Genomic DNA, 70,240 nt, shown 5'->3' on the forward strand with positions numbered 1-70,240 from the left:
ACTGTAGGGAGGAGAGATTTTTTAAAATTCTCAATCAGACTTTTACACGAGTCCTAAAATCTATGAAGTACCTAGCTAATAATTTCAGCAGTGCTGCTGAAGCGATTTTCTCACATTAACCAGCAGTGCCTCACCATTACTTTTCTTCAGCTTCTGTAGATTTTTCCATAGTTTCTACTTCCAGAGTGAGACTACATATAGTCTGTGCTGACATATCATCTAGCACAATGCATCTCTTAAAAACAAAGCTAAGTTAAATAATGCAAATATCATAGTGTATATGAGCTCCCAAAAGAGAATCAGTTATTGCAGCAAAACTGTTCTACAGTTTAAAACATTTATCTTTTTGAAATATTTTTTTTCTGAGGGAATTTTGGATAAAGGACAGATAAAATCTCTTAAGATATCATGACTGCTATGATGTAAAGCCTCTGGGTAGACTATCATCCTTATTTTGTGTCCTGCTGTCCTTAAGGATATCACCTCAGGAAGGCTCCCTTGGGTTTTTGTTGAAAGAGCAGGATAGTCTGATGGGTTCCCTTTGTGGTGATTCTGTAGGTATTTTCCTTTGGGAAAGAACTGCCACCAAATTCAAAAAGCAGGCAGGCGGCTGGAGATGTGACAGCTCTTGCAGGCAGGTCTGTTAAAACTTCAAATTGCTTCTCTTTGCCCACTAAAAGGATCACAAAACTTGTTCTTGGAACTTATGCATCTGAAAAACATTAGATATCCCCATAGCATTCTCCACCTGCCCCCCCCCCCTCCCCAGGTTTGGTGTATGTTCTTAAGAAGGACTGAATGAATCTCTAGATTATGAAATGTGACTCCTAGAGGAACCAGTCTGATTTTTTCAACAGTGTGGGAGACATAAAGCTATCTTTTAATGGGTCTAACACTTCTCTCCTGCAACCAAGAAGTGCAGATATCTGTTGTTCTGTGTCTTCATTGTTATTCATAAAAGATCATCAATTTCTGGATGCAGAACTTAAGCAGTGCATTGACAACTTCTGTTGGAAACTTTTGAAGGACAGCCACACTCACTCATCTGATGGGAGGGAGCAACATTCAGTCAAGAACAAAGGTTTTCAGGATGGGTAGCTCCTTGTCCCTAAAATTAGGAAGTCAGAGGTGTATTTACAGCAAATCTGTGACAGAGCTGACCTATGTCTGTAAAAACTGTCCATGATGCCAGCTGAGATCCTCCAAAGGGAGGCTGAATTTTGTGCCTAGCAAAGTATCAAGTACATTGTTGCAAGTGTAACAGTGCACATGTGTACACACTGAAGTTGCCTTGTTCACACCTGACTTTAAGGCATATATTTTTCCTACAGCTACTACTCCACCTGAGTCTGCTTCCTACCAAGCTAGCCCACCACCAGCAGTGTTTGTCTGAAGGGATGGCCACAGAGGAAGGAGACAGCCGAGGCATCCCGAGGCTGTGACTGCAGCCAATTGTCTCTCCCTGGGGTATTTATAAGCTGCATACTGGCGGGCAGGGGTGGGCAGTTGGCACCGTGACCTTGGGAGCTGGGGAGCCTGACTAGAATTCCTGGGAGCCACGTGAGCTGGACTGGCAGGAGCAGCTGCAGCCAATGGGGAGGAGACCAGCACTGGCTGTTCAGATTGAGTTTCACTCCTGTGGCTTGAGATTTTTCTCTCCCTGTTGTGCTTTTCCTCTTTGCTTACGGGATTGGACAGACAAATGCACTGATGGAGCTCTAGCAAGCAAGATGTTTGCCTAGTGGATTTGGGATTCTGCCTTCAGTGCCGAGCAACCACTTCTTGCCATTGCCTACCACAGCTCCAGCCCCCTGACATGGCTGGGCTTTTATGGCTCTGGGCCCTCTGAGCACACAACCCGCCCTCTTCTAGTGGGGCATTTTACGTTGTGTTCTCTTGTAAGCACGTCCTTTTTGCTATCCTTAGAGGTTAGTGTATGAGGCTTTTTAATCCATGGGAGATGGGTCAGGACCAGACAAAGCAACAGATAGAGAAAGGACTCCACCTTTACCAGTCTAATCAGACCGAAAAGGCCCTGCGAGTCTGGATGAGGGTTTTGGAGAAGTCTGCGGATCCTGCTGGCAGGTTTCGGGTTTTGGGTTGCCTCATCACTGCTCACGCAGAGATGGGCAGATACAAAGACATGCTGAAGGTAAGGTGAACAGGAGATGAATGCATGCCATTGTGTCGCACCCACGATGGAATGTGGCTGGATCAGAACCTGAAGTGGGGGGTGTTTTGTGTGTAACAGAAAATACCAGCTATTGAGTGCATGTTCTGGGCTGCTGTAATCACTGTGCTCACCAAGAGCTCCAGCCCACAAGATACATGGAATATGATTTTTCTTCACTGGGTCTGGTTCCTCAGGATTCCTGACTTATTTAAGTTCTCCAGTTATTCATGGGAACCTTTCTTGATCATTTCCCACATACAGGCACACCATGTTATCAGGCTTCAGGAAAAGGTATGAGAACAGTCCAGAACTTCCATGAGAACAGTTCCAGAACAGAACTTTGTCCACTACAAGCTGTTTACAGTGTGTATGTCAGTATAAAAGAACTCCAAGTGAATTCTGTAGAATAAGTATTGATCTTGTGGAGACATGTCTGTCATCTTGTTCAGCTTCTGGCTGATATCTAATATAGTTCTTATATTGGATTTTTTTAATTACAATTATTTGTTGGCCGGGGGCTGATTAAGAGGGAAAAGAAGATGATGTTTTGGTGAGGTAATTGAGAAATCCCAGATGTCTCACAGTTGAGGTCAGAGACCAGCATCCAGTTGTCAGGACAGTATAGAAGAATGAAGGAAGGATATGGGGGCTTGATGGAAGAGTGGTAAAAAGCAGATGAAGTTACATTTCAAGCACATGAGGATAAGGAGTTTAATTAAATGAACAAAAAGAAGCTGTTGTGTGGATCTGAGAAGTAAGAGGATGTATGCAGAGAGCAGCAGGAAGCGTTTCAGAGGGTGACTCAAGAATCTGTAAGACAAGGCAAGAGAGTGTTGTAATAGTCTTAAGAAACTATCCTAGCCTGAAATAGGGTCTTACTAAAGGGCTTTGATATTCTTGTCCCAGTGTTTTGGGTTGCCTCTTACTTAGACTGGCTATCACTCAGCATTTAGAACAAAACATGAAAGGGGTGTCTACATCTCATTGAATAGTTTTTGGTAGCTCTGTTTGGAATTGGAGGGGGGAGAGGGGCACATCTTACTGGTAAACTCATGCACATGTCAAAGCCCTATAATGAAACCAAATACTTAGGATGAAGAAGAAAGGAGAGGTATTAATACACTTGGAAAACATTGGAAGACAATTCTGTTAAGTGGTGTGAAATTAAGTGCTGGAAAATAACAACAGACCGATTGGGGAGCAAAGAAGAAAAAAGGGTAAGATGTAGCTACCTGAAGGAAATACTGAAGACTTCATGGGGGGAAAAAAAGGGCAAAGGAGTGAGCTTAGAATACCCAAACATAATTCCTTACCTGAGAAGAGACTAGAAAGTGGGATCAGAGTAGGTGAATTTTAGTTCTTCACAGTATTGGGAAGGAAAATGGCTTCAGTCAAACTAAAGATTTTACACAGCAACTGATCAAAGGATAGAGAAAGGACAGCTTTGCCAATAAGCCATTGAGAGAAGAAATATCAGGACAAAAAGGGTCAGAATTAAAGGCATGAAAGAAAAAGTGATTTAAGAAGGGTTGTGATGCTCTACCTCTTTTGGAGAGGAAAAATTACTTCACACCAAGAAAAGAGGCTGTGGCAAACAGGAAATAATAACTTGTGCAAAGTTAAGGGAATGTGGGGAAGCATGAGCTGGTGCATATCACCGAGTCCACATAGCAGCTTTCCTAAACTAATGGAAGCTGAGAAGATAATTACAAACCAAACGTACACAGTTTGTGGTTGGTGTTGTTTTGGGTTTTGTTTGTTTGTTGTTTAGTTTGGTTTTTGTGGGTTTTGGGGGTTGTTTGTGGGGTTCTTTTTGTTGTTTTTCTTTTTTTTTTTTAGGGTGGGTTGTTGTTTCTAAAGAATGCAAAATGTTCTAGTAGCCTAAATTATTACGTGTAGCCACTATGCAAAAATGAAGAAATTGATTCCTGTGGAATTTTCTATCCATAATCCTAACTGATAATGTCTAATGAAAATTGATAACTATTTACCTTTGCTACTGATACTAACTCAAGACAGCAGCAATTATGCTTGCTTCATAATAAAACATAAGAGTTACTGCTTAGAAGAGTTTGCAGCCTGAAAGGGGCTTCATTTCAGAGAACAGTACACAACAAATCCTGGAGGTTATAGAACTAAAACTGTCAAGATCAAGACTGCAATTTATTAGTAAAAGATTAATTTAAGAAGTAGCTTAGGGTACTTTAATACTTTAATATCTTAGGAATTCCACAGATAGTGGGATACATCACACTGAGTGGAAGAAAACAGAACTGCATTGTGTCAGATGTTTCCTGTTTGCCCAGCTTCTCTTTAGGGCCATTTAACAGCTGTTTTCCCCTTACTGCCAGCCTAGTTCATCTTCCCTGCCCAGAGACTCTGTGAAGGGAGGGAGAGATTTCTTCAGAGTCCTCATAGGCCTTTTAAACCACAAGATAACTGCTCGGTGCATATGATGGTTCTCCATGTGCTGATGGCCTTGTCTGCCCTGCTCAGAGATGAACCTCTTCTCCAGTACAGGGCACTACTCTGCAGGTGCTTGAGCTGTATTTAAATAAACTACACACTTTTGTAAACATTATCTTATCTATTTAAAGTTTGCAGTGGTACAGATTGACACAGCACGGGAGCTGGAAGACCCAGATTTCCTTACAGAGAGCTACCTAAACCTGGCTCGCAGCAATGAGAAACTCTGTGAATTCCAGAAAACAATCTCTTACTGTAAGACGTGCCTGAACATGCAGGGTACCACTGTGAGCCAGCAGCTGAATGGCCAGGTGAGCCTCAGCATGGGCAATGCCTTCTTGGGCCTCAGCATTTTCCAGAAGGCTTTGGAGTGCTTTGAGAAAGCTTTACGCTACGCACACAACAACGATGACAAAATGCTGGAATGTCGAGTCTGCTGCAGCCTCGGGAACTTCTACACCCAGATAAAGGTACAGTAACCTAAGGGACAGAAGGGTGATTGTCCCACAGGTTCAGGGAAGCATTGGAAATCATCTGAATTTCAGCCTTTGTCTTTCCTAGGAAGTGAAGTACTGAGAGAGTGCTGTAAGCTAAAATCCCTTTGTAAAATCCAAATGGAGTACTCTCCTCCACAGTAAGGATGGGAGGATTAGTGTCATGTTTATACAGCACAGCAGAAGCAGCTGTGAATATGTGCGTTGGAAAGATCAAACTTAGCTTCAAAGAAGATCACATCAGAGACAGAGGGCTGGCAGCCAAGACCCATGGATTCTCTATTTCTACTACTATTGTAGGCAAATAGGTGCCAGCAAGCAGCTGTAGGTAAAACCAGGCAGGAACAGAGCAGGGGGGTGATTTGCCAGTTCTAATTTCTGGTACAAACAGCAAAAAATAGGTTTTTCTCACAAAGTCCTGATTTCTTCACTCATAGAAAGCTCATCACGTGAAGTGTGGTGACCTAAAATCAAGAAAATAGCATGGTGCTGAATACTTTACAGGAGTGAAATAAGGGAGAAAGGAAACTTGAGAAGCTGTGGTTTCCTTTGTGCATTGTGGAGAATTAAAAAAATATGAAGACTTTTCCCCTTCTGCAGTTTCATATAACTTACTTGATAATGGTTTTAGATAATTAGATAAGTTTTACCTAATTGTTGTAAAATAAGATTTACTTCTAATATGCTTTTGATGCAAAAAAAAGTATTATTATTAAATATTTAATACTTAATTTTGAATTAAAATTTAATATTTAAAAATAAATGTATAATGTTTAAAAATTTAAATGAAATATTACTTATTGTGAATTTGATGAGGCCATGAGTCTTAATTCCTCTTTCCTGCAATGATGGATAATGAGCTTTTTGGAGATCCCAACTCATCGTATGGAGAAAACAAAGGTTCCATGTAGATGTTACAAGTAGCGATGATGTAAGAGCAGAGAAAGCTCTCAGCCTTTGCTTCTAGAGGAGGGTAAATGGTTCCTGCAGAATACAGTTAATGGCATCCTACATAAAATTCATTTGCTGGGTCATTGCCCCAGTGTCCTGAACCCAGAGAATAATATTAATTCGGTATGTGGCAATTCCACCTTTCACAATTTGATATGCACCGAAATACTGCATGTGGAAGAGGAGCAGCGCGCGTATAAAGATGTACAGAAATCTGGTAGCTGTTGCAATGTTAGTAAATAAAAAATAGTTGGGCTTTTTTCTTCTCTCCTTTTTGCTTTATTTCTGCTGTGACTGCTGCCTGTGTGCTTGTCTGCCTTACAGGACTACGAGAAAGCCTTGTTTTTCCCATGTAAAGCTGCTGAACTGGTGAATGATTACGGGAAGGGCTGGAGCCTGAAGTACCGTGCCATGAGCCAGTACCACATGGCCGTGGCCTATCGGAAGCTGGGGCGCCTGGCAGATGCCATGGATTGCTGTGAGGTACGAGCCGTGGGGGGCTCTGCCAGGGCATCCTGCCACAGGGCTGGAGCAAAAGAGACACCCTGACATTCACACTTGACTTTAGATCTTCCTGCTGCCTTCCAATCTTAGAGCTGTAGTTTCTGTAGCCCAGGAGGCTTCAAAATTTGCATCTATGAATGGCCCTTGGTTAGGAACATGTGAGAAAGATTTTCTTTGCCTTAAAAGATGCGCCACTTCTTTGGAGCTGGTCCTTCAGTGGCCAGAGTGCAAAGTCCCAGCCTTGCTGTTTTGAACCAAGAACAAGCTCTTTTATTGACCAGAGGCAATTTCTTTCAGGAGTCCATGAAGATTGCCCTGCAGCATGGTGACCGGCCACTGCAAGCACTGTGTCTGCTCTGCTTTGCAGATATCCATCGCAGTCGCAGAGACGTGCAGGTACAGCTCTTTCCTGCCAGGAAGGATAGAGGGAATAGCAAGAGGGCATGAAAGCAGTTCATAGCAAAGCATGTGTTTTCCTCCCTGCTCCTGCAGACAGCCTTCCCTCGGTATGATTCTTCCATGAGCATCATGACAGAGATTGGAAACCGCCTGGGCCTGATCCAGGTGCTGCTAGGAGTGACTAAGTGCTGGATGATTCAAAAGGAGCTGGATAAGGTCAGTTACAAACTCGTTTCTACAGAAGTTTGTAGGACAAGATTAGGGCACAGTCTTGTACTTGCACTTTGGTGAGGGTACAGTTCAGAAGAGACCTGTACCTCCTTGGTTCTGCCAACAGGATCTGTTGCTTGTAGAGTTATATTTCTCTGAATGGTCTCTCTCAGCCAAAAATTTGTTACTAATGGTAGGAACATCCATTCTGACTCAGACTACTAAATTACAGAATTGCCTCATTAGTCAATCCTGATGACTTTAAAGCTCTATGCTGAGAAACCAGCACTGGAGGAAGGAAGCCTTATGCTCTGAAATAGATTCCCCTGCCCACTTTTTAGTTATATGACTAAGCTCATTGATGTGCTAATGATGTTAAGGCAGCTCTGCAGCTCCACCATGTGCTTTGCAGGCAAGTGTGGCATAAAATTCCTGGAGAAACTTTGACAGTCCATAAACTCTGATGTGATACAGAGGAATGAGAGCAGGAATTTATTGGGGGATAGACAACTGGTCAATATAGAACAAGGAGGTGAAGTTACTTATTTTGAAAATGCTTAGACAGTGTGTATATGTGTTAAACTCCAGACTGCACTAGATGCAGCACATTGCATGGCAGGAACATTACTTGGCCACAGAATGAAATGCTCAAACATTAGCCCTGAACTAGCTCTGAACAACCTGAAGTACCTGCACAGTGCCACACCAAGATGCTGATGTGGCACTGTGCCAAGGCTGGGTCTAAATATGATGAAAATTCATTCTTATCACTCATATTGAGGCACTAAGAATTTAAGCTCAAATGAAGCATCCCAGGTATCAGTATGTCCAATATATGTCAAAACAGACAAGTTCAGGGTGCTGTCAGCATCCGAGTGCCTCCATCAGGAAATCAGTTGGGTGAGACACACCATTCAATCTCAGTAAGTAAACATAATGTTTGTTAGCAATGGAAGAAGAAACTGTGGACTTGAAAGATTTCTCAGTGTGAAAAGAATGTAGAAGAGCAGGTAGGCCTCTGCAGGACAGAATATTCAGAGCATTCATCAAACCCTTACATTCACTGATTCTGTCTTGAGCCACTGTCAGCCTCTGATATCAAGCAGCTCTCACTTGTGAGAACATGATAAAGGCTTTGCACAGAATTCTAATCTCACCCAATTCCACAGAAGAAGAGAGGAATATTGTATTCTGTCCCAGGCAGTAGAGGGAACTCTGCCATGCTGGATCAGGGACCTTGTGTCTCTTGACCAAATGTGACCTCCTTAGATGTCACATCCCTGTATATTCACCCAAGCCTGCTTTTCAACTTGCCAGGCCCAGTTTCCATTTCTCAGGCTATTCATCCTATTTGCAGATTCCCTGTTATAGTCCCAGCTTCCTCCATCTTCCCAGTCTCTTTGGCTGGTTAGTCCATTTCATTTGCATGTAATGTAATCATGCTATGCCAGATCCTCCCAGGCTGCCCACAGCTTGCTTGCCCTCATTCTTGTGCAGCCTCATATTCCTGTCCAAGACAACCAGTCCCCTAGACTTGTCAACATCTTTTCCCCTACCCCACAGATTTCACTTTGATTCTTAGTCACAGTCATTAATTTCAGGAGTTTCCAGTACATACTCAGTATTCCTAAGCACAGTTCTCAGTTATGTTTCCCTGCTGGTCTTCAGTTCCTGCTTCCCTCTCCTACCATTTCTTTACCCTAGGCTGTTGCTGCCACCACAAGTCTAATGCCATCTCCTTTGCCTTCACAGTGCATTTTTGCATCTCATCTGGTCCTCTACTCCTACAATAGCAGTAACACCAAATTACGGGGTAAAAATGTTATAATGTGCATCACAAGGGAGACCTCTTCTTACCCTTGGACAAATAGGAAGCAGGTCTTTACAGCTCAGAAAAAAAAGAGAGACTAATTATCAGAACAGGAAGGAACACTGTGACATCTAGGGGAAAGTAGGGCCTCATTTGGTATGACAGCTGCTATGCTAAATATTTCCTTCAGATTTAAAAAATGGATAGCAGAACACTCCTACATCACACCATGTGTAAGTAAGGCAAGGTGGATATATGAACAGAAGGGGGAAAATGGGTAAGTGTGGTGTATTGGTGCTGGTAATCCCTTTCCTCACCTCTGGTACAAGTGAAATTGGAGTTGCCCAACAATTACTGAGCCTGCAAGGTAAGATGGGGACAAGGTTTGCTTTGCTTGTGCTCCATCCCAGCCCCCAGTGAGCATGTGGGACTGAGTTTAAATAAGTCTGTATTCTCTCTGCTTGGGGACCAGCCTCTGCCAACAACACTGAGTGTCTGCAACAGAAATGTAGCTCTTGCATTACTTGTGGTCTTTCACAAACCAACCTTTTCTTATGGTTTAACTTTTGGGAGGTGAGGGAAATCAGCCCTCCCAAAAAAGCTTTGTTGATTCTCCAGAGTTGCAGGGTGCTCTAGGTGTTTATCCAAATTTTACTCTATACTTCTTTACCTATTTTTTTTTAAATAATTTTCATAAGACATTCATTCAAGCCTGTCTTTTATGTATTTGACGAACTAACGACCAGTGCTCTCACTTCACAGGCTCTGGAAAGCATTGAAAAGGCACAGGAGCTGGCAGAGGGACTAGGGAACAAGGTAAGATCCTACAGCTGCTTTTCAGCACTCTTCATGGTCTTGTGTCAGGCAATATAAGATGTCAAACATTGAAGTATCCAAACTTCTTGTTGCTCATTAACATTCCTATTAACCTGTGAGTGCTTGGGATTTGCTTTGTCATGAAGTGTTTGTTGTACAGATCAGTATGCAAGTCTGAAAAGTGAGGAGTCACAATGGGATAGGCAAAGGGGAGTGGGAAGCAGCAAAAATGGGGTGTAAAACAGACAGAGAACTAGAGGATTAGAGGTCTCCCTGAAAAACATTTTTGCTCTGAGCAGCTGCTGAACTGTGTGCTGGCTGGGGGCAAAGGAAAGTGAAATACACTTCATGTCACAGGTAGCTCAGGGAAACCATGAGTGGAAGAGCTGCCGAGTGTCTCAAACCTTTTGTGACACAAAGAAGAAGGGTTAATGGCAGGAAGTTTTAAGACCTGGTGATGTTTCTCCAGCTGGCTGATGAGGCTGTGGCTTCCCACTGCTGTTTCAGGTCTGTGTTGACCCTGTTGTTCACTTGTCTTATGTTTCTGTCCTTCACGTGCAGCTTGGCCTGCTGAAGCTCCACTGCCTGTGTGAAAGGATCTATCGCACGAAGGAGCAGCAGCAAGAATTGCGTGACCACGTAGTGAAGTTCCATGAATGTGTGGAGGAGATGGAGCTGTACTGTGGCATGTGTGGGGAGTCCATCGGGGAGAAGAACAACCAGCTCCAGGCACTACCTTGCTCTCACTTCTTCCACTTGAAGTAATTAGCTGGAAGTACTAAATATTATTGTATGACATTAGCCATAGGAAAGAGCTGCTTATACCCAGAGTAGTCCTATGCATGCTGTTCCCCGGGTCTTTGTCTTGATTACCTGCTTACCTTTGTCCTGATCCTGCCTGGAAGGATAACATTGCAGTGCTAAGAGCCTCACAGCCTTGGAGGGTGAGATTTAGCCATCATATCCATCACACTCCCGCTTGTCCTTTAAATGATTGTTCACTGATGTCCTCACTTTTGTCACGGCAGTCATCCCAGTTCACAGATTATTTGATTCCTCCTGAGGAATCAGTTCTTTGCTCCCAGGGGCAGTTTGGATTTTTCCTGAGTTCCCTCACTTCCTCCCTTGGCTAGTGGCATACAGAGGCAAGGAAGTTGTTCAGCCAATTATCACACTACTGCCAGGAAAGAAGTTAGCTGTACCATCATTTTGTTGTAGAAGAAACAGGAGTGTTACAAAACATGTTAATCTGAAAACTAAGGATTTAATAACAAGGCCTCACACCTGACACCAGAATTAGGATCAAACTGCCGGGCAGTGAGAGATGCCCGATGAGTCTGTGGACTCCAGCAGTACAGAAGCAAACTTTTCTAGAGGAATCTGCCGAAGTGCTGCCTGGAAGGGATGGCAGAGCTCCAGTCTCTGTCCGTGGCGGGAGGGTCTACGGGGAGCTGTAATGGCCTTGTGGTGTACAGCAGCCGTGGAGCCGCCCCGGGGGAGCCTCCGGCCGCGGAGAGCCCCCCGAGCCGACGCGCCCTCCTCCCGTTGCAGGTGCCTCCAGACCAATGGGACCCGCGGCTGCCCCAACTGCCGCCGCCTCTCGGTGAAGCCGGGATACGTCTGAGCGCCGGGGCTCGGCCGGGACTGACGAAGCCGCTCCCGGGCCCCCTCGGGCTGTGCCTGGCGGGGGCGTCCCCGGGCTGCCGGCCCCGCTGCCCCGCTCGCTCGCTCCCTCCCTCGCTCCCTCCCTCGCTCCCTCCCTCGCTCCCTCCCTCGCTCCCTCCCTCCCTCTCGCTGCTGTGTACGGGCGCTGACTGTAATAAAGCGTTTCTCCGGGAGACCGCCCCGTCTGCTTCCAGCGCCCCGCCCCGCGGTGGCGCTGCCGCCATCACGCAGCAGGTTCGGGGGCGGCACCTGACCCGCCGGCCGCTCCCCTCCGCGCCGGCAGATTCGGCACGGCCGCGGGGGCCGCGATCGGGGCGGCGGCAGCGGCGGGGAAGGGGAGGGGAGGGTGCGCGGAAGCCCCGGGCCGCGCGTCCCGCCCGGGGCGCTGCCCCCGCCCTGCGCCGCCGGGAATCGCAGTGCGGAATCTGCCGACCCGAACCCGCCGCGCCGTGCTCGCGCCCGCGGGCCGGCGGAAAGATGGCGTCGGTGTGGGATGAGTCGGAGGTGAGGAGCCGGGGCCGGGGGCGGCGGGGCCGGGGCGAGCCGCGGGCCGGGCCGAGGGTGACGCTGCCGTTGTGCCCCCGCAGGACGGTGTCGGCGAGGAGGTGCTGAAGATGTCCACGGAGGAGATCGTGCAGCGCACCCGTCTCCTCGACAGCGAGATCAAGGTAGCGGCGGGGGCCGCGCCGGGCCGGGCCTGGGAGCGGAGCCGGGCCGGGCCGGGCCGCCTTTTCGGGAGCTCTGTGCTGCTGTTGTTCGGGACGGGCGGGTTAGCACAGCCACGGGGACAACAAGAAATTAAACGCGGTTAATTGAAACGAGAAGGGCAGATTGAGGAATACTGAACCGCGAAGGTAGGGAAGAATCACGGGAAGAGCATGGACCCAAGGAAGCTGAGGGGGCGGTTGTTCGACGCAGCCATGGATGGATCCTTTAGCTAAAGTGACAGAGGCCCTCCCTCGTAGGCACAGGGGAGGGGGTCGTCTGTTCTGTGGCCCGAGTCAGGTAGGATCCTTGCGTAATTCAGGTTAAAGGGGACTTGAGCAGACCTCCAGGCCAAACTCCTCAAAGCAGGGTCAGCCATAACCCATGCTACTTAGGGCTTCATCCGGTTCGATCTTGAAATCCTTTCAAGACAGATACCGTACCGCTTCGAAGAGTTTTCAGTGCTACTGCTTGATAGACCTCGTGAGGATAAAGATTTGATTTGCATACAGTCTGAGCCGCCCCTCTTTCAGTCTTTGTTATTTCATCTGCCTGCTGTGTACTCCTGTGAAGTGTCTGGTTCATCTCTTTGATACCTCTTCCTTCTCCAGCAGTTCTGTTTTCCAGCAGAACAGACCCGCCTCCCTCAGCTCTTTCTCACAGGGCCCATGCTCCAGCCCTTAGGCATCTTGGTGGCCCTATGCTGAACTCGGTCCTGTTTATCAATGTCTTTGCTGTATGGGGGCACACCAAAACTGGACTGAGTCTCACTCTAGGTAGGATCTAAAAGTATTGAATAAAGGGGACTGAACACTGTTCTCCATCTACTGCCTACAGTCCTGATAGTACGGCCCAAGATGCGGTTTGCTACCCTTGCTGGCAGGGCACATTGCTGGCTCCTGTTCAGTTTATTGTCTTACAGAGACCCCCCAGGTCCATTCCTCAGCCAGACAGTCACCAGCATGTGTCATTGCAAGGTGCTCTTCCCTCCCTGGTGCGGGGCTTTGCATGTGTCTTTTTGTTTTGTAAGGTTTCTGTGTGGCAGCTCTGCCCTTGAACGCTGAGACTATACCGCCCAATTTGGTGTCATTTGCAAACATGATGAGAAAATATTCCATTCTCTTGTTTGTTCATTCATGAAGACGTTAAGTACATAGACCTGTCTCAAGACAGAGACGTTTTGCATAAAAGAGCACTTACAAATTCAGAATGTTTGCTGCCCAGTGTTAGTAGTATTGAGATAAAATATTTTATAAATTCTACAGAGTAACTTCATCCTATAATGCTTCAGGCCCCGCAAGTAATTCTGACTTTGTAGTATACTTTATTATTCTTTAAAGACAGTAAAGGTAAATATATGTTTATTTTTAAATTGCAGAATACAGTAAGGGGTAGAAGTAGCCTTCTTCTAGATTCTGTATTGACTCCTGTAACAGTTCTGTCCTGTGAATGTGTTACAGCACAGTATTATGTTTAGGCATAAAGACTTTTAAAAAGATAGTTTCTTGGTGCAGTGGATTTCCCCATTGAACAGAATCACTTACACCAATTCAGGTGTGACCAGTTCTCCTGAGATCTGTTGGTGCTCAGTCACTTCAGTGGGGATCACAAAAGTGTGTGTTTGCACACTGTGTGACTCACCAGGAAAGGGAGGAAAAGGCCTATTGGTGTCAGCCAGACAGCACCACAGACACCTGTGTTGGGTACCTTTGTGTTGGGTGGAAATGTACTCACTCTTGGATGGGGAGTATTGAACTTTTTTCTTAGAAGTATTTTTTCCTTACAGTTAGTAGGATCATAGAATCGTAGAATAAAGGGACCTTTAATGGCCAACTCCTGCCATGAGCAGGGACATCTTTAACTAGACCAGGTTGCTCAGAGCCCTGTCCAACCTGGGCTTGTTTCCAGGGATGGGGCATCCACCATGTTCCTGGGCAACCTGTTGCAGTGTTTTACTATCCTTACTGCAAAAAAATTCTTACATCTACCCCCTTGAAGCTTAAAACCCTTACCCCTTGTCCTGTTGCAACAAGTCTTAATAAAAAGTCTGTCCTCATCTTTCTTAAAAGACATCTTTAAAACTAAAATAGGTGTGTATATGTAGTTATTTCTGTATCTGTATATATTAAAACATCAAACCAAACCACAGTTTCCATATCTGGGCCATATTGTTATGTAGGTCACATTGCAACCCTGTAAGCTGTTGCACTGATTAGGCTGAGGCTACCAAGTGACACAGGGAAGAAATTATTTGGAGTTATTGATTAGTTAGAGACCAGAATGGACTCTGTAGCCTCGATTCCTAACAATTTTTGGCTAATTTGCTGGCTTTGCTTTTTTTTATATTGCATGTCCCTTTATTCCTCAGACTTAGATTTCTCTGACTGTTTGCTTTTGGAATAATCTATTAATTTTATCTTGCCTCAGTCTTCTGACACTATTCCTTTTTCTTCTGTGTACTGATTACAGATCATGAAGAGTGAGGTACTGAGAGTGACCCACGAGCTCCAGGCCATGAAAGACAAGATCAAAGAGAACAGTGAGAAGATCAAAGTGAACAAAACCCTGCCATACCTTGTCTCCAATGTTATTGAGGTGAGGGTGGTGGGCTCTTTTGTAGTGACATGAGAAGTGTGCAATTTACAGCGGCAGGGAGAAAGGCAGGGATTCAAGACCTGAAGTATTCTCAGACTACCAATGCTGCCAGAGCCAGGACTTTCAGGTTTTTCTGTTGTTTATTGGTGGTTTCTGTTGGTCTTATTTATATCTCTTGCCCACCTGTTCTCTGGGTCATTCCTTAGGCTTTGGGGTACTGTTCATCTGTACCTAACAACCATCAGAGGGTGACACAGCCCTTCTGAGCGTAAACTTGAGTATCTGAAATTGGACACATGCTCTCTGAAACTTGTGAAACAGCAAATGAAAGGCTGTGGTTCTGTTACTCCATCACATTCTTTCTGTAATTCAGTAATTTTGATGATAGGAAAAAGAATGCTGATAGTTTGCTATTAAAAATGGGATTGGTTTGTACTACTATTTTAAAACTTAATGAGCTTAAGCCTTAATGTGAGCTGCTGTGTGGGAGAAGGAATCAGTGTCATTAGCTACTACTTAGTTCTGAATTTTGTAAAATCCTTCTATGCACTACTGCATGCTGCTTCATAAGGAAAGGAAGAAATCACTTTTTACAGGAGGGCTTTAATGCTTTTAGGATTCTACTGCTGATGGATGATGGAAAGTTTTATTTCTTCCAATGCATATATGTTAGAAGCATTAATTCTAAGGTCATCTTGCTAGTCTGGTTACACTGTCATTAACTCTTTCACCCTGGTTTTCAGCTGCTGGATGTTGACCCAAATGACCAGGAGGAGGATGGAGCAAACATTGACCTGGACTCCCAGAGGAAGGGCAAGTGTGCTGTGATCAAGACCTCTACACGTCAGGTAAGACCCATGTGCCCAACCAGGTGTGAGGAGTGATGCAAAGGATCTTGTCCATCTGGTTTTGCTCACTTAGATTTCTTTCTTACAGACATATTTCTTGCCTGTTATTGGGTTGGTTGATGCTGAGAAGTTGAAGCCTGGAGATCTGGTGGTGAGTGATTCTATTGTGATAGTTAGATATGATGGTGGCCAGAAAATTGCACGTCTTTCCTTTAAGAAAGAAGAAAAGTCTGTCCAGATTTCCCCAAGATCATTTCTCTACTAAAATTTTAATAGAAAAGTATTATGGGTTCAGTTAGATTTGTAGTAAAGAAAAGCAGTTTGGGGTTTATGTCCTTTATACATACAATTAGGTGCTGAAAGTTTAGAGACTACTTAGTAAGTTTTTTTAATCCTGTCTTTTTATTGGAAATAAACTGGACCACTTGAATAAATGTGGAGGGTTGATTGTGGCACTGTCCACTCTGCCAAGCTGGGGTGATTTGATTAATGCCAGTGTCAAAGCTGGTTATTCCTTGAGGTCTAGTAAATCAGCTTTGATTGCATGTTTATTTAGTGCTATCTGAGGGACCTGTTAAAAGCAAAGGACTTGTGTTTACAGGGGGTGAACAAAGACTCTTACTTGATCCTGGAGACTCTGCCTACTGAGTATGATTCACGGGTGAAAGCCATGGAGGTGGATGAGAGGCCCACAGAGCAGTACAGCGACATCGGGGGGCTGGATAAACAAATCCAGGAGGTGATATTTTATGTATAGTTTCTGGTGTGACTGTGGACAACAGTCTTTGAACTTCAACTCAAAAGCAGACAGCCTGAATCTGTGGAGAAGAATGGGTTTATGTATTCATATTTTTATTTTGTTGTAGCTCGTGGAGGCCATTGTCCTGCCAATGAATCACAAGGAGAAATTTGAAAATCTGGGTATACAGCCACCTAAAGGGGTCCTTATGTATGGGCCTCCAGGAACAGGGAAGACGCTCTTAGCTCGAGCATGTGCTGCCCAGACCAAGGTAAAACGAACCTGTGAAAGTGTGTGCTGCTTTAGAATAGTACCTGACAAAGAGTAAGAACACCTCCAGGAGAAGAAGGTCATACACACAAATTGGTGTTACAAAGGCTGGCATTTTCCTGTCTATTTACGTGCTTGCTTGTTTTGATTAAGGGCTTCTTATAGTACTCAGAAGCGACCCTATTGTGAAATGAGGCCTAGGATTGATTCTTTCACTTCGCAGGCCACGTTCCTGAAGTTGGCGGGTCCACAGCTTGTGCAGATGTTCATTGGCGATGGAGCAAAGCTGGTACGTGATGCTTTTGCTCTTGCGAAGGAAAAAGCTCCTTCCATCATCTTTATTGACGAACTGGATGCCATTGGCACTAAAAGGTGAGCTGTAGTCCATGTTGTAAAGTTCTTGGGAGCTGCCTAGCAGCTTCCTTTGCCTGTGTATGTAAGCAGAGCCTTTTAAAGGATGGCTTACTCAGAAAGTGTGAACACAGTCACAGATGGATAGCAGTTGCCACAATCCTTGGGCTCAGGAGCAAAGTTTGTCAGACTTGGGATCTGTCTGGTAGCCTCCTGCTGTATAAAACTGTTTTCTGATCACTGCAGCAGGCACCTGGAGATGTTCATGCTCATTTACTAATTGGGCGTAGACAACATAAGCCCCATTCAGCTGTAAAGACTAAGTAAGTCTTAGATGCTGCTGACAGTTATTCTAGTTATAGTCCTCATCATGGTAGGACTGTAGTTTCAAGGAAAAATTTGGAAGACCTCAGCCAAAAAGCATGAACTGCATCATTCTGTGTTTTGATGTGATTAAAAACATAGGGACAGAGTGGTCAGGTTCATACTGACAGTTTTACCCTTGTTTCCCCTCAGGTTTGACAGTGAGAAGGCTGGTGACCGGGAGGTGCAGAGGACTATGCTGGAGCTGCTTAATCAACTTGATGGTTTCCAGCCCAACACACAAGTCAAGGTTGGGAACTAGCAGGGAATACTGCTGAGGTCCAGGGTGTACTAGCAGGGGATGGAAAACAATGTCCAGGAAAGAAGCTTGGTGAATCTGTGGGGAGAAGAGGCCTGTCTTCCAGGTGCCTCACACTGATGATCCTATTTCTACTTAGGTGATTGCTGCAACCAACCGGGTTGATATCTTGGACCCAGCTTTGCTCCGCTCTGGACGGTTAGATCGGAAGATTGAGTTCCCAATGCCTAATGAAGAGGCCAGAGCTAGAATTATGCAGATTCATTCACGCAAAATGAATGTCAGGTATGGCCTTCTGGGGCTCTTTTTGTCTCACAGTGGTACCTCGGGGCTGAGAAGTGGTTGGCAGTCGCTTGTTGAGAGTTCATTGTAGGGCTGAGGAAACTCCCTACGTTGCTTTTTCTATTTGGTACATGCTCTCAAGACTTTTTTTCCCATTTGCTTATATCAGCCCTGACGTGAACTATGAGGAACTGGCTCGCTGCACAGATGATTTCAATGGAGCCCAATGCAAGGCTGTGTGTGTTGAAGCGGTAAGTGTTCCGCCATAGGAATGGCACTGAAGGGAGGGAAATGTGAAAGCTAGCATGGAGTCATTATTTGGAACTGGTGTGGTGCTCACATTCCCTCTCTAAATATGGTATCATTGGGCAGGGGATGATTGCCCTCCGCCGTGGAGCTACAGAGCTCACCCACGAGGATTACATGGAAGGAATCTTGGAAGTTCAAGCAAAGAAGAAAGCCAATCTGCAGTACTATGCCTGATCCCTGCCCAGTCAAGGTTGCGGCCTTGGCAGAGGACAGGAGTAGACTGGACTGTATTGCTTACTTTCTGTGTGGAAAAAATAAAGCATTTTTTCCCTTTAAAAACAAATCCGTGATGTGTTGGGGCTGCTGCCCTTGCTCTGTGTAAGGGAGGCTGAAAGCCTCGTGTCTGCAGTGCCCATCGTGCTGCCCTTGGACCCTTCTTCAGCTAGACTTGGATTAATCCCTGCTCTAGTATTTCCTCATGAGGACCAAGAGGCTGTATTGCAGTAAGTGTACTGTGACATGGATAAGCTGCAGCTCAGACAGCATCCCTGGTTCTTGCCTGCACAGCCTGTGAACAGCCTCCAGCCTTGTTAGCATTTGAAACTTTTGAACATGCATTTTGCAAGGGTGAACACATGTCACACATGAATTATGTTTAAACTTCATCATTTGAACTTTTGAAGCTTTAACACTGTTGCTGTATATGTATGTGAAGGAATCAGGTCACTAGTCAAAGAATTCAACATTTCATCCACTGAGCAAGTCTTTCAGTACTTTTAATGCCAGTTGAGAGTTACAACTTCCATTTAAAAATTACACTTTTCATAAATACACTGACTAGCATTAAGTATCTTACATGCCACTGTATTGTATCTTAAATACAATGTAAACATCTCCAAATGCTGGCCATCTCATCTTTACCTGTGCAGTTTTTGGACACTTGAGAGAGGGGCAGGGATGTGAGAAGGAAAAAAAGAATAAAGGTATGAAAGAAAAATGCACTCCAAAGTACTTTGGCTGATGTTCCTGAGTTAGCCCTAGTACTTGTGCTGGTACCAAGGTCCTTAGTGTTCATTTTGGAGAGGGATCTTGTTCCAGTGGAACACGTGTGTTCTTGATGCGCTGCGCTCAGCGTATTTGACATTGGAAGGGGATGAGTGGAGAACTGAGCAGAAGCCACACGTTCCTGAGGAAAATACACTGTGGTTCCTTTGGGCACTAATATTAGAGGGGGTGTACATCTGCTATTTTAGCAGTACTGTTATTTGAGCTCAGAGAAAAGAGTTACTCATCTCCTTTCACAGAACGTGAGTTGCATTCACAAGTTAGTTCAGAAAGTTGATCCTGGCAGCTCAAATGATTACATGTTTTAAAAAACGTACCTCTGGTGGAATACAAAAAGCTGCACCTTGCATTCATCTCCCCGTTAAAATAAGGATATGTTACCCAAATGAGTAACCTTCACTGTAAGAAGCTGAGAAAAACTTTCCTCTGCTTTCCAGAATGCGTAAGAGTTTTCTTGGAGTCCTGTTCAGTGACAGCTCCTTTTAGAAACACTTTGAGTAGTGAGTAAAGAGCTGAATCCACAGCATGGAATAGCACAGGATTCTGATTTAAATAAATTAATACTAAGAATGGGCTAATTCTTTGGCCTAAACCTCAGCTTAGATCAAGGTTCTTTTGGGAAAGGATGGCCTGAGCCAACACTAAATATGCCTGTTGCAAAAGTGTTCAAGCCAACTTCACTTAGCTCCTTGCCCTAAATTGGGTCTGAATTACACAGACCTGCAGCAATAGAGTCGGTGCGTAAACATCCTTTACAACTGGACAATAACAGGACCATGGAGGTACAGTTCAAAAAACAGCACAAAAAAAGACACAGTCTTGGACTTAATCCCTTGTAAACAGAAGAAAAACAAATTGAAAGAACTGTCCCCCTTAAATCATCAATGATCAAGTTGCCAAGAATTCAAACCTGGAGTTGCAATGTCTGTGTCTGCGACTGGAGGCTGTAGCAGCGTCCCATGGGCTGGCATTTCAACAGCTCTGGCACTGCTCTCCACACGCTGACATGCCACCTCTTCCTGGTGTTAACCCACAGCTCTGCCCAGGCTGCGCTTTCCAGAGTCTCCTCACTCCCTCTAGGGTCACACAGCCCCATTTTCTTGTCTGGGTTTTTGTACGGATGCCCGGGAGGTGTTGAGTGATGGGGCCAATGTGCAGAGGAACCCAGCCAGCAGGGTGAGGCCCAAGCCCCCCCAGGCACAGAACATGGACCAGCCATAGCCATGACTGATGTCCTCCGGCAGCCCATAGACGTAGCGAGGATAGCGGGATAACTCAAAATTGATCCCAGCTACGCATGTGCAGAGTGAGATGATACAGCAAGTACCTGCAGGAGAAAAGCAAGAGGGTTCTACACTGCCTTCACACAGGTTAATTATGCTCTGGTTTTTTTTTCCCCTCAGTATTTGCAAAATCATTAATTTTCAATATCAAGAATTACCCTTGGGGTTTTATCTGCAGTCCTACCAGCCCCTCTCCTTATAATGCACAGAAAAAAAAAAAGGAGGGAAATACATAGGACTGAAGGGCACTGCTTCACAGATAACCAGTATTAACTTAGCACCTTTCATTGCAATTTTGAACTCGGTCATAGTTCATCATGCTTTGATTCTCCTGAGACTATTTCCAGTGTCTAATGTAATTAGGTTCCAGACAGTACTTGGGCAGTTTCTCCTGTGAAAGGTAATTAGCTCACTGAATCCCAGGGCTGCAAAGTGCAGCACTCTTTTTTTCTTTTCACTAGGAATACCCACACTTCTGCCAGCTGTACCCTGGGCCCAAAAAGCATGCCTAGGTTTTTGTCATCTGCTGCACATTCACTGAACACCTGTACAGAGGAGAAAAAAGCCTAAGAAGACACAAGGCACTATAGTATGTCTAATACACACTAGTACACTAGATTCCAGGTCTGTACTGCCCATTTTCAAGTTGAAAAAATCAAAGTTCAGAAAAACCTTTGGTCATACAGAAAGTCGGCTCTCACGCAGGACAAACAGATATAACGCCTCTGGGCAAGCACTGAGCTGACACCCTTACGACTGGGCTAGTGTTCTCCCAGGCTTGGCTGGTTTGGACTTTGCCATTACATGAAAATTTAAGCACCTCTCAGTACCAGAAAGGTGCTCTACATTAACTTAAGTTTGTTTGTTATGATTCCTAGGGAAAACTGGGCTGAGCTGTATTACAGGAGCCACAGGCTGCACCCTTGGAGCAAGCCAGAGGACTGTGCTCATCGTGCACATGGTCCCTTGTGGCTACACACCAGCTCTAGAGCAGAAGACTCATACACACACATTGGGGTCTACTGAGAAACAAGCATTCCCAGTGCTGGAAGTGGTAACTGCACTTTGCTGACAGCTTGCTGCACTAAGTAACTGTTTTGTGTGGTTGTTGTGGGCTGACATTACTTTTACAAGTCAGTAATACTGAATGAGGTGACTTGAGGAGCAGAAGTGAAAGGCTCTCACCTCCCATAAGGAAGAGCAGCCCAGCCACGTACTGCATGAGCTCCTGCTGTTTGCAGCAGCCCAGCACACCAATGATCCACCCAAACAGGATGATGGAGACTGCCATGCCAATGAAGCCAGCTGTCATCCTCCGCAGATCTGAAGGAAAAGGAGAAAAGCAAGACAAAAGACATGAAGATGGCAGTACCTAGAGAGAACAGCCAAGGCAGAGTCCAGACAGACGTGGATTTACTGGTTCTAAAGTTTATACTTCAACCATGGGTTTCTCCTCTTGTAGCTTCTTTGAGGCAGATAGTTTACCGATTACACTGGAACTCAGGGAATCCATCTAAAATGTCTCCATTGTGCTGGGCACTGTGCAACTGGAGAGCATTTCTGTCCTGATCCAGAGAAGTACCAGCCAAATACTCCCCAGCATGGGACAGAAGGGGTTCATCACAAACTCAAGTTAGTACTACAAGGTGGGGTTTTTTTTTATTTTTTGTTTGCTTTTTTTGGTTTGGTGTGGTATCTTTCTTTGGGATAGAGTTTGTTGGGGGAGAACATTTTCTGCTGAAAACTGAAACAAAAGAAGCAAGAGGGGACACTGGAGAAGGATTAGCACATGGGGAAGCACATAGTGTGAGCTGAAAAGAGGAATAGTGGGAGGACAGAAGCAGACAGCAGATCAATACAGTATTATGGGAACAAGTCCAGTAACAAGTTCTCAAAAAAAGCTTGGGTACCAGTGACATGAACAGCACTTTCTTATCCATAGTAAAATTGCTGCTCTTGTCTCCTCCTAGTTCAGTCTCCAGGTGACCTAGGCTTTCCTTGGCACTGACTCTCACATGACAGGGGCTATGTTAAATTACGTGAGCAATAGAACAAAAAAACAGAGAGAAGCAGGAGCAGAAAAAAACTGATTAAATCATTCTCAGTCACAGGATACAGGTCAATTATCTGTGTGGGAAAGACTTGGAATTGAGGCAGCTTGTGGGCCAGGTGCTGGTGCACAGATAAACTGAGATCTTCCCTGAAAGAACTGGTCACCAGGGGGTTGCATCACTGGTGTGTACACAGAAAATTGCAACAGGATCTATACAGTGATGCAGCACCTTTGCTGTACACCAGCTAGGAACTGTCTGTGCCCAGACCCAAAATACAATTACACCTTGCAATTCACAACACGACTGTATTCCTGAATTCTCAGCTTTAAGCCCCTCCAGATCTCATGTCCCCTTCCAATCACACAGCTGGCTGCTCATACTTCCTCTAATATACTTCCTCTCATACCTCCTTCCACTAATCAATCTGTATCTATGCTTAGAGCCCAGTGCCATGCTTAGATGAGGTGATTCTGAGCCCTCAGCTGACATTGCATTATGGCATTTAGTGATCCAAACATTCTTGTGCCCCGCTCCGGGCTACTTACGGAGCGCGTGCCACTCATCCTGCCGGATGGTGTTGGTGATGTTGATAGGTAAGTTGCGAGGCAGAGAGCTGGAGGTGTAGTGGTACTTCACAGCAGTGCAGCGCTGAATAACTCCTGTAAAGAGACGTCAGTGTGAACAGCATGAAACCCCTCTGCCTTGCACTTGCTGCTGGACCAGCAGAGCTCACAGCAGAGGAAGCTTTAGTTCAGTAACAGAGAAAATGTAACCAAAAAAGAGCTGTTTACTTCAAAGACTTTGGGATTAGGAGAGGAGAGAATTTACAAAGAAACAGTGGCAAAGCAGATGCCAGGTGCTGGAAGCAACAGCTGAAGTTAAACAGTAACGACAGTCAGGGAAAACAGCTCTAAAAGCTTTCTAGAGGAACTGCTGTGATCTTTTTTGGGATGTCTAAAGACACAATACGGCTAAGTACCAACAGGACTACTTCATCTCTAAGAAGACCAAACTGAAACACTAAAATTTTTGAATGAATGCTGGAAAGTGAACTGCATAGGAGAATCTTTTGAATTCACTCCAATAGTCATTGGCTCTTTGCTTTACTTTCAATGAACAGTAGTAGCCAGGTAGGCTTGTTTCCATTATAGCTTAAAGAAAAGCGTACCCTAGATGTCAATGTGAACCTACCAACATGCTCTTCTTGAAAGGGATTTTTAATTTAGAAAATGCGGGAGAATAAAACATGGATGGTGGAGTAGAAGAGAGTAACCAAAAAGGTAAAAGAGCTAAATAGTACAGAAAGTTCCTCTTAAACAATAGCTACAGGGTAATTACCACTATTTGAATGTTGGAGCAGAAGAACCATTCACAAACAATCAACTGGCCAGTGAGCTCATTAGGCTGGTGAACAATCACTAGCAGGGAGCTGCAGATTCAGTAATCAGCTTTTCAAACGACACTAGAAAACCCAGAAGAACTGAGCTTTGTGTGGCTCCCACAGCAATGAGAAGCATGATTTTGTTCTCTAACAATGTTCACTGGGACTGTACTGACCTGTTTTCTGCAAGGACCTGCAAAGAGGAAGCCCCCATTTCACAAGATCAGAAGCTGCATAAGAGAGACCCAGGTAATTCCAGCCATCAGGCCAGGGAGGGAAAGGTGATCTGAGTTTCCTCCTATTTCAAGCACTCTCCCATTCTCAGCTGTGCTTCCCACCACCTCTTCCCTTGCTGTGGCTCCCTGCTGCTTCCCCAGCACCACAGAGCACTTCCAGCTGCACACCATACACAGAGGTGCTGCCCCTCACCTGCAGCCAGTGACCTCTCCCGCTGAGCAGTGCTCCCTCCTTGCACTTGTCCTTACCTCAGGACAAGGCTGCAAAGCCACCTGAGCCACCCATCAGCAAGACAGCTCATGTCAGAGGGTGCCAGTTCATTTGCAAAGGCTGCAGACATCTGAGTTAGGAACTTAGGCCATATACAGTACAACACAGTATCTATTCAAATTTCACCTGTAACTGCTGACTGAATTCAATTTCAGTGCGGACACAATTTGCATGTGTTGTTGAGAAATATGTATATAGAACAACCTAATGACATCAGATTTCATATTATAATGCATTGCATTCATTAAAAGTATGATCTGTGCACTTACATTTCCTGATCAGAAAAGTAGTACATATGAAACAGCATTTTATACAAGAGCAAGGATTACTATTGTTATAGCTCATTAAAGAAAAAGCAAAGACCAGAGACGTACATACCTTATGATCAAAGCTATGAACTTCTCAGCTAAGACACCACCAAGAAAAATACTTGCTCTTTATAATTCCAAGAGTTTAACATGTTAACTAAAACTAAAACCTCTCCACCTTCTCATACAAAACTCATTATTTAGAAAATTTTAGATATCAAGTCATTCTACCTCTGGTTTAAAAACTGTACTCCTAATCCTTTCTTCCCCAGAATTCAAAGTGCTAATTTTATATAGGTAGCACATACAGTTATATTAAAACAGCAAGTTTGCAAGAAAAAAAAAAAAAGCTCAGGAGTGCACAGATTTCAGGGCATTTGCTCAGTGCTGACCTCTGATCCATAGGCTTGGTAACAGCCTTTGACTACACCAGCACAAGCCGTGTTTCCAACAAGATTCCATTTTCCCAAGAGCACAGACTGGACCCACTCTGATGTGAGCCACTATAGACAAAACAAGGGAAGCATCACTCAGTCAATCTGTTAGAAAAGCTGAAATAGGCAGGCAAGATAGTCAGGGACTCAGGGTAGAAGTATGATCTCTCAGCTGAATACTTAAGCCACTTCCTCCCAGGAAATTTTAACACGCACCCAGGCTATCTTCAGTACCTCGATTTTGCAATTGCCATCACTAGTCTGTGTTTCCCATTTTTTCAGTGAATCTCTAGGTCTCACTTGCAGAGATGCCATGCACTCCAATAAATATGGCCAGGTCTGCAGGACTGCATTTAAAGTCATATAACATCTTGTTCTCTAAGTACTCAAGAAAAAAAAAAAAGTAAAAATCAAAATCAAGTTTGCAGTCCCAAGGTTACTATTAAGTAAAAAGTGTTTCAAAGTTCCAGTAAGTCCTTGAACCTGAGCCTTACATACCTGATATCGCAATCTACAAAATAGGGACAGCATGCTGCCCTCCATTTCAGAAACCTGCCAGCAAAGTGATTTCCCTTTTATTTAAAACACACTCAGACAAGCACCATAAGAAAGCCTGCCAAAATTAAAACCTCTGCCTTCAGGCAAGGGCTTGAATAGAACAGAGTCATGTGGTGAACAACAAGTGAGTGTTGTCTGTTTTGGCACACAAGTACATTGGGAACACAGGACAGAAGGAGGCAGGTGCACAAGTCATTAGCCTATCATAAAGCATACATCCAAGCAAAAGGGTAGATGGACATCCCAGCATTTCTAAGGACTTTAAAAGAACACTGTGAGAGTCATACTGCATGTACAATTTTCTTGATTGAAAAATAAACATGAACTGCAATGAACTGCATCCAGCAGTGTCACACTGACACTTTCATGGCCCAGCTACATTTCTGTGCCTTCTCACAGCCATCATTGTTTCTAACACCTTGTCCTCAACATGTTTTTTTTTCACCCCTCAGGACCCAACTGCAGACAGGTTCCCCTTGGAACTCACACATCCTTTGGAAGAATACATGTGAGTGTCTCTGGACAAGTCCTTTCTCCGGATTGAACATGAAGAATGCTTGCTAGACTAGCCAGATACCCAGGCAGAGCACAAGCCCCTTGTTCCTAAATTGCCAGAAACACAGAAACACCAACCCTGCTCTGTTACATTCAGTCTATAATCCTGGGCTTAGCACATCCTGACTTTCAGTTTAGTTTTTGTCTCCAACTTTGACACATGCGGGTTTTTTTTACATGATGTGCCAGAGGTTTATGAAGAAATGGAGGGGTTCATTTTCAAATCTGCTATGTGGCCCAGTATCAGAGCAGTTTGATTCTCACACAGCGGGGAGAGACCCCCTCCTGCCCATGAGCAGCCATGGCCAGTTAACAACTAAATACCATGTGAGTCTGGCCCTCCTCTCTCTCATGCCCCAGCACCAAGTGACCATTGAAGCTTCCTGGCATTTTCCTACATTTCTGCCCAGGATTCTGAGGAGCACCACAGCCATGCTTTCACTCTGTCCACATTGTCACCAAGGGCCACCAGATCAAATAAATCAACTTTTCTTTAAAATACCACAAGAACCCTTACAGATCACATTGACATATCATACTCACCAAGGGCCATGACGAAACAGATCAAGTTTATTAAACCTGCCACTATAACAGATCCTCTACAGACCTCACAGGCAATCCCGTAACTCTTCCAACTTATCACCAGTCAGAAAGAATGGGAAGTACAGACACCAGGACCGAGCAGTTTTCTCTCAAGGGCCTCACTACGGTCCCAAACTGTTGTGTTCCTCTGCTTAAGCATCCAGTGGTTCTCCTCACTTTCTCAGCTACATTATGGTAGCAAGAAGTCTTTTCAGTATATATGAAATGTACCAGTCCCACCCCAGAGACTTTTCAGAGCATGCCTGAAAAGCAATAAAATCCCTCGTTTATCAACAATGATAAACCTTTTAATTTTTAATTCCTTCAGTGTAGGGATGTTAAAGTGCACGTTGTTCAATGAGCCCATCAAGTTATCCTGTTAGAATGGATCTTTCCCAATTCATCATTTTCTTCTGTCACCATTTTGTAAGCAACAGTTTTTTACTCTGCTAATAGGTAGAGAAGACCCCTAAACAAAATATAATAAATCCCTGCAGGACCTTACTAGTTAAGAACAGTCCATGCAGATGTTTTTTGTTGTAGCATCAGTTATTGAATGTGGAACCCACATAGCACAGGCTCTGCATGACATGTAGTGTTCATGTTCTTGCACTCAGAGAGCCTCTCATACATGTACAGAGATCCTCTTAGTTTCCCCACCAAATGGTTCTATTCTTTGGCTTCTGTCTCTTACTGATTGCTATCTCCATTTTCCCCATGTGGCTTTTAAATTATTTCTTCTTTTGCCTTTTAATTGTATTTTTAAAATGAAACTCTGTATTTTTTCACAGTTCCAAAATAGTGATTTTGCATTTTAAGAAAAATCTCACATATCATTCCCATCTTACATTTAAACATTTCCCACCTCTCAGTTTTGCAGTACATCTTCTGACTCGTTTTCTCTTTTTAAATATATGAAGTGAATATATTTTGCTTTTTAAAATATCCTAGATATATAAATGGATGCTTGTATATGCATCATTAGCTACAATGCACAAGTATGCAAGTTTCCATGAAACTGCTTTGTATTAATAGCAGTAGATAAATACAGGACTAGAAACCCATGGAATTATCTGTATGGGTAAGTCTATTTATGGACTTATTCAGAATTCAGGAGAGATGCAGAAAGGAAAGAAATCTTACTCCAGAGAGACTATTAAAAATGGAGACTATAAACCCAAACCAAAATTACCATAGAACTGTGAGAAAAAATAAAATTTACTCCTCTGTCACTAAAAGACCATAAAAATATCTAGATTAAGAAATACTAGGAATAAAGAAAGGCATCACACATCACCAAAGAGCCAGCTAAAAACTTAATGCAAATTGAGGAGGAAGTAGGACTTTCAGCAGTGCACAGTAGTGATCTTCAAGTCACACCAGGGGAAAAAAATACCTGCTTTTCCTTTTCAGAAGCTCCAGATCTGGTATCATGCTTGAGAGAACAGCTCAGATGCAGCCACACCTGACCATCAGTCGGAAAAGGCTGCTTAATCACAGTTGTCAGAGAAAAGACAGACACAGTGGGAATGAGGAAAGGCTGCTAGTAAAGCAGGTCAGGAGAAGGGATAAGAGAGTCGTGTCTATTTAAAGATCTGAGTCTACAAGAACTATTATTAATAATTTCCCTCTATAAGATGACATATAAATCTTTACAGTAGCAACTGCAGACCAAATAGGCAAAGAATATAAGGGGAGCATGGCTTTTTGTAGGGAAAGGCAGGGTCTTTTATCAGAACAGCTGGGGGGGGGGGGGGGGGGGAAGGAAATAAAGTAGACAGAAAACATTTTGGATTTAGAGTCTTTCCAGTTTTACACACCAAACAGTGAGGAAGACTATTCACCACACTGTAATGTAGAATGAAGACCCTAGCCTCTCTATGTGACTTGTTAAAGTGTTGAGAAAATACCTCAGAAAGAGAAGTATTGAGGACCAAACTAGTATTCTTCCTACCCCTTCCCCCCATCTTAGCCAATCTCAGAGGGAGCTGAAAGCATTTTGCTTGATGTGAAGCAAAAAAAACAGATAAATATTTTACAGCCACAATTAATAGAAAGAAATTAATGAGTTCCCTTTAAGTGAAAGGAGTTCAGCATGGAAATAAAAATGAAATTGCATAAAATGGATCCTAGGAGAATAAATAAAGAAGCTAAGCATACAGCACTAGAGTTTTGAGAAGTAAGAGTCACTGCTGTGCATTGGAAAGAAGGGACAAAGACGAGCTGAGATTCACAGTGGCAGTCTATCCAGCTTCTGCTGTGCAGGACTGGCGTCACAGTTGGAAGCCAAGCTGAAGAACTGCTCTCGCTTTCTTAAGATAGCATTTCCATTTTGTGCCTCAATGGAAGCACTTTTTCCAACTCCTACTCCCTCTGTGCTAATATGTACCTGCTGGAACACGAAGTCCTGTTATTTATCATTAACCATACATAACCCGTAGACTTCATGGGTCAGCCCGCTACGTTGCCAGTACCGTCAAATGCAGGACTTCTCTTTGTACTTCATGGCCTGCTTGGCTTTGTACCATGTGCCACAATAGTAGAAGATCCATAGCTTTCTATCCTGTCACCCCGGGGACCCTGAGTGACATCTGCCACCAATAAAGCCTGGCAATCTACTGCAGCAATGAGAACTCCCTCATGCTAGAATGGGAACAACAGGTCCCTTTCACCTCGCTGCAAAAATCACATTGCTATAAACAACACCGCACGCTCCTCAGTACTCAATTAGAATAAAGTGCTGGGGTTGGGAGGCCGCCCACCGACAGCCAGGCCGTGCACCGGGCCCCCGAAGGGGCTCTCTGAGGACGCGGTCCCACCCAGCACTGCAGCATTTTTAGCACAGAGGGAGGCGCACAAGACCCCGGGATGGGGTCAGGGCCGCGCTCGCCGCTTCCCGCACGCCAGAGACACGGGGAGCCAGGGGTCCGTGGGGGTCCATCCGCGCCCGCCCGCCGGCCCGATCTCGCCCCGGCAGCGGCAGCCGCCGCCCCGCCCGCAGCCCCGTCGGGGCCGCGCCGCCACCGCGCTCAGCACCACGGACAGCGGCGGAGCCGCCGCCGCCCATCGCCCCCGCACCTTTCCGGATGAGCTCCTCGCTGTCCGGCTCGTAGCCCGCGCGGTGGCAGCGCCTCCAGAGCCCCGAGACGGTGGAGTTGAAGCGGCGGCCGCAGTGCGAGTCCAGCGCGGCGGAAGCGGCGGCGGCCGGCGCGGGGGCCGGGGGGCGCCCGGGCAGGAGCGCCCGCGGGGGTCGGGCGCGGAGCGGCAGGTGCGAGCTGGGCGCCGACATGGAGCCGGGCGGGTCGCTGCGCTTGTGGCCGAAGCCGCGGCAGCGCTCGCGGTGCCGCCGCGCGTCTGTCTCGTACCAGGAGTCGGTGCCGATGGCCACGGCCAGGAGGGCGAGGGCGGCGGCGGCCAGGAGCAGCCCGGTACCGCTCAGCGCCTGAGCCGCGGCCGCCATCTTACCGCGCCGGGGGCGGCAGGGGCGGGCGCTTCCCTGCAGCCCGGCTGGGGCCGCCGCCCGCGGCACCGCCCCCGGAAGGGACACGGGGCCCTCCCTCGCCCCCCGCGCCGGGCTCGGCCCCTACCGCGGCATCCCCGGGAACGGCCTCAGCGCCGTCCCCGAACCGCGCTCGCCGCGGCGCCCGGCTCCTGCTCTGCGGGCCGAGGGCCCCTCCCCTGGCCGAGGGCGGGGGTGGCCGCGGGCAGCTACCGGGGATGGATGACCGGAGGAAGGGGTGAGCGGACCCTCCGAGCCTTTCCGCAGCCTCCTCGGGCCTGTCCCGGCCCGGTGGCGTGCCCAGGGCAGAAGAGCAGAGAGCAGCCCTGCTCAGGCCGCGGGAGCCAGCAGTTTTTCAAATATACACGAAATACAAACACCACCCGCAACATCATTTGTTGGCATGTGGATTATGACTTCTCCTCCACCCTTCATTATCAGTTAATGGAAAATAAGGCCTGAAAAAGCTGAAAAATGTCCATCTATTTTATACAATGAGAAGCAGATTAAATCCAATCCATTAGTTAATGCAGCATTTTATAGGGGCACAAAATCCCTTCTGATCCCGCTTGTTGTATAGGATTTGTTCCTCCAGCTGCAGCACTATCAGTCAGTCCCCAAAGCCAGTTATTAGGGCATTGCCTCATCAATTCTGACCTCCAGATAAAATGACCTAGTGATATGCTATGCCTAAACTACTAATTTAATGTCTAATTTTGAAATCCTTAGCTTTTGGGTGTTTTTGTTAGAAGTATTGTTAATTGGTTCCCAGGAGGAAATGCTCAACTGTAGGAGATTCTGATCGTTTCCTCCTGCCACCACCTCCCCCTTGTCACTTCTTGGTCTCTTGGCCACACTGAGCACAACTTAAATACCCTCCCCAGCACTTCTCCCAGCAACAGTGTCCAGAACAGAGTACTGCTTATCTCCCCTGAGCACCTTGCCTGGTGGAAACATGCAGCAGCCACAGCTAAAGCTTGTTCTAACCACATTTCTGCATGATCCTCTTCCGCAGTTTGCACTGGACAGATGGGATTACCATCCATGCAGCTGCACACTAGTGCCTTCAAGGCAGACAAACTAAAAGGGCTGCTGTCAAAAGAATTTTCTTACACATACCAGCTAAATTAAGTCTTCCACAGCAAGAATGAGAAATAATTTTCAAATACAATCACTGCTCTAGCCAACATGGAAAAATCCTTCAATTGTAATAGCTCTTTCCCAGAAAGATCCAAGTATTCACATTTCCTAAGTCTGTAATCCTATTATGTCACCCTACTCTCCACATGAGCTCCTCAGGTTACAGTTTCAGAAGACAGGGGCTTCAACAGTACCAACATCTTAGAAAGTTCCTATGAAAGAAACTCATAATTGTTCTCCTTTCTGTGCTTACTGCAATTGTGCCAGAGCCATTCTTCCCTGAGCCTGTGAAACAGCTGATTAATTAATGATAATTTTAATTACTTTTGAGAAAAAAGGGATGAGGGGGAGAGGGTCATCACGCAGGCCTAAGGGCAGGACTACCAGCACAGCCCAAGAGTGCAGTGTGGTAAATCCAGGGACAGAGATTCCAAAATGTAGATTACTGGCAAAATCCACAGACTGTGACATCATGACTTGATCACCCACCTCCCTTCACCTTCTTCCAGCTTTTGGGTTATGGTTTTCCTTCTTTTTACAGAAGACTTTGGGTAAGAATAGATATAAATGCACCATTTATAGCTGAAAATCTTCCAAATGAAAGGGTGGTATAAGACATTTTCTGGACCCATGTTTTTGAAGGGTAGAGAATTTCCTTTCAGTCTTTTCTTGGCAATTGGAACACACAACCTTTGATGAGTGCACCTTTGTCCTACATGTCCTACTGAAACCAGACAGGCCTTGAGGTTGCTTGATTTAAAAAAATAACTGATTACAGTCAAGTATGATTCCAAAACTCTCTGAACAGTAAAGTTACCATACAAGCCTTCCCCTGAAAGAGGAGAAACTCACTTGGTGATGCTTTTCCAGTTAACCAGAGCAGCAGTCAAGAATTATGATTCTACCACACTGCTCCTGGACAACAGTTCCATGGCAGCAGAAAGAAGAAACTGGAATACAACTTTTTCTTTCAACTATGGAAGTCTGGGGAAAGTCTGACAGCAGCCCAGAGTCCAGATTAATCTAGACTAACCCAGAGATATGCAATCTGTAATTTAAATGAAATCTGAATTGATTTTTTAAATCAAAGGAAAGTAGGAACTTCAAATAAAGCCCAAACCAACCAAACAAAATAACCCAATAACACAAACCGACATGGAAAACCATTTATTTCATCTCTATTGTCTCCATGCAGAGCAGACCAATACAGATGAAGGGGGAAAATGCATAAGAGCAGCTGAAAAAATAAAGCTAGAAAATGTAATTCTCTCTGCATTTCCAAAAGTGACAAATGTGGTGGAGTGATGCTCCATTTCCTCCCAAGGCTTTAAATCCTCAGCCTAGGCTGACACAGTAGAAATCTATCGAACCCCTCCCTACCTCCCTCCCACAAGCCCCACGCTACCTCCTACCAGGGTATCTTCCCAAGAACCACAGACTAGCCATGCCTGTGATAGCAGCCAAGAAAAACAGCTCAGAAATTCTTTCTTCAGTGTCATCCACTTCACATTCCTGAACACTGAGTATGAAATCCTGACTCTGGTTTTCAGTCTTGGCAAGGCTCAGTGCTGATGCAACAACGCCAACTCATGGGCACTCACCTGGCAATGCCTCAACTTAAATGCCAGCCTTATTTTGGGAAAGACATCTTGAGAAACAGCAGGCACAACTTTCTGTGCAAGCCTGCTTCCTCCAGAGCCCTGTTACATGGTCTGCTTAGCTGCAGTCCCTGGGCAGGAGGAACCCCCAAAACTAGAACCAGAGGGCTGGCATACTCCCCCAGTCCCTGCAGGCTAACGGGATTAATCATCCTTCCAGGAAAGTAGGAAGTGGATGCTACCTTCAGACCTCATGACAACTGAATGATGGAGAGAGTAGTTGGCACAGGAAAGTAATTTTGTAAAGATGAATAAACAATTGCACTAAGCCTCCCTCCTTGTTGCAGTGAAACTAGTTACTGATTTAAGTCCAGGGAAAGGAAAGCTGAAAAAATTTCAGACAGCAGTTCCTGGGCAGACAGAACTGCAAGCATGAGCTCTCCAGCACTCACTGAAAAGTAGGACAGGAGCTGTCATAAAAAAGAACTGTGTCAACAGTTCAGGAATCTCTTAGGGAAGTAATGCCTCTGCTGTGGGCAGCATAACCTGGCCCTCTCAAGGCATAGGCCCTCTTGGTAAGGCCCTGGGCAGACTGGAGAGCTGTACTGCTTCACAAAAGCTGTTAAAAGACTGAGCTAAGTTGGTGTAAATCACTCTGTGGCACCTGTTTTGTGTTCAGTGACTCCACTAGTTCAACTGTTTTTAATCAAATTCAAGGAAAGCAAAGTTAAATTCTGCAGAAGGGATGATCTAGTAATTGTGCACGTCTGTGGCAATAGAACATCCCTGTGGAATTGTGGCCTGGTCAGCCCTGTGAGCTGGGATGGAAGAAAACACTAGAAATTTTATTTACTTTTATTGGTCTCAAATTGCCAAAAATTTTATCCCAAGCATCACATAACAGAAAACTCCTCTTAAAGCATACTTACTGTCACCCTTTCATATTCCTTTCTCACCTTACTTAAAAATATTTTCACCAGCAGTTTCAACTTTCCCATCTAAAAGCCGTCAGTATTATTTTATTCATACATCCTCAACAGATGAACTCCACTGTGAGGTAAGAACTCCAGAAATAGGCTACCATCTACATGCCCTTAAATAGTCTACACTGAACAGAGGAAGAACTAACCAGGCTGTAGTGTTCAAGCACCTCTGTATGACAATCTAGGGTTGCCATAGCATGCTGGGCAGCTCTAACATGCTACAGCTCAAGAAAGCTCTGAAACATGGTTTGGGTAGATAGTGCATGAATCAGGTCTCATGAGCAGGCTCAGAGGAGTGTTCAACTAATGGCTTTGAGGAGAGGGAGCTCAGTCACAAGAGCTACATGGCTTTTCCTCCAGATGTGAGTGAGCTGGTAGTTGGCAACCGAAGAAATATTTACTGATCATTTATCAGATAAACACTTGGGCTGTGCTGGCTACTGGTGTGGTTAGGGCTGAGGCAAGTAATCTCCAAGCTGAGCTATTTAATTGTAGTGACCTACCCTAAAGTGCCTTAAGATTTTGGCTCAATTTCAATGTAAACAAAATGGACCAAAAGAGCTGGACTGCTGAGGCCAATACTACCTTTAGGAACAAGTGGCGTCAATGAACAACTGGAGATCAAGTTGAAAAGGGTCTCTTCCCCTCTCTCTCATAGCACCATCAACTTCTCATGGGTAGGGGGTTCTGGTTAAAGCTGTTTATTGTTGCTTTGTCATGCCTGTTCTTCCTCCAGCCCTTAAAGTGGTAGGAAAAATCCTTTATCTTCATCAGCTACAAGAATCACCTCTGTTGTTTTCATGCAAGACCTTGGGAGGTGCAGTTCCATTGGAATGAACCAAATAAAACATTCACTCATAGTGGAGCAGTTGTTCAGTTCATTTCTGCCCAGTGTATCTTTTGCTCCTTAAAAACCAACCAACCAACAAAAAAAAGAAACCAACCAAAAATAAAGAACCAGAAGCCTTCGTGTGGATATTAGCAGAACAGGGATAGGAGAGCCAGGGAATGAAGTCTTGCACAGCCAGACCTCTCTCTCACCTGCTTCTCATACTAGCAGCCAGATCTGCGCACACACACGTAGGAAGTAACATTAGTGTTCCTTATTGCTGTGTAAAGCTCAGAGTCACTGTGGTGGCTCTGGGAGGCATCATGAGGTCTGCGCAGAGGTCACTCAGTTGTGAGCGCAAGTAGCACCATGACTGTAATGCCCATACACAGGAGCAGAATTTGCTGCAGGGAATTCCTGGGAAAGAAACAGCACAATTAGGAGGAGCCATAGACCAATCCCCATAGGCAGCTGCAAAGAGTTCTCCAATGATCTGTTCTTTGCCCTCTCAAATCTACCATGTGGAGAACACAATAGCTGTACAAAGTCACTAACAGATGAGAATACCTTCCCAGCACCCCAAGCAAAGAAGTTGTCTATAAACTGGCATGGACTTGTTCCACTCATCTGCAAGGCCCAACTCCAGGCTCCCAAACCAACTTAAGCTGATTCAGTCATGCAGCTACTCAGATACATATTCATGTCCTTTCACTCATGAGGAAAACAGCACTTATGCAGCATGTGCACAGACACTTTAGGGACTTCATCCAGCTAACAGCCACAGTTACAGAAAAAAAAAAAACAAAACAATAAATTTGGCCATTCTTTTAGCACTGTCTCAGGTTTTTGTTGGATTGAAGTGACTGTGTGCCTCCCACTTGTGTATATTCTGCCAGCAACCTCTGCCAACCCAAATTAACATTTCTCCACAAAAAGTTCCTACCTCCTCAGATAGAACTGTGGAGCAGGTTTTTTGAGCACTGTTTCAGTCAAAATTAACTAGGTGAACCAAGGCATCTTATTTAAACTACTAAAGTTACTTGTCTAATTACAACTAAAATAGGAGGGAACATTGAGGGGCAGCTCTGCCAGCAGATATGAGAGGGCCTTTACTGTGGAACAACTGGATTTGGACCTGCTACAGTCTTAATTAGACTGCAAGAAACTAAAATAATACAAGAGGGAAACCCAAATATTGGAATATATATGCCAGTGCAGAAGAGAGATGTCTGGGATGGAACACAATGACAGACTATGAAATGCTGAGTGATAAAGAGAAGAAAACTATTATTTTTCTACTCACACAGCAACACAGTGATACCAAACAAAAAAAAAATCAATAAGCAACAGTGTAAAAGCCAAATAATAAGAAACATCACTTAACACAGTACAGTCAAACTCTGCAAACTACTGCCAAAAGATGGTTGCAGAGGCCCAAATTACTGGATAGGGTCAGAAAGAGACAAGAGAAGCATGGAAGGATAGATTCACATGTGGTTATCAGACATACACATCTCTGTGGGGCCCTGGTTCAGACAGTTCCTACACCAGTATGTGCTGGAAGCTGAATGGACTGGGCAGTGGTGTCCTTACTGAACATGTTTCCCAGGAACTTGCTCTAGCTGTCCCTGTTGATACTGTGCCAGCACCATCTCTGGGACTCACCCAGGTGAAAGCTCTCATGTTACAGAGGGTATTTGTAGTCCCAGAAATGCAATAGATAGCACAGCAGTCAGTTTTGATTCCAGCCTTAGGATTTTGGAAGCTGGCATTCACATACTTCCAGAAGAGGCACAGGGAAGGGTTATATCCCTGCCCCCTGGCAGCACAAATTGCTACAGAAGAACAGGAGTGAGCACTTACCAAGGATTCTTTTCCTCCAGGAGATCAGGCACAACATTTACCAAGGCAATGTACAGAAATCCTCCAGAAGTGAAAGGGAGGATCCAGGCTACTGTTTCTCCTGCACAAATACAGAAAGCTTTGGTTATTACTGAGACAGAGACATAGGAGACAACACAGAAGGGAAATAAAATACACAATGATGACAAGCACTGCCTCCCCCACATTTCTACAGAGGTCCCAGGGAATCATACCTGCTCCTTTTGGTGACTGAGCACATATTGCAAAGCAGGCTCCAAGAATTCCCCCCAGAGCTGTGGAAAGCTGCATCTTGGCTGCACTCCAGCGGTCAAAGCCAGCTCGAAGTAAGATTGCAAAGTCTCCAACCTAAGGAAACCAGGGGCTGACAGTTAATAAACTTGAATACTAAATTCTCAGTCACAAAAGCCATTCACAACAAAGCTAGTGCTTCAAGACTGTTCCTGGTTTTCAGTGTTGTCAGACTCCCCAGAGGGCAGACCCAGACCCTCTCTTAGCAGATGAAGCACATTGTAATCCCCCTCACGATGGCAGGATACAAAGCCCTCTCACCTCGTGTGGGATTTCATGCAGGAGAATGGCCATTGTGGTTAGGAACCCAACCTACAGCAGAGAGAAAACAATTAGGAAACAATCCCAGTATTCTTGGATGAATCCCATCAGGTCCCATACACTTATACAGGGATCCAGCAGGAGCAGCAGATCCCACATGAGTGCTGGGTTTATCATTCCCACAGTCATGGTGCTCCAGCTCAGGGCAATGGGGACCCCATAGCCCATCATCAGTGCTGAAGACCTAAGCAAAAATGCAATAAACATCTCTGCCTTGTCTGTGTTCCAGTTTCAGAGGTGACCATCCTCATCATGTTATTTCTGGACTGCCTTTTGAATAGAAAAAAGTAGATGAGCTAATCCATCCCCTAATGCCAGTATAAATGACTAACATGTCCCAAATTCGAAGAAGCTCTGCATCAGAGGATCAGGATAGAGTTGGGTTTTACAGTAGTCTGTATTTTCTCAGAAAATTCCAGCAAATAGGAAGGAACTCCTTGCATTTTTTGGCTGTTTCGCATGTTGAATCACACTTGAGACAAGGCCTCTCCATTTCAGTACACAGCTGGGGACAGAAGCCTTACCTTTCTGCTAACCAGGAAGCTGGCTGCTACTGCCAGGCCATGTGTGAAGTTATCAATGGTGTTGGCCAGCAGATTGAGGTATCCACTAATCTGCAAAGAGAAGGAAGAGCCCCTGATAAAGGAAAAGATATAGGAAGATAAAAGAAAGAACACAACTTAGACATCGGTTATGCAGTCACAATCAGATGGGAAAGGACAGAGCACAATGCTTCTGCAGAAAATATTAAGCTGAAAATCTTAACCTACGTCCATGCTTCAGTACAAATTAAATGTAATTTTTGGTTTTAGAGTCAACTAAGTTTTAGGGTAGGCTAGTATTGTCTGAGATTAGAATAATTACTGTATGCAAATGACGAAGAGCTCTAGAAACAGAAAAAGAAAGGGAAAAGAAGAAAGCCAAAACACAAGAATATATTTAATTCTAGGTCGAACCAATTCTAGGTAATGTTGACTAATTTACACAGGTGACTGGCTTCAAATATGACTTGATCTTGTTTTCAAGTCATGTACTTTAATATCCAACTGTTAAATATCTCCTCTTCAAAAACTGGCAAGTACAATGCCACAGAACAAATGCTGCTGGAATTGCTTTCTATCACTAAATAAATCTTGAAACATTGTACCAAAAAAGTTCGTGCTTGTGGGCTTGCTTTCCCTTAACAAAGAATCAAAAGAGACTATAGTGATGACAGTCACCAAAAAACCACCTACTAGAAGGCTGGATAGCATGTATCAGCATTTGCATAAAAACACATTTCTGAAAATTATAAGAACAAAGCAGCTGCCTTCCTCACAAGTCCATCTCCACGTTAAAATTCCCTATCATTCTAACTAGGGTCATCTCCCGACAAAATCTGAGTATTTCATCTGAAGTAATTTATGAGGGTACCACCCCAGCTCTTTAGCTCACAGGTTTCTGGCATTTTTTCCATCATATTTAACAAAAACTACCGCATGTTGGTCCTGAGATGCAGTTCACTATATGGCATTTCAGTTTAAATTATTATCAAACCAGGTGTTAGCACTTATATCAGGCTGTCTCTGGACTGCAAGAACTCCAGATACAGGTCAGTATCCAGTGAGAGGAGAGACTGGAAACTGTGAAGTGTTAACCTCTTACTTCATCACAGCATCAGATGCCCAAGTTCAGCTGATCCACAAGTGCTGATGGACTTCATTACCTCTTTTTGGTTTTGTCCTCTTCCCTTTATCTATCAACTCTGCTTGGGGCAGTTCTTTCTGTCATTTGTATGCCACTGCTCAGGAGCCTTCTGTCAAATCTCTCTCTCCAAAGCACCACCTTTCTGCAGGGCACTTTTACTGCACTATCTTGGAGCACCTTTGTAGCCTCTAAATTTTTTAAAGTGCACTGATGATTAAATATGATAATTAAGAATTAGGCAAAGCCTAGCCCACTTTTAAGTAATAATCTAAGTAACATCTCCACAATGAATGCAAAAAGAAGATCCCTGCATGTTTTTTTATAAGAAAGGAAACCCAAACAGATGCATGCAGGCAGACCTAAAAATGCAACAGTTTTACTTCTCATTCTTCATATTCTCATTCCTAGACAGTCAAGTATGACTAAAACTCTCCTTTTCATGTTGTTTTTTTCATGTGACAGCATTTTCCCCATAGGATAATAATAATTATTCACAGAAGTTTTACACAAAAATGTTTTCCTGTACCATCGTATAGGGAAAAAATAGACTTCATGATTAAAACATTATGACTTTTTGTTGTCAGTGGCTTGGGCAAAAGCTGTCACTGAAAGAAGCAAAGCTTTGGAGTGCTCAGAAATAAATTGGGTTGATTTGACAGTTATGAGCCTCTGACATTTACATTCTGTGAATCCCTAATAGGATGTTCTCATTGCTCATAAAGAGCACAGCCAGATCATGTGTTTATGTTCATGCTTCAGAATTAATGCCACTGTGTAATAAAACATACTTCCACAAATCAACCAGGACCCCATGTGCGACAGGGAAAAAGAAAGAATAAGCAAGGCAAAAGTAGCAATCTTTTTACTTGCTGAGGGAATAAAGGCTGTAATGAGGGACAGTACTGATCTATGTTTGCAGGCAAAGGAAACCTCCCACCTGCTGTTTTCAAGCTAGGACAAATTCTAGCAGCAGCTAAAAAGCGTAAGTTCTAATGTATATGTGGATCGCAGCCAACTCACTACAACTTACTGATCTTTAAATCCTGAAGGGTGACTTTGTTCATTTAAATATCTTTCTCTTTTTGTTTGCTGAAAAAATAGGGGTTTCTGAGTGAATAGAAGAACAACAAAAACAAATCCATCGTGCCATGGACTCTTTACTTTGCAATTACCTACTCTGTTCACTCCCGGCAACACCACTTCCCTGCACCTGCTGCGCCCAGCACACATGGCATGACAGCCCTGTCCCCAAGAGGCCAGGCCAGCAAGACCCCCCTGCCCTGCGAGACCCCTCTACCCATCAAGACCTTCCCCTGCTCAGTGAGACCCCCCCCCTGCACTCCCCTTACCCAGCGAGCCCCCCCTGCCCAGCTGCAGCCAGGCGCATTTGCCGGGCAGCATGTGGCACCTGAGTTCCAACTGCGGCTTTCAACAGGGCATCCCTTTGCATTCCTCCTCTACTGTCACGCTGATTTTTATGGAACTTGCAGAAATCCAATCACCCTCAAGACTCCCATCCTCTCTTGAACTCAAGGGAAATTAATTATGGGTTCAAAAGTTATTGAAAATGAAGGGCAGAACAGATGGACAGACAGATGGAATGACTGCTTATGTTGTTGCCTAAGGAAACAGGCTAACAACGCAGGAGTATCTTGGTAGGTTTGATAATTTCCACCCTACCAGGAAGACTATTAAAATATTCAGATTATAAGATCAGAAGGTAGAAAGTTAAAATTATACCCATTAAGTCTTTAGTTTCTAATTCATGCATATCGACAACTGTCTGCAAAACTGAACAGATGTGTTAGGATTTTAAAGCTAGAAGGGCTCTCCAGGTTGTCTAAACCTTCCACATTCCAACTGAAAGAATTTAATTTAATTTGTGCACCAAGATCATTGTTTATCAAGCTATCATGTACTCTGTATGGAGCATCTTAAACCACAGTTTACAGCTTAAAAGTGACAAAAAATCTGCCATCTCTAAGGCAAGTTGGTCCATTGGCAAGTTACCGTCAGTTAGAGTTGTCTGCAAGTTCTAGTCTGCTACTGTTTGCTATAACTCTAACGATTCAAATTTAGTCATTCCTCTAACATGAGTGTTTGTATACTCTAAGTCACCCTTGATCTGTCATGACTACAGAGCTAAACTAAAGAAAGACACTTATCGTGTACTGCAAACTTATCACATTATTTCATCTCTTTCCAGGCTCCTTTACAAATTATCAGTAGTATTTTGGATATCTGGAATAGCACTACTGGAAGAAGTCAGAGAGCTATTTCACTACTGCTCTACAGAAAGAGGAACTCTCACCTCTCTTCTTATATATTATTTCCTACTCACCCATCCTGGCTGCAGCACCATGAGGGAAGAATGCATTCAGACAATTTCCTACTGCAATCCTCATATGTTTTTCCAAGGCATTGACTAATTAGACACTAGCCCTATCTTGTAAATATGATCTGCAGTCCTTCTTAATCCATTCCTTATAATTGCATGTATCAAAACCTGTTAAAAATTCAGCACTTTGGATGAAGTTACTCAGTTTAGCTGCTATCACTGACTTCATGCAGTCACAATGTGCCATTTATGTAACACAGTACCTGCAAATGTGAAGATATACTGTTTTTAAATAATGACTTAGAAAAATCATAACCCACCAGTGAACAGATTTGAGGGGGGCTGCATTAAACCAGTCCCTTTTGATAACATAGAATAACAGATTTTTAATACTAGCAAAGTCAATTAGAATGAGGGAGAAAGTTGTGTTTCATATGTATTTGTCATGACCTTTATTAAACAATTTTATGCACGAATAAGAGGCAGGACAAATGTCTGGTTGATAAGAATTTATCTTACATAAAGTCATATAAATTAGCATTAATTACATTATTATTTTTTATATTAGGACCACGCCTCGAGCAACTGTATCACCTATCAGTTTGCAATTGTGTTTCATTTGTACTTGAAATCAGTAGTCTATAGTTCCTTATATAAACCCTTCCAAAATTAGGGCATAATGTTTCATAACCCAGTAATACTGGTGTCTTCACTACTACCACCTCTAGAAACATCCATGTGGTACCTCACAGTTTGTGCAGTGTTATGGACAAATTACACGAATGTGACAGATGTCAAAAACACTCAGTGACCTCAGCATAACTTTCATGTTCTGTACAAAGAGCTATAAAGCTACGGCAAAACAGATTTAAAGTAGAAAGACTGAAGAGCCTCTGCCTGACCACATACCCAGCTTTGGGCTAGTTCATGCAAGCACACTTTCTGTCCACAGTTAATCTCATACAATCTTTCACATTTTTATGGGTGTTCAAATTCAGATTGCAGGTCCTCCTTCACCAAAGTGGTTGTTTACTCTCTCACTTGTAATGTTCACCCAGAAAAGGGTTTTCCACAGTACAAAGATAGTAACTGCACAGAAAGCAAAGCCAATGTAAAGGTTATCCACTTCCCAATGGTGCAGGACTCTTCCTCCTCCACCTCCAGTCCTATGAGCCTGCTGATCTCCCTTATGCCAGCACTACAGGCTGCCTGTCTGCATGCCAAGCTGATTCAAGAAGTTAAGTTAGGAGAGAAAAAGACCAGGGGGTGGGAGGTGGGTGTGTGGGTGTAGACAAGCAAATTCTTTGCCTGTTTAGCTCCCTGAATAGGCTCACTGTGAGGTCAGATGAGATCCAGTGCAAAGGAAGTCATGGGAAATATAGGTTTGGAAACAGAAGTGGACAAGAAGTTCTTTATAGCAGCAGGTAAACTGATAATCTGAGTGAACTTTTAAATTCTACACTGGGTAGCTTCAACACACTTCCTAAAGGTGTCAAAACACTTCCAAAAGGTGCCTTAAAAGGAAAAGTACAGCTCAGAATCAGTACAGTGCAGGCAGTAGAGAACAGAGAAATCATGGTGCAAAACATTAAGCAAACAAAACCGTATTGACTATAAAATATAGAGTAACATAACATGAATTCTGTATCTTGGTATCAGAATTCAGCTAAAACACACATCATCAGACTTATGCCTTTATAATATTGACTTTGCCTCTTCCACATAAGCTGCAGTGCAAATTTTCTCCAAGCCTGGTATTTCCTCTCTGCCATGACCAGGACACACTTTGAGCAAAATTAAGCACAACTCAGATGCTGAGTTCCCCACTCAAGCACAGTCTTCCCACAGACAATTCCTGACTAAAAGGTGAAGGTGAGTTTGTGGGTCCCTTACCTTGATTCTGTTGTTTTTTGGACCAGACTGGAAAGAGGAGCCATTACACTGAGCTTGTGCTCTTTGGGACTGACTGGACCCCTTGGGCAGGGGGCAACCACTTCCATTGGGAATCTTTCCAGATGGGACTTTGGAATCACAGTCCTAAATCAGGGGAAACAAATTGTCACTGATTCTTTTTTCAGTGATGAATGAGCATGAATTAGGATCAGAAATCCAACCTTCACCCTTAATCTTTTTGTCCTTACAATGTGACTCAGCAGCTTTGACACCCCAGTTTAATAACTGCCAGAAATGAGACAGAATCAGAGAGCATTGTGACATCTGCTCTGAAAGACAACAAGAGCTAAGACCTGCCAGTCCTCCAGAGAAACAGAAAGAGGAGGAATTGGAGTCACAACCCCTTGGCATGAGTCAGGTTCCACTGAGCCTGCCCCTCCTGTTAGAAGCTGCTGCCCCAAGAAATACAACTCCATCTGGTCAGGAGACAGGGGAAAGAGTCTTGCTCTCCTCAGTGCTACAGATTAACTAAGTCTACAGAATTATTCTATAGCTGGGATCATCATCTTCCAAACAACAAGATATTTGTCTAGGATTTCAGCCTCTCTCTAAATGAGAAGATGAAGTTTCTTTCAGGCATTAAAGTCTCACGCTGAGTCAAAGTTACCACCTAATTGCTCTTAAACAGTGCCTGACCTGCAGCTTCACCACTCAAAAGTCATGGCACAGAAAGGACTGAACAGTCTAAAGGAGCTGCAACGAGGAGTTGTGCAGATGTCTGAAGACTAGGTGCTCTCCTCTGTCTTGGAATTACATTCTGCCATCTCATCTACATCTCCCCTTTGCAGCTGGGTAACTCCTTTGAACTTAGGATTACCTAGCGGATCATAAACCCCTTCTACCACACAAATTCACCCAAACAAACATCTGATCCAGAACACAACCAAGAAGAAACATCTTCAAGAAGGCTGGCCTTTGTCCTGACTGAGGACTCAGAAAGAGAATGAGTCACAAAAGCTGTCACCCCTCTAAGCTTACCTGGGCAAAAGTCTCATTTGCAGAGTGCTCCAGGCTCCCAGTCCCTCACAAAATAGGAGCTCTCTTTTACACTTACCACATAAAGAACAAAACCAAACTAGAAGTGAGAAATCTCAGTCAAAACCACAAAACAAAAGCCTGAAGATGAAACTTACTCCTACACACCAGAGGCAAAAAACTCTCAAAGTGCAATGACAAGGTACTTGCAGATACAGGATAATTTCCTGATGCTGTCAGACAGGGTAGATTAAGTATTTAATACAGAGCTTCAAATGCAAGAGCACTCCCTCCCCTCAAGCCACTAACTTACCACACCAGGATACTCCTCCTCTTTCTCTAGGAAGATCTTCTCTAGCACCAGGAAGGTCAGGAAACCAATGATCACCCAGAGACCCAGGAGCTTCTGCTGCTGAAAGCTCTGCCCTTCTCCTGAAGGACAAAACAAAAACCTTCATGTCTCTATTAAGTACATACCTCTTCACGCAGTTCCAAGACAAAAAAATAAATGACAGTGGAAAAACTCCCTGAGAGGTAGGAGGAGTAAACACATCTCAAAACAGATTAGTTTAACTTGCTCATTCTTGATCTAACAGATATCACCATCTCATGACACTAAGAGTGAGAGCTACCATCCCTTTTTCTTCATCAGCTCAACCCAGAATATTTCCGGACAACACTGGGAATTTCCCTGAGCTCCAGAGGCAAGTGAATATTACATCAACAAAAATCCAGCAGCTGTACCTACTGAGCAGCAAGCCCTGACACCAAATCTGCCATTAGTGGAGTTACAAACTCACCTTCCCCTTTCTGCCACACCTCAGCAAGTTATTAGGCCCAAAGCTACAAACTTTCTTTTCAATTACAGCCAAGCTTGTGAGATAATTATCCATTCAGCTTCACTGCAGAAATGGAAATTGCATTGCAATGGAAGAACAGAATGTCTGTAACAGGACTTACAGGGGTCAAGGAAACCTTTATGCTTCAGGACAGTCTGGGAAAAGCAAACAAGCTTGAGCAGAAAGACAGAGTAATTTGGGAACCACAGTAGAAAGGGTGAAAAAAAGTACAGCAGGTTCTGCTGACAGTGCTATAGCTGTGAGGAAGAAGAGGACTAAAGCCCTGACAGATTTGAAGCCCCAGGACATGGGTGCAAGAAAGTCTGGGAAACTCAGGGCATCACCTTCCCTCTCTCACATTTTCAGCAGGAAAATGACTTCTTGGTTTCTCAACAGGTGGGATACAGCAACACTTGCCTTCTATGGTGTGGTATCAGTTTGCTGAATCAAAGATACAAACATTATAGGTTTCAGCAACCCTGGCTCTTTGAGGGATGAAGGAGCTACACCAGTACCACAAGGTCTATACCAATTCAATGTTTAGTTTGCTGGCAAACACAAGTTTCTGTCACCTTCATTTCCTTTTTCTTCCCCTGCCCCAGCCTCCAATCCTGATTATGGCTCTATAGACAATGTTCCATGATTTCTGATGGAGCAAAGACTGCAACACATGAGCTCCCACAAATCAAAGCATCCAACAGAGGAGCCCAGTTAGTGCCAAGGAAGAGGTTCTAAGAGTTAACACTGTTATAGGGACAGATTTGTAAAAAAAAAGTGTACCTGATCCCCACCTAAGATGGTGAACGTGTTCTTGTACCAGACTACGTACACATCCTTAACCTCCCATCAGGTTAAAGAAGCATTCCCTTTCCATACAGAAGGGACAAAGAAAAATCAACAGATTTACAGGCATCCAAGGCGCGATAGAAAAAGTCAGTAGACAAGAAAACCATTCCAAGTTACTAAACGTAAAGAAACCGTGGCCAACTGAGGAAGCCTCTAATTTCAAAGTCTTTGGAGGACTGCTGAGCACAAAGATGAAGTGTTACGTGTGGGGTTTTTTTTATTCTCACATCCTTCCCTAGGCATTTTCTTTTATATATTACCTGAAAAAGGATACCAGCCTAGACCAGTTTTTGAGTTGACCCAGTCTGGCTGGGCTTGGGCTTTCAAGGCAGAACAGACTCAAAACAGGCACAGCACAAGCTGCTTCCAGGCACATAAGGCTCTCATACCTGTTGTTGCACTGCATGTGTAGGCCCAGGCTTCAGGAAGGAGGTGGAGAAACACATTTCCCAGTAGTCCACCAATTGCAAAACTCAACAACTGCTTCAAACGGTGCGAACCAGCTAAAAAAATAAAAAAAAATTAAATTAAAAATGAAGAAACAAGAAGGAAAAAAACTGATCACTACTCAGCCAGGAACCAAAACATCTCCAGCTGAGATTTTGCACCAAGAAACCCAAATCAGAAGCATCTGCAAAGCAAGCTTTCAAAGGAGAGAACACAAACCAAATGGAGTGCAAGAAAAAGCCCTTGCACCACTTGGCTGGGACAGTAGCACAGTAGTGTGTGGGAACTTCCTGAACCAAGCAGGGTGAAAAACAGTACTCTTTGTACAAGCTTCATCCAGGGCTTACATTTGTCAAAGGACTTCCTTTCAATTTCACAGATATGGACTAAAGCACCAAAAACAGACTTTCTCTTTCAGAGAACAACATTTCTGCGACAAGGTCCTGTTCACCACTGCGCTGTCGTCACATCCCAGGACACTTGGCTTCAGAAAGGCCAGTGCAGCTGGCAGGCTTACCTTCTGACCGCAGCGCAGCTCCCGTCTCAAGGGGGATCACCAGCAAGGGGAAGACCCCACTGAGCCCCACCATGAAGGAACCGATGAGGGAGCAGATCCAAGCATCCAGCCGCTCGCTGCTGAACAGGTGTCCCCAGGACTCTGCCTCCTTATCACACAGAGAACCAGAACCAGCAGCAACATGACTCCTCGGGAGCTGCTGAGCTTCACAGGCCACGATCAGAAACAAGGAGAATGTCCCATCAAGCAGCAGTTTCTGTTTTGTCATTGCTAAGTGGTCTTAGCCAGGCTGCCCAATCTCTGAAAAGACAGGGGAAAGCAATTCTGAAAACATGTTAACCCTCTGTTCCACTATCCCAGAGGAAAAGCCTTGCCCACACCAAGCCCTCCCTTCAGTGCCTTAGCACGGTATGAATACCCATGAGGAGCACTTGAAACTCTTCTTGATTTCAACACTGCACTAAAGGACAAAGAGGCTGTTTATCAATGGGTGAATGAAATTGAGACACCTTGGGAAAGCATCAAGCTTTCACTATTTTCCTTCAGATGGGCTGGACAAGGACTCCAAGTACCCTTGTTCTTGCCCTTCAGTGTCCCAAGGCTTCAGCAAAAGGTATAGACCAGAGATGCTACCAGGTAACTCTTCTCTTTGCCATGGAACAGCACCCCTGCAACAACTTAGGATGCAAGACAGGCAACATAACAGAGGTATGTAAACTCATGAGTGGTGAAAAGATGGGGAACAGGATAGATTATTCACCATCTCATCAGACACAAGTGCTGACACCCATCCACATGGAGCCACTGAGGGTCAGCTTCAAAACAAACAAACGTGACCCTTCATCAGCAGATAATTTGTGCAGTAGTACTTCTCCAAAAACGATGAGAAGTTTTACATGCATTCATCCAAAGACAGGACAAGTACTAGAAAGACAAGTCTATTGATTGTTAATGGTTAAACAGTTCACATTAGACTCAGGAAATTCCTTGATATGAGAAGAGCCAGAGAATGGAAGTATACTTGAAAAATACCATATCTACTTGTCCTGTTTTTATCCTTTAGTAGAAGGATACTGGATTAGATGGTGTCTTAGTCAAAATCAGCACAGCTGTTAGTAAGAGCTTTGCAGTCACAAGGGAACTGGAGAAGAGGGAATTTTAGAAGAGAAAAATAAAGATAATTACACTCATTGACAAAGAGGGAAGGAAAGCAAATTATGTAAAGGCTGAAGTACAAATGTTCCTTCAATCTCCAGAAGAAAAAGTGAAAGGTGACAAGCAAAATTAATTTGGAAATGGGAGAACATGGTGGGTTAGAAAAAGATAGATCTAAAGAATGTTCACAAAACAGCTCTTGAGAGGTAATAACAGCATTCACCTGCATGCTGAAAGCATGTAAGAAACCAGTCTAATCTCTGAAGCATCAGTGACCATGTTTGAAAATTTACATGAGTATGGGGAGGTCACAGGAAGGCTGGAGAAGCATCATGCCTCACCTACCTTTATAAAAGGAAAAAAAAAAGGTGGGAGAAGTTACACACCAGTAACTTCAATCCTCTGAAGGACTCTTGATCAAATTAAATGATCAGTTTGTAGTTACCTATAAGATAAGAAATTGATAAAGATATCAAAGCATTAAGTAACAGCCAAATAGAAAGGGACCTGAAATTCTCAAGACAAAATTCAGGGTGTTGGAGCCAATCTAAGGCTGTGGATGAAAAGGGTGGTGTTGCCCCTTGTCCCCCCCTCCTTCATGAACCATTGCCTCTCCATGCTCACACCAGACTCCAACAGTGAGCAGCCTCAGAAAAAACGAGCAGGAAAAACTACTTTTTTAAACTCATGGCCCTTTGCCAATTTCAGTCCCCAAACAAAAACACTGCAGGAGGAAGGCCAAGCTGCAATCAAAAGCAATCAAAAAGAAATTAAGAGACAGGGTCCCATGGCTTCTCTGAAGGAGAACACCAAACTCCAAGCACAGTGACCATGGCTATCAGGAGCAAGGATGCAAGAAGGAATCACTGAAGACACTGGCTTGGCTAGTTGAGCAAGGACCACTAATGCTATCACTTTTCTCTTACAACAACAACAACAACAACAACAAAAATACCACAACACAGCAAGTTCAAACCAGCTCAGGGGTTTGGGGCATCTTATTGCAGTATTTTAATCTGGCTGCAGGAACCCCATGGCTAACTATAACCTACTATCAAACCAATCTCAGTAAAGATCAATACAAACCAGTACACTAAGGGCAGGGGAGGCAGGTGTGGAATCAAATGGAAATGACAGAACAGTAATTCCAACATGCCACAAAGAAAAAGCACACACTGACTGAGAAATTAATTACAAGCCAGCAGGCTTATATTCCTACAAAAAGGGTAAATGTCATCCTGGGACATAGCAGTAGCACCACTACAGGTCTCACAGGTGAGACTTTAGTCAACAGACTACAGCCAGCTCCACATACTCTTCCCCTTAAAACACATGCAAAAAATCTGAGACACTGCAGTGGAAAGAAACAAAAACTAGAATGTTGAGAGCATGACCTGGAAAAACAACTGAAGAGACTGGGTGTTTAGTCTTAAAAAGATAACACCAAAGGAACAGAACAGCCTGCATACATTAAAAGACACAAGAAAGGGGGAAAGTGCCCAACTCTTCTTCCACATCAGTTCAAATGGTAAACAATATTTAGCCTCAACATGAAGCAACAAATATACACAGTGTCAAAATGGGGATATACTGAAACAGGTTATCTAGGATGCAGAATCTCCAGCACTATTCTTTGTGGGTTTTTTGTTTTTGTTTTTTTTGTTTGTTTTTTTGTTGTTATTGTTGTTGTTCAGGGCTTTTTTGGTTTTTTTTAATTTTATTTTAAGAAAAATGAAACAGCTGACGCAGATACTATTTCATTGCAAAGATTAGATCCCTTCTTTGAAATCCTTCAGGCCTACACCCCTTCCAGCCCTGGAGTGGGCCTGATGGATGTCCTCATCCTTTATGATAGGATTAGACCTATAAAACAACTGAGAACTTCGTGAGGAACACACCAGAAATAAATCAGAATTTATACAACTATACATGCCTATGAAGAAGCAATAAACACACACAGCTCAGCAATGATGGGAAGCAGCACAAATCTCTTTTGTTACTTTGTCACAGCTTTTGAGAATCAATCTGGAAAAATAAACACTGCAATTGATTCAACGGGTCAATTTCTTGCATTTCATTCTCCACACTCACAAAAGCCCCAAGGTAGCAGGACAAGGACAGAGGGCACGTCCAGGGCTCTGAAAAAGGTTTGCATACTGGCTTCATGTCGGTCTTCCAGCCATAGAAGGGATAAGGTTCCCCAGAAAGGGGATGGTGGTAGAAAACAAATAGGTATAAAGGTGTAGAAAATTGACTCCCCTAACTCACATTAGTGTTGCTCAACTTTCTGTGGCTCACAGGTGTTTATTCTGCTGTTACACACATGAGGAAAAAGCAGTACATTTTTAACTCCTGTGCAGCCAGACCATCATCACATCATGCTTCAGGAACAATCCCACATCCCACGCAATAAATCCCTCCTGTTTATAAAACACCTATGAGAAACTTAGTCTATTGTGCAGGACACACCTGAACTGTTTGTGTCCAGCTAACTGTTTAGGGCATATTCCCAGCATTTCCTTATTCCTAACACATCAAAACAAATTGCTAAAAAAAAAAAAAAACAAAAAAACCCAGCAGCACTTTTTATCTCTACAGTGCCTTTGCTTCTCCATCTCATTAGTACATTAGTGAAATCTGTAAATTCAAACATTCAAACTGGTTGCTCCTAAGACGAGTATTTAAGAGGGAAAAAATAAGCAGTGAAGACATAGTCATAGGGAAAAAAATGCTCAAGAGGAAAATAATACCCTGTCAAAACAGTTGCAAAGGGTGGAGGAAGTCTCTACCTACCCTTAATTTTTGACAACAGCATCTGTTTTAGGAACCCAGTCAGAGAATGTCCTGAGAAATTTCTAGAGAAAGCACTGCATGTTCTCAGAGACATCTCTGGTCATGAGGCAGAGGCATAACCAGGTTTGGAGATGTGTTTTCTCAAGAAGGGTTTATCACATCCTTAAGAGCATGCAACCCTGGGAGAAAAATAGCCAGTGGGTCGTTTACTTATCAATTCTGACAATTCTCTGGCAGCAATCACAGCTCCCAGCTGTGCTTGATTCACAGCCTGGTGACCATGACCACTGGCAGCACTCTCCAGAGCACCACGTGTCTGACTCAGGTCTGCTCAGCTCCTCCTGCAACTGCCTCAGGACTGGAATAACCATTAGTTTTTTTTTCCAGCCCAGAAAGAACAAATAAATGAGAATTTGCCATTTACACGTTCCTGAGCAGGGGCAGAAGAAGCTGCACACCAATCCAGGAGATCCATGAGGCTCCCAGGGCCTCCCCTATCTCACAGTGCTCACTGAGCACCTCTGTAGCAGGCAGTGACTGAGAAAACATGGACAAAATTAAAATGCCAAGGCAAAAACCTACTGGAAAAGAGAAAATTAAATACTGACACGATGACCAAGCCTCTATCTATTGCTCCCTTCCTAGACATTCTGCCTTCTCAGACTACACTATTTCTTTTCTTGGTGCAATTGCTCACTGCCATACAATAACATTTTAGATGCTGTCAAAAGGAAAAAAAAATTTTAAAAAGGCTTTTTTTTACAAGCATTTTCCCTGAAAGCCAGTTGCCTGGTCTTACAGCTGCAAAAGAGTACTGCACGGAATGGAAAAAAAGTTATTTTCCAGGGAGGAAGCATAATTTTCAGCCAAAAGCCTCTACATGAGCCACCTCCCTCCATTAGTCCTGTGGAGAGTTTTGAATTCCTCCTGGAAATACTGACCTCGGCAGAAGCACAAAAGGTCTCCAGTACTCCCTAAGCACTCCCTTCTCTCTGAATCATTGCTCGTCTCTAAGGAATGCTCTGCTGTGGTGAGACCTGTCCCTTTTACCCCATCCCTCTCATAAAACACCACTCCGCACAAACTCACATTCCTGCAAATGACAGCGTGCGCAGCTAAAAGCTGGGGATGCACAGACCTCCAAGCATTGGGGTCGCAGATTAGAACAGATTACACACCCGGGGCAAACCTACGAGCTGGCAAGGAAGGCATCTGAAACCGATTTAACACTACCGGAGTTGGGGGAGACTGCGACTTCTTCCCCACCCTGCATCCTTTCGTCGCTAGGATGAGAGGGAAGTTTGAGGACCAGGCAATGGCGTTCATTCCCTCTGGGCTAGGTGGGATTTCTCTCCTCCCAGCCCACTCTCCGTGGCTGCCCGAAGCAGAGGCCGGGCAGACCGCCCGGCTCCCGCTGCCCTCGCCGGGCCCGGCCCCGCTCTCACGGCGGGCGATGAGCGCGGCGGGCCCGCTCGTGTCATTGTCCGTCACATCGCGGCGGACGGGACGGACACCGCGGGTTCCTATTAGAGGAACGCTGAGCGACGCAAAGCGAGACGTTATTTGCTTCGGGGCGAATTAGTAACGAGCGCTGCTCACGCACCTTTCCGGAGCAGCGCGTTATTTGCCGCCCGGGGTCCCCGTGCCACTGTGGCCGCGCACCGTCCCGCGGGGCAGCCCCTGCGCCGAGACTTTCCTTCGGCATCGTCTACCGGAGGAGGGACTTCCAAAAACTTTCTCGGCTGCGTCCCGCGGGGACTGCGCTCGCAGCCCCGGGCACGCCCGCAGCGGCAGCCGCCCGGCGCCGCTCCCCGGCGGGCTGCGGCAAGGGCGGGCGGGCTGCGAGGGGGACGGGGCCCCGGGAGCCCAGGGGCAGCCGCGGCCCCGGAGCGGGCGGCGCGTCGCCCACGGCCCCGCCAGGCGCTCCCCGCCACGTCTTTCTCAAAGTTGTCCCTCGCTCCGCCGGGCCGGGCCGGGCCGGGCCGGACCCTCCCAGAGCCGGACCGGGCTCCGCTGCGTGCGGCGCTGCCCGCCCCCGCTCACCCCGTCCCGCCGCCGCACACGCGGCCCCGCCGTCCCCTCTCGCACCGCAGCAGCGGAGTGACCGTGGCCCGGCGATCCCCGCCCCCGGCTGCGCCCCCGGGCCGCCCGCCGCAGTTACCGTGCGCCACCGCCGCCGTGCCCCGGGCCGCCGCTGCCATCCAGCCGCGGCTCGGCGCGGGCCTGCCCCGCCCGGCGGCCCCTCGGCTCCGCCTCCCCCGGCCGGCCACGTCGGTCCCGGCCTCCTCGGCTCCAGCCCCGCCGGGCGCTCGCCGCCGCCGCGCTGCGCTTCCGGCCGCCGCCGCCGTGTCCGGCCGGGCGGGAGCGGGGCTGACCGCGGGCACGGCCAAACCAAGTCCTGCCGCACAGCCCCTGGCGGCTCGTACGAACCGGCCGTGCGGTATTTGCACACATCCACGACGAGGGCTGCACAAACGCGCGTGCTGTGCGACGCTCCTGGAACATGCTTGCTGAGCTTGTTGTTGTTTTTATTTTTTTTTTTATTATTTTTTAATCTCCATAAATTGATTATAAATTCTTTAGGCTACAGATGTGTAGAGACAAGCACAGTGTGAAACCGGGGTTGGAGCAGAATTTCTGGAAGTTGTTAGAGCAGAGGGAAGTGTGGCTGAGGAGTGAGCCTCAAAATACTTTTGGAAGTTACAATGACTTTTTAACAAGCTTGCTTCCTCCTCACTGGTTCATTGCAATTTCATGATAACTTGTGAAATACTAGGGCTCCTTAAGCACTGGTGTCCTATTAGTGGTGAAGGTTACCCACGCTTCTTGCAGAGATTTGCAGAAACTGCGTGTGCTTAGGAAACTAGGTCAGAAGAGAATAAAGATTTTTACCTTTATACGAGCCAAGCTAGGTTGGACCTATATTGTTTCCAATACAGACACTTTCCAAAATGTACTCATGTACTCTTACCATTTTCCCTGAGACACAGAACTTGATTCTCGTTCTAGTTTTCAGAATTAATACTATTTCCCAAGAAGGCAGTGCTGATGTTGGTGCTTTTCGCCACGGTTTCACCCGAGTCTCATTACATCATACCAATGTCATGCCCTGGAGCAGGAGTTAGGAATTAAGTCAGCCGCAGTCGCCTGCAATGGTTTAGCTGTTCTTTCTGCATTCGTGTAACAGCAGCACAGTCCTACAGGCTACTGCGCTGCAAATGCAATTAAAGATAAGTTGTGTATTTCTTATTTACAAGCAGAATGTTTGTACAGCTAGCCGAACTCTGAAAGCAAACTTTTAAGATAAAGTATTATGCATCTTGCTCTCAAATTGTACGATTTATGGTTTTTGTGTTCCACAGCTGCCTTCCTACCGCTTGAATAGCTATTCTCAGCCTCCCTGAGCCTTGCTCCAGTGACACAGTTCCCTGTGCTGATGGATCATAGCTGTGATTATCACAGTGACAACAAGCAACCCCTCAGGTAAACCAAACCACACCGAGAATTTCAGCTATTGCAATCAGTAGAGTCTCAGTGAAATGACTGGGAGTTTGCTTTTGACTCCAGTATGCAGGAATTCCTTCCAAGGCTCTCAGCTTTTATGACATCCTGCTGTAAGTCAACACAGGAAGAATTCTGGATTAAATGTTCGCTCTGTACCTCATGTCATCAGTTGTCAGCTGCTGTGCATCAAACGGAGCTTTAACACAGTTGGTGGCTGTGCAGTGAAATTTTCAGTGATAGTCTAGAGATCCATATGAAAAAATCAGGGATCTGGGACTTTCTCCTGCCTCCCCCAAGCCACAGAATCACTTCAATATGATTTATCTCAAAATGACTTTTAGGTTTCTGTATTCTTTGCCAAATTATTTCATCAGCTGAAGGTAAAAAAACAGATCAGTTTTTAAAGGTAGACTAGCAAAACAGTCACTATATATTCAGTTGTCTTTGACTTGTAACTGATGTTCTTGCCTCCCTAATGTCCTTGCCTGAGTGTCTCCAGTGCTTACCCTTAATTTACAACCTTTGTGGTCTTGTGTCATTCTCGCGGGAGCAGGACAATGATGGAACTGAGAGAGCTTTCCAGAAGAGAGTTAAAAACAACAAAAAAGTAAACCCATTATAGTTCAGTGGCACCCATGAAGGCAGAGACATGGGGTACACCTCATGCACAGCCCCCAGTGGCTGGTGTGCTTTGCATCCACAAAAGGAAAGAGATAGCAGTGGAGCACGGTACAGAAAAAATTAAGTCACTCAAAAATATTAGTCAATTAATGAATGACAAATGCTGAAACATTATTATTATTATTATCATGATCATGATTATTATTATTATTATTATTATTATTATTATTATTACTTTAATTGATAAAGGAGTCTATTATTAGCTGGGTCACCCACATGAAAAATCCGTTTACGGTATTCCGGCTAGAAAGAAAAAGAAAGAATTCAAAAGGAAAGGCGGCGAACCGGCGGCTGCCGCGGTCCCGGCCGGTTGCTGAGGGGCGCGGGGCGCAGCCCCAGCCCAGCCCCAGGAGCGCGCCGAGCACCGGGGCTGCAGTGGCGCGGGGGCCCCGCGCGGCGGCGCTGCCCGCCCGCCGAACGGCGCCGCCGGGAGCCGCGGGCCGGGCCCGGAGCGTACCCGGGGGGGTGGAACGGGGAATCCCGCCCGCGGGGAAGCGGCTGTGGCCTGGTGGGCGAGAGCCCGTCTGTCGGACGAGGACGGCTACCCCTGTGCGAGGCACCTGAGCGCCGCGGCGAGCTCGTGGCCCCAGACTGGCGCCGCAGTTGTCAGCTGGGCGCGGCCCCGGGCCCCGCAGTGCCCAGCCGGGCGTGGGGAGTGAGGCGCTACCGCTGGGGGCCTGTCCCCACGAACGCGCCCTGTTGTGCCCGACGCGAACAGCCCGAGATCAGGGATGGTGTCACCTTCCCCCAAGGGAGGCTGTACTTTAGCCGGGAACAGCCTCGAGTGTCTCAGAAAGCCTGGCAAGCCTTCTGCTCTGGCTGAAGGACGGGGGCCCTGCGGAGGAGCCTGACTCCCTTGGCCTCCGCAGGGGAGTGGTCTTCCCCAGAAAGACGTTTTGACAGCTGAATTTCCACCTCAAAACTTGCTAATAAAGGAGTCAGGGTGGCTTAGTAAATTCATGCTTTGTCGCACCTAATTGTGCTCTCTGTACTCTGTCCTCCTAAAACATACTTTTTCTTGTGATACAGTGAGCCAGCTCCATTTTGTAAAAGGATGGGACATGAGCGGTGCCCTGAAACTGCACTTGCTGCAGGGAGAAGGTACCAGAGACCCGGCAAAAACCTCTGGAGAGATCACAGCAAAACACCTCTGGAAGGTTTGCATGTGGAGGACTCGATGCTCTTGACAGAGGGCAAGCAGAGAAACAGGGGCAGACCATGAATGTGGACAGGACAGAAAGATTTTTTAATTTCCCAGTAAAGGTGGCCAGGCACTGGAAGAGATGTCCAAGGTTTCTGTGCTATCTCTTGGAGATTTTCAGCAGCTCAGCTCTCCCTGACCTTTGGCAACTCGATCTGCTTGCGATGCTTGGAGCAGGAGACTGGGCAAAGTGACCTCTCAGAGGTGCTTGTCAACTTCATGTTTTCGGTGATCCTCTGATTCAGAAAAAAACAGTATCAAGGGGTAAGTGAATCAGAGGGAGCCCTCAAAGTATGCGAAAAGAGCTGCGAGGCCCCAGCAGAGGCGTTTTTGCCCACTGTTTGGTGGGGCCAAAGGCAGTAACACTGTTGCCTGAAGTCCTGCTCTGACTCATCCCAGGAGACATTTCTGCAAGGCACGGCAGAAAAGGAGAAGTGACTGCTGAGCCCTGAAGGGGGGTGGGGAGGGGAGCTGGCCCCATGGAAGCTCAGAACAGGGAATTTTAGTCTTACTCATCATATTATTTTTGTATTTGGTTTTTCAGATGTAAAGCTCAGTATTTCTGTCAGCATATTAACTCTGTGTGCACCTCAAGTTTGTCCACTCGTCCCAGTGACTCCTTTTATGCCTGACTCTATGCACAGACACACAACTTCCAGCTGGGAGCTCAGTCTGATTAGCAGTTTGCTACTGTTTGTAAGGAATAATTGACCTGCCTGGTCACTGCTTTTTAATCTGGGCAGAATTCAGTGTCATTCTGGAGGAAGAAGAAAAAAGATGGGCCTGGTCTGGGAAAGAGAAAACCAGAGATCAGGTTAGGGCAGATGAGTGAAATGTGGCAGATTAACAATGGAAGATTTACAAAAGTTAGAATGGAGATTCATGCTGCTTTTCCTCATCTTAACAAGTGTACGCAAGAAATGGAAGGGAAATCTATGCAATCATAAAAAAAAAAAAAAAAAATATCAGTATGTGTTTGTTCCTCACCAGAGTTTCAGACTTAAATAGCGAGGTCACAATACTATCCTACCAAGCTGGGTATGTGTTTTGTGTTTGAAAAACAATTGTCTTTGTCTTATATCTAAATGGAGTTAATGCTGGGTTCTGACCATGAAAGAAGGTTTCCTTATGTTTTTCAGTGTTCAGTAATGAAAAACCTGATTTCTATAACTGTGAAGTACAGCTTCATGTCTTCAGGGTAGAGACCCAGCTCTGGTTCCTGCCCTTCAGCTGGCAGAGGACAGGCTGCAGTTCTGTGTGCAGATTTCAGTATCAGTGCTGCAGGCATACACATACTTCATAACCAACATTCACACTTCCATTCTCTGCACAGAGTGAGATTTACATCCCTCCCTAGTGAGGGCCATATTCTCAATGCCAGTGCCAAGATTCACACTCTCAGCTACTGCAAGTAGTGAGGCCTGTGCTGTCACTCACCTTGATTACTGTAGGCTTCACATTGTGCAGAGCTACCGACTGTAAGTGGAGGAGCCATCACTTGGCAGACCTGTAAGATTAGGAGTTGTAAGGCATGGTGTGAAGAGAAGGTTTAAATATCAGGCCTCTGTAACGAAGGGGTTGATGGAGTGTAAAAGGCTCTCCAAAGCTACTACTATGGTTCAGAACAGTGCCTACCTCAAGCCAGCAGAGACAGAATTAAATTTTCCAGCTTCATAAATTCAAGAGCATTGAATTTATTATTAGCATTGACCACTCAAACTTTAAGTGCCATTATTGCTGCCTAGTCCAGTTTTCTTCCAATGAGGAAGTCACAACAGTGTAGGGGTCAGGGGTTTACAGTCTCCTTCCAGTCTTAATGAATCTATGCTCTCTTATTTGGATAAAACACAGAACTACTCAGTTGGTACAAATAGCTCTGTAAAAAGACAAAGGAGGACATCTCCTGCTGTGTTTCAGTCTGACATCCTGCATTATGAAATAAGTTCTCAAAGACGGAAGAAAACTGTGAGATCAGGGTTTTTCCATTTCTGTTTGTCTAAGGTGACAGAAGTTGTATAGATACGGCACTAAAAAAAGTGCAATTGATAGCTAAGTTCATCCGAGGTACTCAAAGTAGGTGGGGGAAGCCCTTTTTTTTCTTTTCTAGTTGACAAAGAAGCCCCGGACTAGAGTAATAGTGGGAGTGTCACAGGCAAGACTGAAACTCAGTGGCAGACATGGAAGAGGGTTCAGAAGACGAGTATCAAAGGGAATTGTCACTGAATCACAACTAACATTCACAAGAACATGTTAGCAGTAATCTAAGGAAACTTGATGTTTTGGTTAAACAGAACAATTCACATGCAACATCAAGATGACCAATACCGTACACAGCAATGGTTTCCTGGTGCTATGATCAAGGATAGAAATGTGCAAGCATGAGTAAATTCAGCAGAGAATCAACAGGTCAAGTTCAAGAAGGAAACGAGCAGCTTGGGGCAAGAAAGATTGTGTAGAGTCCAACTCAAAGTAAGACTTAGGGGGAGAAAATTGGGATGCAGGCACAGCATCTCAAAGATCAGGTCTGTAAAACTGATCTTAGTTGGATAGACATGGTATCAGATGCAATAGTGGTAAAGATAGCTGTGAAAATTTGTGAGACAGTATTGCCCTTCATACTAGGTGTTTTGTATTTCATCTTTTGTTTTGTGTTCTCAGAAGCCAAACCTCTTAGCATAGCAAGAGGTCCCATGGAATCTCAGTCTCTCTTTGCTTCAGAAGTTTTTAATTAGGCAGCTTGAAAAATTTTGAAACATGAAACAGACAAAATTTAAAAAAACCTGAACACAATAATTAGAACCCCAGATTATTACTGAAAGGATTTTAAAATGTTTCAACCAACATTTTTAGGTTCATCCCATATTTCTGAGCATCACAAATTTTGCACTATCAGCAATGGGCTATGTTCTGAGCACAGTGTGCTTTTTCCCAGGTCAGGCATTTACTTACACCATGGAAATACATCTGCTGGTTGGCAGAGCCAGTGGCCCCACAAGGATCACAGATTCTGAGTTTGAAAGCTTATCTACCAGCCTCATTTCTTGCTATTACCACAGACCTCTTCTCAGCAGTCTGGGGCTTTGCTCCCCTAATGCTGGGCTTGTCCTACACAGCTGCCCACCCCTGATAACACAGCTGAGGAGCCCAGAGGAAGTTGTACAAGATGCTTTTGCTGACACTCCTTCCCACACAGACAATCTCCTGTCTCCTTTGTTACTGTAAATTGACATCAGAGCTGCTGAATCATAATAGGGGAGTCACAAAAATATTATTTATGTTGTAGAAACAAGGCACCCTCCCTCTCATTGTTTCCTGCCTGTGTCAAAATGGAGTCACTGATTTTTGTCCTAGCTCCTCCTGCACTGGCACTTGAGATGAAGTACTCTGAGTTCTCCCCTTTTGAGGTGGGATAAAATCCATGTACAGACACAACCAAGATTTGATTCTGGCCTGGGAAAAGATAGCCTTGCTGAGCAGACACTGTCTGGACAGCTCACCATGAAAAGCCATTTGGTACCAGCTTCTAAGAGATTTGCCTACAAGGTCAGAGCCCCAAGGGAGTTTTTCAAATGAACCACTGCACGTTTGAAAAGCTGACCTCCCACATGGAGGACTTATTTGGGTTACAAAAACATTTTGTTAGCTTGGTTGCAAGATGCTTTATTCACAAGCCTGTAGATGGAGCTGAACTATGGTTTGCCTTTTCAGCACTGTAACAGAGTTCCCAACAAACCACGGTGTTGAGGAGAGAAAACGGTGCTGCGTCTGGAAGGAGGTGCATGGAACGGAATGACTTGGTAACTTTAGACATTATAGACAGACGCAAGAAGGACATAAAAAATAAGAGACAAGAAAGAGGCAGGAAGAGACGCTGAGGACCAAATGCAAGAAGTTACCAAAACATGAAAAATACGCAGGGAACAAGAGTAAGTTATGTCAAAGGAGAAGTCTGAGAGACCTGGCAAAACACAAGGAGAAGAAGAGATTATTAGCAAGCAGTCAAAAACTTCATGATTATCAAAATTTTCTGTGTATAAAGTCATAGGCATTTAAAAGTTTTATGTGCAGATAAATGCTTTTCAAGGCCATATTTTCATAAGCTAGTAAGATTTAACTTTACTACTTTAAATTAATACATAGGCCCCACACAGAGTTGCCAAAGTATTCAGGGGAAACTTCCAGACTTTTACTGTACACAAAATTTACCAGGATAAAATACCTATTGATCTCTTGCAGAAATTCAATTTAAAACTACAATATCAGTTAGAAAAATCTAGGAAAATTCACAAATTAAGGAATCTAATTCACAGAGGAAACAAAAGTTGTCATTTCTTTCACCAGAATCCTATTCCTCTGCTGTTCTCTTCCAAATTCTTATTTTCCAACCAACTAAAAACCAGACAAAGTTGTACTCTAAAAGAAAATATGGAAAAGCAATAAAAATTTCAGTTCTTCATTTACTGAGTCTTCCCTGCTAACTATGACTCACCCTAGGATTATCAAAATGCATAATGAATTCAAAATAACAAACTAGCCTGGAATTATGGCATAATGTAGCCAACACAAATAATTGACTTTTAAGGCATTGCAAAATTGTTATTGTTGCTATTATTTTAGAAGCAGGTGAGAACGACATTTGGCTGAAAATATACCTGTGCAAGAAAAAATATTGTAACCTGGTTGGAAATCAAATGCAAAATGTGAATGACAGAACCTATAGAAGAAATTATTGGAGAGAAAAGATGATAAATTTTAAAAATATGCTGCTGACATCCATTAACTGTGCGAAATAGGTCATGTGAAAAATTTCTTTTTTAATAACAAACGAAATCATCTTTCTTGCTCAATTCAGCTGCCATTGTTTGGCTCATAACACACTAAAACAGGACAAAATTAAAAATACTTGCATTGTCGTTACTAAGTGTCTTGTTAAAAACAGACCATAAAACTCTGCATAAACTTCCCTATCATGTGTTTTGTGCATTTCATAGTTTCGGACATATCCATCCCAATTTTATTGAGAAAACATCCTGTTGTACCACTGTTATACAGATGTTTATAGAACTGTGCTGAAATATCACTGGCTGTTGAACATCAATCCCTTTGTAATCCTTAGCCTATACTAAGTAAAGCTGACAGTACTTTTGACACTGCATTTCCATTAAATGTAGGGCAGATTCAAGACCAAGCTTATTTATGCTCCATAACTGATAAAGGGTGAGTGGCAGCAAGGACAGAGGGTGGAAGTCCTTCAGTGACTTTTTATTTTCCTGGACTTGCATGGATTTTAAGGTCAGTAGCACAGTTTCAGCTGACTTTTCATTGTGGTAATACCATTTAGTGCTGGTATTGCTGCTTTTGTTTTTAATTAACAGATCTCAAAACACTTAATTCTTTAGACACAGTGTTATACTTCAGATAAGGCACTAAACATTTGCCTGCCATGACCAAGAGGGGAAATAAAGGTATAGAGGGGTGCAAGTGGCCAGCTCATGAGTCGAAGAGTCAGAAAATTAACTCAATATCGTAGATTACAAGTCAGACCCTAAACAGTGGAACATGTTCTCCTGTGTCAGCATTTGCTATTCTGTTTCGTGAAATCTTCCTTTCCACAAATGTAATTCATAGGTTACAGTTAAAGTGACATTTCTGCAAGTATTTGAGGACTGAAAGAGGGCACCAAAGGTAGTAGGAGAGGTGGTCAGGGGAAGAGCACAGTGATGGCCACATCACCTGGCTTTAATACAGGTAAAGACAGGTAAAGAAAAAGGAAAGTTTTAGGGGTTTGAAGAGTGATATTATTGGAAGCAGCAGATTAGTCACCTTTCATGTTGGGGAGGAGTTATTCATAGCTCTTTGTTTTCCACATGGTTTGCTGTGGAACTTTGACAGAAAACACATGGTTTCTATGTCTGACAATATGGAGAAGACTGGGCTTAAGAGCCACACAAGTCTTCAGACCTCTGATTTTGCCAGTGCAATTAGTTGTTTTCCAGCTGCAGCTCTTCTAAAAACTTCCACTGTATATCTTTGGTAGTTTATAATAGGGTAAAATAAAAGTTTTAAAATTTGGATTGAGCATTCTTCCCCTCTGAGTTGCCATAAAATTTATCCAGTTATGCATGCAGCATTTACTTTGGAATTTTTCCTCAGAATTAATTTGAAATCGGTTCTATTATGAGCAGGAAATCAGAATGGCCCAATACAGAGTTGTCACAAAATATCTAAAATTTGAGCTTGTGTTTATCAACTGTTTAACACTCTCCATGCCTAAGGGACTGAGAGAATAAGCAGATGGTCTGCAAATCAAAACTGTAGTATTTGAGGCTTCATTAGAAATGTGCATTTTGGCCAAGAGACGTGTACAGTCTTGCCTGCTATTTATTTCCTCTAACAACTAAGACACGCATCCATCACTCAATGAAATGGTTGCAAAACAGCTGTTCCTAGACATCCTATGCCTATCCTAGGATAGGTCTTGTCATGTAATTGAAACTGCTATAGAACAGCATAGGAACAGTCATTACCTGGATAACACTGAGCAAAATGGTATCTTGACAAGTCTTTAAAATACAAAGGCCTGTTTCTGTTGCAGGATGGATGCAAGTTCAAAATAGAAAAGGTGAGGCAGAGATTGATTTCTGTAAAGGCCTTTTGCCTGAGAGACTACTTAAGAATCTCAATATCTTAAAGCCACCCACATCTGTCATGAAGGAGCTGCTTTTTCAAACTCTGCAAAAAGGGGGCTGGCCCTGCTAACAGACAAGGAGATGCTCTCAATGCACTAATGGTTCTTTCCATCCAAATTTCCTGTGTATGTCACAGCTGCTGATCTGTGCAGCTGTCTCTGGTGGTTTAGGGTTTTTTGCCTACCCCATCTCATCTTTACAGACAGTTTATCATTTTATGCTGTGTATCAGGGAAGTGAGGAGTAAGAAATCCTATTCTGATTCCTGCAACACATTGATCATGAAACCCTCAACAGCCAAGTATCTGTCCTGTTTGTCAGTGATTAAGTAGTAAATACCAACACATGCTTACTCAGACAAGACTTCATCCACGGGCTTTAGATTTTCCTTTGTTCTGTCTTTGTTCTCCAGGTTTATACAGTCAGGGATTTAACTTTTGCCAAAGGCTTTTGAAGGTCTCACTCTGCTGAACTCCAATATGTACCTCTCTTCCCTCTCTAGAGATAAGTTACAGAGAATGCATAAAAGGGTAAAATCAGTTTCCCTACTTATTTGTGGGGTTCAATAAATTTCATTTTATATGTGGGGTGATGTGACTGTGTAGTAATGGAACTTCAGGGGGGCAACACAGCAACACATATATATCTGGGTGCAACACTCATTGTCCCCTGGGACAGGGGGAACACTGGTTTTAGTCATGGGTGCCTTCCGGCAGACTGGAGCAGGTGCTATCGCCCTCTGATTCCTTCAGCTTTCTCTCACCCCATTCAGCAGTTGCTAGTCAAATTCACTTCTCATCATCCAGAGGTAAAGACAACACCTTGGGACAAATAAGAAACAACTGATGAAAGCCCACCCTGAGCAACCCAAAGCTCACATGCTGTGGCAGGGAGTAGGTTGACACTGGTTTGTGAGATATTGCTCCATGATTTTTAGTCCTTGTGCTGCCCACCCATCTCACGTTTATGTCATCCTCCTTTTCTGTTCCATTCTTTGGGCAGATAGACCCCAGTTGCTGAGTGCTGCCTCAGTGTAAAATAGCACATGGTGCCTGTGGTGTGGGAAGGAAGCTGGCTGTGAGAGATAAAGGTCTGAGGTTAAGAGCAGACTGACTGTTATGCTCCTGGGGCTTTGCTGCTCTTTGTATAACCTTAGTGTGGCTGAGTGATACAAATCAGCACTACCTTTTCTGATAAAATCCATCTACCAGAGGCAAGCAGCAGCTATACCTCCACATCTTTTTGTTGTTTATTACAGTCCTGGTGTTCCAAAGGGTCTGGATGGGTCAAAGGTTAGTTTTCCACTATATTGCTGGAGGACAGCAACCAAGTTTGGTTGGGGCTCAGAGGCTTAGGAAATAAACTGAAGGGAAAAAAATGTATCAGAGAACTTGCAAGAAACAAAGGCCTCAGGGAAATTCCAAGATTACCAAAGTAAAGAATAGTCTCTGTGAATGTTTGTGCAAAACTACCATCTTCTTCCTTCCCACAAGGATTAGTACAACTCACTTTGAAAGAGAAAGAAAGAATCAAGAGAGCAAGAAATATTTCACCCAGCTGTGCCACTCTGCAAAGCATCACTGCTCTACTTCACCAAGAGCAGCAGGCAGAAATGCAAAATCATGACATTTGTGATCTACAGAAACAAAGTTCAGTGTTTGCATGGGTGGGGGAGAGATACAGTCAAGTTTATCACCAACTGGAAAAAATGCAGAATAGAAATGATCTGGTTGCTCTTTAAAACTTTTTTCTTTTAAAATATTTTTTCTCTTTGTGTAAACCTTATTTTTGCTCACAGGAAATACAACTCCTAAATGAAGCTTCATTGCACATAGAGATTGAGCCATAGTTTTGAAGACTAGAGAATGAAAGTAATGGTTCTGGAAGGTGCTCCACCAAAATAAATCTTTAACTCTTCAGTGGGAAACAATAATTAAGTTAGAAAACATGGAAAAAAACAGAGAACATCTGATCTGATCTCCTCTGAGTGTTTCTTAGCCTATCTTAAGAAAAATCTTCTACCTGATTTTTTGAAGTTCTATGCAGTAAAGAAAAATCTTACAGTCCTGAGGGCTACTGAATAAGCAGCTGTGGGTTTACCAGGCAGGTCTGTGGCAGCTGCAGTCTGTTCTTTTGCAATGTCCAGAGCAGCACAGACATTGTCCTTAGACAACCTTGTCCAACCATTCTGTCATCTGATTCAGACTCAAGCTGACTGCTCAAAGGGAAAAACTACTGTGAGCATCTGCATAACTGAAACCTGAGGCAAGCAGAATGTTAAGTAAGCCTAGGACTGCTAACATTTTTTACAAAGAAAAATCTACTTTTTCTCTGAGGTCAGCTCTGTCCTGAACATTGCTCTAGCTCTGTCACATAATCCTGACATAAGGAAATTACTCCATCTAAGAAAATTTGGTGGACCCAGAATAGAATTGGCATGTAGAAACCCCATAATTCAAAACATAGAGTTTGCATATTTTAGATACTGATTTTGTTAAAGCTAATAATGTACTACTGATACTATAAAATACTTTGTAGATCATATTCAGCTCCAAAGATAATATTATTTATTGGTAAAATATCTAGTAGTCTAAATGTTCCAGCAAGTGCAGATGAAATCAATAGAGCTCAAGAACTATGAAAATTGAGTCTGAAGTGCATAAAAGGAGAACAAACTGTCTGCCTTTCACCCTGTAGAAACTGTAAGTAGTGAAATTAAACAAAATTATGCTTCAATTGATGTAATAAAAATATGCTTTGATCTAAGGTTGAATTGATAAATTGATGGACTAAAATACATGTTATGCTGAAAGTGATGAAACTGTGTTTTGAGTTTTTGGTCTTCCTTTTGTTTTTCTCTTTCTTCATTGTTCCAGTTCTTTTTTGGTCTTTCAGTTTTGTCAGTGAATACAAACAAATAAATGAACAATGGAATGACCAAATAAATCTGAAACATATTTTACAAAAGGAGATCTGAAGAGTTCTAGCTTAGCAAAATTAGGTTATGAGGAGTGAAAAGAAGCTGCTAACTGGTGAAAATACAGCGAAGACACCAAATAAGCAGGGTAAAAACCTTTCCAGTGAATTTAAGAGAACAAATGAAGGGACAGGATGAAGTGTGCAGGGTGATTTTTAAATAAAAACCCAGATGGGTTTGAAGTAAGAAATGCGTGTTAGCACACGGCTAATGGAGAAACGATGCTTCCTCTTCCTCTCAGTGAAGGTCAATAAATCAAAGCATTTATGGGCTTTACTTAAGGCTTCCTATATTTGTGGTAGCAATAGCTGAAAGGAAAACCAGTGGAGCCAGCTCAGACTGCCCAGCCATAGGCAGGAGGGATTGTAGCAGCTTGCAACTTTGAAGAAGTTCTCTCTGAAAAAACAGTAGGAAATATTTAATTGAAAAGACCATCAGATGTAATTAATGTAGCCTTTTGTAGGACAGATTTTGTTCTCCAAATCACTTATCAGGTCCATATTTTAAAGACTGCTTTCCAGTTTCCAATCTGCACCCACATGATGCAGTTTAATAAAATATCTGCAACACATATCTTTGTTCTCAGAGCATGTCTTTCCTAGCTTTAAGGGCAATTTTGACTTGCAAAGGGCAATGTCAAATCCTATCAAATTAATGCTTTTTCCAACGAGAGGGATGGAAAAAGTCTGACAACAGGAGTCTGACAGTTTGCAAAGCACTTAAACTCACTAGTCCTGAACACTTTCTGGGTTTATTTGCATAGAACGCACCCCTTTCCTTCTATTTCTTGCCTCACACATTAGATTATTTTCATACTGTGTATTAGACCACTAATAAGGCACAAATTTCAGAGAGCATGATCTAGTCTAATAAGCACACAGAGTTTAGGACTGAAAGTCCATTGTTTCCCACATCATCTTCACTGGCTCTGTTTTTTAGTGCAGTAACAATTAACAATAATGTGTGATTTTTCTGCCCAGACTTAAATGTCCATCTGAAGAAGTTAAAAACTCAGTTTGTACAGCTCATAAGGAAAAAAGTAAATCTCAAAAAATACTAAGCACAAAACAGTCTTAGACAAATCATCAGAACTTTGGAAAGAAGCTGAAAGCCAATTGTGAGTTGTAGCGAAAGTTAAAAAAAAAAATGAGGAAGAACTGGTGGAATGGTTTCTTTTCTAAATGTTTGGTTTCCATGTGGAAATCCAGTATGTATTTTCACAGTAAAATACACTATAAGAACTTTTTCCTTGCTCAGACTAGGCCAATTTTCATCTTTATATGGCTAGGAGTTCCAGAAGTCTAACTTAAGGACATGCACGATATTCCCAAAGGGACAGATTTGAATGCTGACCTTAAAATTTAGTGAGCTAGTGGGTCTTTTCTTTTTTTTTAGTGTGAATGCACAGTGGAAAGGTATATCTTGAAGTTTAACTATACGCTGATTTGTCATCCCACCCCCCCAAAAAATCACTAAGCTCTCCATGCAAAATCCACAACAAGTGTCTGAACCAGGACATTTTAATGGAAAAAACCAGAATCAATCTTACATTTTGCTCAGCCTGATACCAAGAGAAACTGTAACTATCATAATTTTCAGGAGAAAAGACATGTCCAGCATGACAAAATTCTGTCCAGTAAACGTCAAGATTTTAATAACATCTTTAGAAGTTTGAAAACAGGCAACAGATAGAACAACCAGCAGGAAGGTCAAAATGAGAAGAATATGGATATGCTAATTTTAGAACTAGTCATATTACTAATCTGAGCAGATTTGAAATGAAAATTTATTTCATGGCAAGAAAAAACCCATAGTTGTGATCTTTAGAAAAATTCCAAAGTGTATGTTGTTAAGAAAGTTAATGCAATGAGGGGAGTTACAAGACAAACTGACGTTGCCTGCTGAGTGACTGTGCAAAACAGAAGCAATCTGTATAGCATGAGTTGCTTCAGAAGGAAGTATAATGAAGTTTTTGTCTTGGATTAGGTATTTTCAAAATTAACCTGTGCTGGAAGTGTTACTATAAACTCCATTCCAAAGCAATCTGGAGAACAGAAATCTGGACAGAAGTCTCTCCATAGTGAAGTGGGAGGTAAAATATTCCATTTAATTTCAGTGGTGCTACATTTCCATTTGTTCTAGGTTAAGTTCAATTGAACTGCGACAGAGAAAGAAGAGCTGAAAGAAGAGTGACAAAGAGAGAAAGCACTCATCCATTCTGAATAAGATATTTGTCTAAAATCCACATCCAGGCAAGATCACTTGAAGATTCTGCATAGAACTTTGCTGCTTTATTAAAACCAAGCCAACTTCCTGGGAATATCTGTTTAATGTTCAGAAGACATCCTCTTCAAATCTACATTTAGTCGTGTATAGGACTTTCAGCACTCTTGCAATATAGCTCTTAATGTTCATCAGCTCCCAATAATGATGAAGACTAGATTCAGGAATCTGACTGCTTTTCTCAATTTGGTTGAAGTTAAAGGAATAACTGACTTTTACTGTCTGAATTAAAAAAAAAAAACAAACAAAAACAAACAACCACACACACACACAACAACAACAACAATGAAAAATCCAAAACCAAAACAAAAACAGGAAAGAAAATCTAGGTAATTCATTTTCACTCTAAATATTGACAAAACAATTCAGATAATTTAACAAGAATTTAGAAATAGTTTGGTTTCCGTGACCAGATCAAATCTGCCTTATTGGACAGCTGAAACATCTAACAGAAATATAATGCCTGGATCTAGTCTCAATAGCTAACATCAAATTCCACTCCTGACCCTTTCCTGCCTTCCTATGATTGGATTTCTTTTGAAGCAACTTCTCTATTTAAGAAACCCTGCTTTTTTAATGTCTAATCCTCTACTAAAATTTTACTTGCCTGTCATCCAGCATATAAACTTGCGTTTTCCTCCTTTGAGTTTGCAGAATAAATTTTCAAAATTATTTTAGTACTCGAAAATAACAAAAAAGGTTCTCAAATTTAAAACATTTTTGCATGTTGTTTATCTTTTGTTTGTTGTGGAATATCCTGTTCTCTTTCAGCCTTTCCTAGTTATACTCCATGCCCCACAGCACCTCCAAGGAATGGTTTCCTACTTGAGAGCAGTCTATCCTCCTTTTAAAAGCAGAAAGCACCTCTATTTTCTGAAAACTTATGGTACACTCTGTTCTCTGCAACCATGAGCGTGAGAAATAATCTTACTTTTTTAGTATGAAAAACATCCAAATCACAAGACATACTGATAAATCTCTCCCCTAAAAACACCCATTTCTTCCATGTTGCCAAGGAAATGAGTACACAGTTAATCACGATCAACAAAACACAGTCCTCTCCACCTTCTCTATTTCTATCTTTCAGTCTGTCAGCCCTCCAGACAAGAAGCTTCTTATTACATTTTTGTACTAATTTGGGGGATGAAACAAAATAACTAAGTAAAAGCCTTTGCATTCTGCCTAAGAGCATCCTACAATAGAAGATTTAAATTGGGAGACACAGGACATGTTAGTGGCTGAGTTAGGTTGGGGGCCTGAGAAACTGAAGCCAGGAGTTCCACAGGCACTGGAAGGTCAGCAGATTTCTCATCTTTTTCTCAGTGTACTCTGCAGCATTCTGTTAACATTTTGCAATAGGTTCAGCAGCTAAATTTTTGGGGTGGGTGTAAGAGTGCACCACTTCCTGTGGTGTTCTGCTTCCTGTTTTCTCAAGGCCGATGGAGACAAGCTGGCGGGGCTGCTGATTTTGAAACAGGGGCAGATGCATGATTGTCTTGTGAGAGCACAGAATGAATCATCATCCCGTTCTTATAGAAAAATCCAGAATCTTTCCAGAGTTGGAACTCTAATTCTGTGGCTTTGGGCTACCTGCTCTTTCATTGAGAAGAGGATGGGAAATGCCCAGAACATCAAAGAGTCAAAAATCAAGAGCCAAACCACAATAGATCATGAGATTAGTTTAAAAATCATATAAGTTTTGGAATATATTTTCTCTGTTCACTGAATTTCCATATTCTAAGCTACAGCCTATTCTCTGCAATAAAAACAAGAAATATTATCTTTTATAATATGATAAACATGAAGTATCAAGAGACTTTTAATAAAACCACAAGTCAGTAGATGGATATAGATGCCATAGATGGACAGAGAGATTACTGAAACACAGAACTACTTTGTGGAGGTTTTGATAAACATTAAAACAAACTGAATATTCAAA

General features: G+C 43.9%; 4 protein-coding genes across 7 annotated transcripts; 2 read left to right on the plus strand and 2 right to left on the minus strand.

The window, feature by feature from the left end:
• The first annotated feature begins 1,936 nt into the window (after nt 1-1,936).
• Nucleotides 1,937-11,477, plus strand: RAPSN (receptor associated protein of the synapse). 4 transcript variants are annotated; one of them, XM_062494148.1, is made up of 8 exons: nt 1,937-2,152; nt 4,771-5,109; nt 6,409-6,567; nt 6,886-6,984; nt 7,081-7,203; nt 9,770-9,823; nt 10,385-10,584; nt 11,375-11,477. In XM_062494148.1, exons 1-8 carry the CDS (start codon nt 1,937-1,939, stop codon nt 11,445-11,447), a joined length of 1,263 nt encoding a protein of 420 aa, XP_062350132.1. In that variant the 3' UTR covers nt 11,448-11,477. The 4 variants fall into 4 exon arrangements, with proteins under 4 accessions (XP_062350132.1, XP_062350134.1, XP_062350133.1 ...); XM_062494150.1 differs by having other exon boundaries at nt 1,961-2,152; nt 4,771-4,950; XM_062494149.1 differs by having other exon boundaries at nt 1,961-2,152; nt 4,918-5,109.
• A 354-nt stretch (nt 11,478-11,831) lies between these two features.
• PSMC3 (proteasome 26S subunit, ATPase 3) lies at nt 11,832-18,510 on the plus strand. Its single transcript, XM_062494147.1, has 12 exons — nt 11,832-11,992; nt 12,076-12,156; nt 14,663-14,788; nt 15,532-15,636; nt 15,725-15,787; nt 16,238-16,375; nt 16,503-16,646; nt 16,869-17,017; nt 17,513-17,609; nt 17,758-17,903; nt 18,070-18,151; nt 18,273-18,510. The coding sequence occupies exons 1-12, from the start codon at nt 11,966-11,968 to the stop codon at nt 18,381-18,383; spliced, it is 1,269 nt and encodes a 422-aa protein (XP_062350131.1). The 5' UTR covers nt 11,832-11,965; the 3' UTR covers nt 18,384-18,510.
• A 1,786-nt stretch (nt 18,511-20,296) lies between these two features.
• LOC134045679 (transmembrane protein 178B-like) lies at nt 20,297-30,336 on the minus strand. The gene is made up of 4 exons (XM_062495561.1): nt 29,955-30,336; nt 23,097-23,210; nt 21,683-21,820; nt 20,297-20,541 (listed from the first exon to the last, which is right to left on the minus strand). The coding sequence occupies exons 1-4, from the start codon at nt 30,334-30,336 to the stop codon at nt 20,297-20,299; spliced, it is 879 nt and encodes a 292-aa protein (XP_062351545.1).
• A 4,930-nt stretch (nt 30,337-35,266) lies between these two features.
• SLC39A13 (solute carrier family 39 member 13) lies at nt 35,267-47,288 on the minus strand. Its single transcript, XM_062495162.1, has 9 exons — nt 47,020-47,288; nt 46,445-46,558; nt 44,684-44,802; nt 43,336-43,479; nt 37,943-38,032; nt 37,359-37,409; nt 37,022-37,154; nt 36,789-36,888; nt 35,267-35,342 (listed from the first exon to the last, which is right to left on the minus strand). The coding sequence occupies exons 1-9, from the start codon at nt 47,285-47,287 to the stop codon at nt 35,267-35,269; spliced, it is 1,095 nt and encodes a 364-aa protein (XP_062351146.1). The 5' UTR covers nt 47,288.
• Nucleotides 47,289-70,240: the final 22,952 nt, after the last annotated feature.

This window comes from Cinclus cinclus, chromosome 6 (assembly GCF_963662255.1).
Source record: "Cinclus cinclus chromosome 6, bCinCin1.1, whole genome shotgun sequence".
NCBI classification, from domain to species: Eukaryota; Metazoa; Chordata; class Aves; order Passeriformes; family Cinclidae; genus Cinclus; species Cinclus cinclus.

Bases quoted from the DNA above. Each gene is read 5' to 3' on its own strand.
- PSMC3 (XM_062494147.1), top strand. From the start codon at position 11,966: ATGGCGTCGGTGTGGGATGAGTCGGAG. The intron at 16,376-16,502 runs GTGATATTTTAT...ATTTTGTTGTAG, and splicing joins TGGATAAACAAATCCAGGAG to CTCGTGGAGGCCATTGTCCT. The intron at 17,610-17,757 runs GTTGGGAACTAG...ATTTCTACTTAG, and splicing joins AGCCCAACACACAAGTCAAG to GTGATTGCTGCAACCAACCG.
- RAPSN (XM_062494148.1), top strand. From the start codon at position 1,937: ATGAGGCTTTTTAATCCATGGGAGATGGGTCAGGACCAGACAAAGCAA. The intron at 2,153-4,770 runs GTAAGGTGAACA...ATCTATTTAAAG, and splicing joins GATACAAAGACATGCTGAAG to TTTGCAGTGGTACAGATTGA. The intron at 7,204-9,769 runs GTCAGTTACAAA...CTCACTTCACAG, and splicing joins TTCAAAAGGAGCTGGATAAG to GCTCTGGAAAGCATTGAAAA.
- LOC134045679 (XM_062495561.1), bottom strand. From the start codon at position 30,336: ATGGCGGCCGCGGCTCAGGCGCTGAGCGGTACCGGGCTGCTCCTGGCC. The intron at 23,211-29,954 runs GTGCGGGGGCGA...GTCTCTTTACAG, and splicing joins CGAGGAGCTCATCCGGAAAG to GAGTTATTCAGCGCTGCACT. The intron at 20,542-21,682 runs GTGAGAGCCTTT...TTTCTCCTGCAG, and splicing joins GCTGCTCTTCCTTATGGGAG to GTACTTGCTGTATCATCTCA.
- SLC39A13 (XM_062495162.1), bottom strand. From the start codon at position 47,287: ATGACAAAACAGAAACTGCTGCTTGATGGGACATTCTCCTTGTTTCTG. The intron at 46,559-47,019 runs GTAAGCCTGCCA...TTATTTTTTTAG, and splicing joins AGCTGCGCTGCGGTCAGAAG to CTGGTTCGCACCGTTTGAAG. The intron at 37,155-37,358 runs GTGAGAGGGCTT...TGGTTTCCTTAG, and splicing joins TGCATGAAATCCCACACGAG to GTTGGAGACTTTGCAATCTT.